The 72,089-nt window shown below is 42.3% G+C and overlaps 1 long non-coding RNA gene across 1 annotated transcript; it reads right to left on the minus strand.

Moving 5' to 3' along the window:
* Nucleotides 1-15,565: 15,565 nt before the first annotated feature.
* On the minus strand, nucleotides 15,566-45,975 carry LOC130358014 (uncharacterized). The gene is made up of 3 exons (XR_008889372.1): nucleotides 45,836-45,975; nucleotides 15,791-15,898; nucleotides 15,566-15,710 (listed from the first exon to the last, which is right to left on the minus strand). It is a non-coding gene; the product is annotated as an uncharacterized LOC130358014 (long non-coding RNA).
* Between the last annotated feature and the right edge of the window lie 26,114 nt (nucleotides 45,976-72,089).

The raw sequence follows: 72,089 nt of genomic DNA on the forward strand, positions 1-72,089 counted from the left end.
TATACAATATGTCTACTTTATGTTTGCATCATAAAATTGATGTGTTTTTACTTTTGGAAGGCACCAGAGGGCTTCAACGGTCAGCAGCAATTTTCCGATTTTTCACAAAATTTTCAAACTCAGTATTTTTCAGGGACCAGTTCAGGTTTGAAGTGGATTTGAAGGGTCTTCATATTAGAAATACCCCATAAATGACCCCATTATAAAAACTACACCCCCAAAAGTATTCAAAATGACATTCAGTCAGCGTTTTAACCCTTTAGGTGTTTCACAGGAATAGAAGCAAAGTGAAGGAGAAAATTCACAATCTTCATTTTTTACACTCACATGTTCTTGCAGACCCAATTTTTGAATTTTTACAAGGGGTAAAAGGACAAAATTTTTACTTGTATTTGTAGCCCAATTTCTCTCGAGTAAGGACATACCTCATATGTCTATGTAAAGTGTTCGGCGGGCGCAGTAGAGGGCTCAGAAGGGAAGGAGCGACAAGGGGATTTTGGAGAGTACGTTTTTCTGAAATGGTTTTTGGGGGGCATGTTACCTTTAGGAAGCCCTTATGGTGCCAGAACAGCAAAAAAAAACCACATGGCATACCATTTTGGAAACTAGACCCCTCGGGGAATGTAACATGGGATAAAGTGAACCTTAATACCCCACAGGTGTTTCACGACTTTTGCAAATGTAAAAAAAAAAAAAATAATTTTACCTAAAATGCTTGTTTTCCCAAAAAATTTTTATTTTTAAAAAGGGTAATAGCAGAAAATACCCCTAAAAATTTGAAGCCCAATTTCTCCCGATTCAGAAAACACCCCATATGGGGGTGAAAAGTGCTCTGCTGGCGCACTACAGGTCTCGGAAGAGAAGGAGTCACATTTGGCTTTTTGAACGCAAATTTTTCTCTGGGGGCATGCCGCATTTAGGAAGCCCCTATGGTGCCAGGACAGCAAAAAACCCCCCACATGGCATACCATTTTGGAAACTAGACCCCTCGGGGAACGTAACAAGGGGTTAAGTGAACCTTTATACCCCACAGGTCTTTCACGACTTTTGCATATGTAAAAAAAAAAAAATTTTTTTTACCTAAAATGCTTGTTTTCCCAAAAATTTTACATTTTTAAAAAGGGTAAAAGCAGAAAATACCCCCCAAAATTTGTAACACAATTTCTCCCGAGTACGGCGTTACCCCATATGTGGCCCTAAACTGTTGCCTTGAAATACGACAGGGCTCCAAAGTGAGAGCGCCATGCGCATTTGAGGTCTAAATTAGGGATTGCATAGGGGTGGACATAGGGGTATTCTACGCCAGTGATTCCCAAACAGGGTGCCTCCAGCTGTTGCAAAACTCCCAGCATGCCTGGACAGTCAACGGCTGTCCGACAATACTGGGAGTTGTTTTGCAACAGCTGGAGGCTCCGTTCTGGAAACAGTGGCGTACCAGACGTTTTTCATTTTTATTGGGGAGGGGAGGGGGGCTGTGTAGGGGTATGTGTATATGTAGTTTTTTTTACTTTTTATTTTATTTTTTGTGGTAGTGTAGTGTAGTGTTTTTAGGGTACAGTCGCACGGGCGGGGGTTCACAGTAGTTTCTCGCTGGCAATTTGAGCTGCAGCAGAAAGTTTGCGGCAGCTCAAATTTGCAGCCAGATACTTACTGTAATCCTCCACCCATGTGAGTGTACCCTGTACGTTCACATTGGGGGGGACATCCAGCTGTTGCATAACTACAACTCCCAGCATGCCCGTTGGCTGTCGGTGACTGCTGAGAGTTGCAGTTTTGCAACAGCTGTAGGCACACTGGTTATGTATCACTGAGTTTGTGACCTAACTCAGTGTTTCACAACCAGTGTGCCTCCAGCTGTTGCAAAACTACAACTCCCAGCATGTACGGTGCATGGTGTACGGTGACTGCTGAGAGTTGTAGTTTGCAACAGCTGGAGGCACACCGGTCGTGAAACACTGAGTTAGGTAAAAAAAAACTCTGAGTTTCACAACCAGTGTGCCTTCAGCTGTTGCAAAACTACAACTCTCAGCAGTCACCGACAGCCAACGGGCATGCTGGGAGTTGTAGTTATGCAACCAGCAGATGCACCACTACAACTCCCAGCATGCACTTTAGCTGTTTGTGCAAGCTGGGAGTTGTAGTTATACAACAGCTGAAGGTACACTTTTCCATAGAAAGAATGTGCCTCCAGCTGTTGCAAAACCATAAGTCCCAGCATGCCCATAAGGGAATGCTGGGAGTTGTGGTGGTCTGCCTCCTGCTGTTGCATAACTACAGCTCCCAGCATGCCCTTTTTGCATGCTGGGAGCTGTTGCTAAGCAACAGCAGGAGGCTGTCACTCACCTCCAACGATCCTCGCCGCACAGGTCAGTCCCTCGTCGTCTCCGCCGCCGCAGCTGCTCCTGGGGCCCCGATCCCAACAGGGGCGCCGGGGATCGGGGTCCCCAGCACCTGGGGTGCACGTCCCGCACCCGCTCACGTCCTCCGGAAGAGGGGCGGAGCGGGTGCGGGAGTGACACCCGCAGCAGGCGCCCTGATTGGTCGGCCGGTAATCCGGCCGACGAATCAGGGCGATCGTGAGGTGGCACCAGTGCCACCTCACCCCTGCAGGCTCTGGCTGTTCGGGGCCGTCAGAGACGGCCCCGAACAGCCAGTAATTCCGGGTCACCGGGTCACTGGAGACCCGATTGACCCGGAATCGCCGCAGATCGCTGGACTGAATTGTCCAGCGATCTGCGGCGATCGCCGACATGGGGGGACATAATGACCCCCCTGGGCGATATGCCGGGATGCCTGCTGAACGATTTCAGCAGGCATCCGGCTCCGGTCCCCAACCGGCTAGCGGTGGGGGCCGGAATTCCCACGGGCGTATGGATACGCCCTCGGTCCTTAAGGACTCGGCATGCAGGGCGTATCCATACGCCCTATGTCCTGAAGAGGTTAAAGGGGTTATCCAGGAAAAAAAAAAAATTTTTATATCAACTGGCTCTAGAAAGTTAAACAGATTTGTAAATTACTTGTATTTAAAAAAATCTTCATACTTTCGGTACTTTTGAGCTGCTGGAGCTGAGTTGTTCTTTACTGTGTAAGTGCTCTCTGATGACACCTGTCTCGGGAACTGTCCAGAGTAGAAACAAATCCCCATTGCAAACCTCTTCTACTCTGTTCAGTTCTAGAGACAAGCTGAGATTTCAGCAGAGAGCACTGTTGCCAGACAATAAAGAACAACTCAACTTCAGCTGATAATTATTGGAAGGATTAAGATTTTTTAATAGAAGTAATTTACAAATCTGTTTAACTTTCTGAAGCCAGTTGATATAAAAAAAAGTTGTTTTTTTTCCTGGAATACCCCTTTTATCCTGGAACTAAGTAGTCTGTAACATAGGCACAAAAATTCTTCCATATTACGCTTCTATGAAACTGGTCTAAGGCCATTTTCACACAGTAGAATCTCAGTATCAGTAGTGATTGACACACACTGATGCAAAAGAGTGTAGCCTAAGATTTCTTCTAGGTATTTTGACACTTTAGACCACATTTTTTGCGGTGATGGATGCCAATTTACCTCATTCAATGGAGAAAATTGTCAGAAGATATACATAAAAAAAAACTGTGTGAAGTGCAATACAGATATGATTGTGCACTGCATATGGTTGGTGGAACACAAAATATGTGTCTAAAAACTGAAGTGAGTTCTGTGTGCAGTGATGCATATAGTACTGTCTAACTTATTACTTTTGCCAGAACTAGTGTTCTTGCAGCCGGCCCAGGGAATGTACTGTGAGCCAAGGCGCATACGGTACTATATGCATCATTGCACAGTAGTGGACAGTACTGTAGTGAGCAGCACAGTGGCTCACCATCTTGCAGCGCTGGGGTCCAGGTTGAATCTCACCAAAGACAACATCTGCAAATAATTTTTATGTTCTCTCTGTGTTCGTGTGGGTTTCCTCCGGGTACTCTGGTTTCCTCCCACACTTCAAAACATACTGATAGATAAGGATTGTGAGTCCCAATGGGGAAAGGGACCAATTTGAGTGTCAATAAGGGGGAATCTGTGTGTATTATATAAATATAGAGTTATTATTATCTGGCCCAGTGAATATGGTAGTGTATGTAAAGACTGAAGCAGGATGTCTGAAGATAAACAGAGTCCATGCCCCTGTTCATACATCCGCATGAAACATTTGCAAGAGAATGGTCATTAAATTGCAGCAGCTGTTGAAGTAGTTAATTTCTTTCTTCTTAGCAAAGGAAGTATTAAAATGCAAGACTTAAGCAGTCTTTGTGTAACTGTCTTTTCCAGTATGCTTTCATAGTTGGAAAAGTGTATTGCAAACATTTTTTGACACATTTTTTAATAGCTGTATTTCCATTCTTTATTTTTTTTTCCTTTTTTACACATTGTGCCCTTTCTCATTGGTCATGTCTCTGCAGACTAGCTCTGAGCTGTGCCTGCATGGTTTCCCTCAATAATCCTGCTGTTTTTCTTACTGGGGCTTCTGGTAACAGGTTGTCTCTCCCTCTGTAATGCAGCTTCTATAACAAGTTGTTTCCCTCCATGTAGGGTAGTTCTTATACAAGGATAACCCCCTCATTGCAAAGCAGCTAACTGTTTTGAACAAATGATTGTCACTTGCAATGTTGCCTATTTCCCATTTACACTGGGAGAAGGGCCAACAACATGTATGTGTAAATTATGCACACTCACTGTGTAGACTAAATGCACACTTTCTTAAAGGGGTAGTCCACCCCTAGACATCTTATCCCCTATCCAAAGGATAGGGGATAAGATGTCTGATGGCGGGGGTCCTGCCGCTGGGGACCCCCGCAATATAGCATGCGGCACCCACCTGTTTCTGCTGGAGGGTCTGGGTCCCGACCACGGGAAAGGAAGTTCGTGATGTCACGACTCCGCCGCCATGTGACGTCACGCCCCGTCCCCTCAATGCAAGTCTATGGGAGCAGGCGTGGCAGCCATCACGCTCCCTCCCATAGACTTGCATTGAGGGGACGGGGCGTGACGTCACATGGGGGCGGAGTCGTGACATCACAAACCCAGACCCTCCAGTGCTTCCGGAGCAGAAACAGGTGGGTGCCGCATGCTATATTGCAGGGGTCCCCAGTGGCGGGACCCCCGCAATCAGACATCTTATCCCCTATACTTTGGATAGGGGATAAGATGTCTAGGGGTGGAGTACCCCTTTAAGTCCCCCTCCACTAAACTTTCTAAGTTACGGAATATAATATAAGATTGGAAAAGAGAAGAGGGAGAAGAAAAGTGCAGAATGGTAGGTATATTTGTATACCTATAAATTCCTTCCACTTCCTTGCAGTAGTTTCTTGCTTTGCCTTTTAACAGATGTCATTTAGCAGAAGGATAATGAGTTTCCCTATTTCGCTTTTTTATGACCAGACTTGAGTCAGACATCTTTAGAAGAATGTAGTGAAATGTGTATTATTGTACTCACAAAAAAAAAAAAAAAAATCATAAAATGTTTTTCTAGTTAGTTTACTTTGTGGTAAAATTATAGACAGAGGCTATATGTGCAGAAGGAGATTTTTTCATAGCCCTATTTTTATATCTGCTCCTTGTTTTGTCTAAAAAAGCATATCAGGAAATTCACTATGTGAGCTCAGATTTTAATACACAAAACCAGGAGTGCATCCTAAATGGTGCAAGAGAAAAATTATATAAAGGGTATATAAAGGGGAATTCCAGTACAGAACATCTTATCCCCTGTCCACAGGATCCCGTGGATAGGGAATAGGTATATGATCTTGGGGGGGGGGGGGGGGTCTAACTACTGGGATTACTGTTCAAGTGTTCGGACCCCCTTCTGTCAGACACTTATCCCCTATCCTGTAGGATAAGATGTTCTGAAACAGTTTTCATTAAGTTCCTATTAAGGTTTTCATTGAATGATTTTTTTTTCTATCTAATCCCCAAAAATATAAGTATTTGGAAAGTGACACAGTTTTCAGAATCCAACCTCTGTACCTAACCACAATGGACTTGCGACAAAGCCATCAGTGTGTGATTAAAGTGTAACCTTTCAGCTTTAATTTAGGAAGATTTACATATTGCATTAACTGTTTAGAACTTACAGACATTTTTTACATAGTTCCTAACTTTTCAAAGCTGAAAAATAATTGGACAAGCTCATTATAAACATGAGGATTATTATTAATTCCCAGATGTGCATGTCTGCAGTCATGAACATTATCAAATGCTGAGTTTTCTCCCTTGTGATTGTTCAGGCCTTTATTGTTGTCACCTTCTTCTTTTAGATTTATCTTTAGTAAGGTCCCTTTTATACAGCAAGACCCTTAACTGATATAAAGGACACTTGTTTAACCCCTTAAAGGGATCCTCAGGTAGAAAATAATCTTATTTTTATTTTCTTAAATCAACTGGTCCAAAAGGTTAAACAGATTTGTAAATTACTTCTATTTAAAAATCTTAAATGGGCGCTGTCAGAGACAAATTCTTTCAATATGTTGTACATCTTGGCAAAATGTTAACATTTCTAATATACTTCATAAGAAATTTTTATTTCCTTTTTATAGAAATCATGGCTTATAAAATCAATGCTTTGGCCAAGCTGAAGCACAGGCATGGACAAAGTCCAGTAAATGATGGTGGGCTAGTACTCCTCTGTGCTCTCTTCTGTCTGATAGGACTCCTCTGTAGTCTCTCCTATCTTACAGTACTCCTCTGTGCTCTCTCCTGTCTGATAGGACTCCTCTGTGCTCTCTCCTGTCTGATAGGACTCCTCTGTGCTCTCTCCTGTCTGATAGGACTCCCTGTGCTCTCTCCTGTCCGATAGGATTACTCTGTGCTCTCTCCTGTCTGATAGGACTCCTCTGTGCTCTCCCCTGTCTGATAGGACTCCTCTGTGCTCTCTCCTGTCTGATAGTACTCCTCTGTGCTCTCTCCTGTCTGATAGGACTCCTCTGTGCTCTCTCCTATCTGATAGCAATCCTATGTGCTCTCTTCTGTCCGATAAGACTCCTCTGTGCTTTCTCTTGTCTGATAGGACTCCCTGTGCTCTCTCCTGTCCGATAGGATTCCTCTGTGCTCTCTCCTGTCTGATAGGACTCCTCTGTGCTCTCTCCTATCTGATAGCACTCCACTGTGCTCTCACCTGCCTGATGTGACTCCTCTGTGCTCTCTCCTGTCTGGTAGTACTCCTCTGTGCTCTCTCCTGTCTGATAGGACTCCTCTGTGTTCTATCCTGTCTGATACGACTCCTCTGTGCTCTCTCCTGGCTGATAGGAAGCCAGGATTTCTATAAAAAGGAAAGGAATTACAATTTTCTCATGAAGTACATTAGAAAAGTTAATGTTTTGCCAAGATGTAAAACATATAAAAAGTTTTTGAATCTGACTGTGCCCATTTAATTCTTCTAGCACTTATCAGCTGCTGTATGCTCTAGAGGAAGTTGTATAGTTACTTTCTGTCTGACCACAGTCCTCTCTGCTGACACCTCTGTCCATGTCAGGAACTGTACAGAGCAGGAGCAAATCCCCATAGCAAACCTCTTCTGCTCTGGGCAGTTCCTGACATGGACAGAGGTGTCAGCAGAGAGCACTGTGGTCAGACAGAAAATAACTATACAACTTCCTCTGTAGCATATAGCAGCTTTTTGCCCCCAGTTTATTAGAGAACATTTGTTTTCCTCCGGAGTAACCCTTAAAAAGGACACTGGACGTAAATGTAAGTCCTGATCCACTGGGACTTAGTGCACCAGGACGTACATTTACATCCTGTACATGACGAGAGTACTGGAACGATGCTCGCATCATGCACAGCAGGTTCCAGCTGCTATCAGCAGCCAGTGACCCGCCAGTAATGGTGGACATCAGCGATCACGCTGATGTCCGCCATTAAACCCTCAGATCTCTCTGATCAAATTGAAATCAGCATCTGCAGCAATGTGGAACTTTGAATGGATGATCGGATTGGCGTGTCCGCACAGGGCTGGATTAAGAACATCATGGATCTGGTCCTTAAGATTTTGATGGGCCTTTTTATCAAAATATTTAAAATGATAAAACATACCGTGTGCCTCATTGTCTACTATTAAACTATAAAATTATGACATTCCTGATCCTGCACAATGAAGGGCATAAATGCACAAAAAATTCCAAAACGCCACAATTGATGATTTTAATCACATCATGTCCCAGAAAAAATGGTGATCTAAGATACACATACGAGCGGGCACGTGGGGGCACATTAGGATAACCAAGCCTGAGCTGTTCATGTGACTTCACCCTGGGCCGTAAGTTAGGGAACAGGGCTGGCCTGGAAAATCGCAGGGCTGGCCCTCTCTTCTCTCTTCACACTGTAGTTGCGGGTGGGTGGCTAAAGGGGGATGAGCGGGCACCAGACGGCCTATGCGGGTCACTGGGCCTATTTTCATGTAGGGGCCTAGAGTTTCAGCTCCATCTGCTGCTATGTTAATACCGCCCTGTGGCTGCAGGGATCCGATCATCCAAGGTGGCGGGCAGAGGTCCCATCACCTACCTCTCCCGGGGTCTTCTCTGGTCTGACATCAAGCAGACCATAGAAGAAGATTGCTGATAATATTGATCAGTCCTATGCTTATGCATAGCACTGAACAGTGTGAGCAACCCAATGATTGCTATGAAAAGTCCCCTTTGGTGACATAAAAAGTGTAAAAAAAAATAGTTAAAAAAAAAGTGTAAAAAATTTTGAAAAATCCCCTCCCCCAATAAAAATAGTAAATTGCCCCCTTTTCCCATTTTACCAATCCCCCCCCCACGAAAAAAAAAGAGAAAAAAATTAAAATTTAAAATATACATATTTGGTATCACCATGTGCGTAGATGTCCGAACTATCAATATATAATGTAAATGATCCCATACGGTAAATAGAATAGTATCTAGAGGACTCCAGACTCCAATAACTCCAGCTCCCAGACTACGAGCTCCCACCTAAAGAAAAAATGGGAAAAAGAGGCTACTGAAAGCTCCCTACGCCTGATGAAAATACTGTTGGATAAGGAAAAGATCCAGCTTGATAGCATAACAACAAAGCTTAATACAGCTATTGAACAAATAAACATCTACAAAAGTGATCCCTCCTTCGATAAAAAAGAAAAAAAAACTTTAGAGGACAACATTGCTCGGTTTGTAGCTTATTTAAAGGAACGCAAACATTAACAGTTTAAAAGAGATAACAGATTTCAAAGAAAAAGGAGAATATGGAACCATCAAACGTAGAGCAACTACACAATACAAAAGGGACATTTCTTCCTCTGAATGTGAGGAACCGGCAGTAGAGAGGGGACCCACAGCACCGGCGGCTGGGCAATACAGAGGAAGGGGGAGGCGACCGTACTGTAGATGACAGCAGGAAGGTTTTTTAGGGACTATGCAATCAAACAATCAGTACCCACTGTGCAATCGCAAACAAGACTGGCATCCTAGACAGAAAAAGTTACAAATTGTTAACCTTACTAGTCGTACACTACAGTGAAATACTTTGCCATTAATAACATAAGAACAGCTGAGGCACAAGGCTTAGAAGTTGAGGACATTCCATTATTCCAAGACATGATGACTCTTTTCAGACAATCACATCAGTCAGAAGGTTTAGGACCATTTACCAATTATAAGAACAAAAGTGTTAAGCCACCTCCTTTAGGAGATTATACCAAAATAGACATCTTTGTGGAATTGGTTACCCACAGTCTTCGGAATTTGGAAAAAAACTGTAAAAAAATCAGAATCTCACATTCAGCAAAAGACAAGTGCTGCAGGCCCTAGAAAGAGAGTCCTCCTTGGTCTTAAAACCATCGGACAAAGGTGCTAAAATTGTGGCGATGACCAGGGAGGACTACAAAAAGATGTGTGTGGATATTTTGAAACATTGTGAGTGTTATGAGAAACTCCTAAGGGACCCTACTGAAGCCTATAGTGAGGAATTGAACAGGAACCTTGTGGGTGCAAAACAACACCATCTAATAAATGAGGCTGAATTCAATTACATGAAACTTGACTGCCCTAGGATATCATCCTTCTATAGCATCTAGAAAATACATAAAGGGACAAGCCCACTTTGGGATCGCCCGAAAGTGTCGGGCATCGATAGCCTCACTTAGAAGCCCAGCCAGTATGTTGACATACTATTGTGTCCCTTAGTATACGGCCTGCCATCGTATGTAAGGGGTTCAATGATTGTCCTCAAGAGATTGGAGAGTCTCCATGTCGAGGAGGGTGTCATGTTAGCAACCCTTGATGTGGAAGCTCTATATTAATCTATCTCACACGATAGGGAATGGATGGCAGTGGATTCATTTCTAAAAATGAGAGGAATCCAGGACATGGTGCACAATGAGTTTGTGCTGGAGTTACTTAATTTTGTACTAGCAAGAAATTATTTTGTCTTCGAAAACATATTTCTTTCTCCAAAAGTGCGGCGTGGCAATGGGGAGCCCCTGAGCCCCAGATGACATCTTCCTGATATGGACATCAACAGAAGAAGCCTTCTCTCACTTTGTGACAGCTTTAAACTCCAATGACATGGGTCTTAAATTTACCCACAGCATCAGTAGACATGAGCTGGTCTTTTTAGATTTAAAAATAAAAATTAATGAGAATCAACGAATATTTACTACTCTCTATAGAAAAGACACTGCTACTAACACCTTGCTACAGTTGCCACCCACCCCCGCTAAAACATGCCATCCCCACCAGCCAATATTTAAGAGTAAGGCGCAATTGTTCTACTATGAATGTGTACAAAATAAGAGCAGCAAAACTGCGTACGAGATTAAAAAACAGAGGATATCCTAATTTATTTCAGCCAAATGGGTAGGGGAATAGATCTAGGATGATGTGTCCTGTGTCATTGGCTAATACATGTTATATTGATTCTAGATCAGGGGTCTCAAACTCCCAGCCAGCGGGCCATTTGCTGCCCACGGAACGAAAGTTTGCGCCCCCCGCAAGGTATGTAGTGAAGAAAACTGTGCCTTGAAGCAGTTCTGTGTCCTGAGCAGAGCGAGACTGCACACGCCCCCCCCCCCCCCATCAACCAATCACAGTGTCTCAGCCCTCAGCTCAGTGACTCAGCAATTTCCTCAGCTGTTCGGGACAGAGACCGCTTCAAGACACAGTTTTCTTCACTACAGGAGAAGCGCAGTGCAGGACAGGTAAGGTTGTCTATGTGTGTGTGTCTATGTGTGTATCTGTCTGTCTGTCTATGTGTGTGTGCATGTGTGGGTATCTGTCTGTATGTGTCTATGTGTGTGTGCATGTGTGAGTGTCTGTCTGTCTATGTGTGTGTGCATGTGTGTGTGTCTGTCTGTCTATGTGTGTGTGCATGTGTGAGTGTCTGTGTGTCTATGTGTGTGTGCATGTCTGTCTATGTGTGTGTGCATGTGTGTGTGTCTGTCTGTCTATGTGTGTGTCTCTGTGTGTGTGCATGTGTGTGTCTTTCTGTCTATGTGTATGTGTGAGTGTCTTGTCTGTGTGTGTCTATGTGTGTGCATGTCTGTCTATGTGTGTGTGCATGTGTGAGTGTCTGTGTGTGTCTGTGTGTGTGCATGTATTTCTATGTGTGTGTGCATGTGTGCGTCTGTCTGTTTATGTGTGTGTGCATGTGTGAGTGTCTGTCTGTCTATGAGTGTGTGTGCATGTGTGTGTGTCTGTCTGTCTATGTGTGTGTGCATGTGTTAGTGTCTGTCTGTGTGTGTCTATGTGTGTGTGCATGTCTGTCTATGTGTGTGTGCATGTGTGTGTGTGTCTGTGTGTGTGTGTGTCTGTGTGTGTGCATGTGTGTGCGTCTGTCTGTCTATGTGTATGTGTGAGTGTCTTGTCTGTGTGTGTCTATGTGTGTGTGCATGTCTGTCTATGTGTGTGTGCATGTGTGTCTGTCTATGTGTGTGTGTGTGTGTGTGTCTGTGTGTGTGCATGTCTGTCTATGCGTGTGTGCATGTATGTGTGTCTGCCTATGTGTGTGTGCATGTGTGTGTGTCTGTCTGTGAGTGAGTGGGGGGGGGGGGGATCGACAATGCTACCTAATGTGGGGAACCTGCTTCTACCTAATGTGGGGAACCTGCTACTACCTAATGTGGGGAACCTGCTACTACCTAATGTGGGGAACCTGCTTCTACCTAATGTGGGGAACCTGCTTCTACCAAATGTGGGGAACCTGCTTCTTCCTAATGTGGGGAACCTGCTTCTACCTAATGTGGGGAACCTGTTTCTATCTAATGTGGGGAACCTGCTTCTACCTAATGTGGGGAACCTGCTACTACCTAATGTGGGGAGCCTGCTTCTACCTAATGTGGGGAACCTGCTTCTACCTAATGTGGGGAACCTGCTACTACCTAATGTGGGGAAACTGCTACTACCTAATGTGGGGAACCTGCTACTACCTAATGTGGGGAACCTGCTACTACCTTATGGGGGGAACCTGCTGCTACCAAGTGTGGGGAACCTGCTGCTACCTAATGTGGGGAACCTGCTGCCTACCTAATGTGGGGAACCTGCTGCCTACCTAATGTGGGGAACCTGCTGCCTTCCTAATGTGGGGAACCTGCTGCCTTCCTAATGTGGGGAACCTGCTGCCTTCCTAATGTGTGGAACCTGCTTCTACCTAATGTGGGGAACCTGCTGCCTACCTAATGTGGGGAACCTGTTGCCTACCTAATGTGGGGAACCTGCTGCCTACCTAATGTGGGGAACCCCCAGATGTAGCACCCCCATCATCCGTCAGCTCATGCTATTACTACACGGGGTAGGGGGAATGGGGGGGTTGCTGGTGGATGATGGGGGTGCTACTGCTGGTGGGGGGTGTTGCTGGTGGATGATGAGGGGCATATGATGAGGGCATTATATGTAAGGGGCGCATGCGGCCCAGCCTCACCCAGCTGCTACCTCCAGTGACCCCCGGAAAATTTGAGTTTGAGACCCCTGTTCTAGATGAAGTATAAGATGAGATGAGTTGCAATTCAATATGCTGTTGTAACTGTGTACTGATACAGATGTGTAGCTACTATATATATGGCCGTTGTTTTCTCCTTACCTCTATGCTATGAGTCACTAATGGCCGTTCAGTGTTTCTGAACCGTCATTTGGGATATACTGACAGCCGTCCATATGATCCGTTACTACCTCTAAGGCAATGTTAAGTGATAACAGACATCAGCCGGTATCTGACACGCAAGTTAGTTCAGTTGTGTAATGAATGGCCTTGAGAGTGAGGCTTGGAGTAAATGATTAGCCCACACGTCCCATTGTGAGTAAGGATCCCAGAATGATTACGATAGGTGTTATACTATGATACCTGGGCCAATAGTATTGGGGACGGAAACGGTATGGGCGGGCTTAAGCACTATAAAATGGAAGCACTCACTCTAGCACGGCCACCATCAGAGTTGTGCCCAAGATACATGCCATCGAAGTGTAAGCTACAGTTCTGAAATAATGCTGTCTAACATGGATTCCTGTCGAATGATAACAGCAGGAAACACGTCGAATCCACAACATCCATCATATTTAGGAGGAGGAACTGTCCATCCATAAAAAACGTGGAAGCAAGCCCTGGGAAACAGGTTTATACAAAAGTAGGCTGTATAAGGAGATGAATGACAATGTGAGAATATAACAACTACTTTTATTCACAATATTATTTGCACCTTTTACTATCACTTGATACACATCATGCATGGAGTGAAATATGTTGCTATAAAACTATCTGTGACATGATCGCTGCAATAAGTACATGCACTTTAAATATTGGAGTAAATATAAATAAACTAAATACACTGAAGATTAAGACTTAGCAGATGGTACTCAATATGAGTGAATAATAGTATGTGCAACAAAGGTATGGTGCAATTCATGGATACATGTGCACACTAACCAGAACCTTAAAAAATAAAAAATAAAAAGTGTGCAATACTAAGGATAAGGTGCAATTGTGGATATTAACAGAATGAAAAAATTGCTTAGCATTTCTGTACATTATATGGATATACATGTCAAACAACACAATATTTAGCAATAAAAGGATGAAGTGCAATGGTGCTGTGGGACTGTGTAACATATATAGTATGAACTGAGACTACATGTGCTGTAAATAATATCACCCTTAACAAATATCTGAAGGTGAAGCCCGTTCAGAGACTGTCTACTATATAGGACATTTTGGATTTATCATAGATACACAGCATATGAGGCCGTATACAGCAGTGGCAATTATTTATCTGAATGAATAATAATCATAACTGCTGCATGACAATATATGTTTATGGACTTGTATTTCCTAAGTAGGATATTATCTATGATGAACTAGATATCTGGGCGAAAGTAAGATGGCGGCCAGTTAATGTTTTGTAGGCAATTCTTATTATATATCCTTAAGGGGTTAATCATATTGACCCAAAGAATAAAGTATACATGTAGTTTTTACTTTAAAGTCCACAGCATTAAAACCAAACGTTCCAAAATTTGCTAAATTTCAGTTTCTTTTCAATTCCCTAACACAAATAATAATTTTTTGGGGTTTGCATACATTTTATGGTAAAAGGAGTGATATCATTACAAAGTAAACTTGGTAAGAGTTATGCTTTTTAGAAGGTAAGAATGAAAAAACAAAACCGCAAAAATAAAAATGGCTGTGTCCTTAAGGTTATGTAAAAGGCTAATTAACCCCTTATGATTGCATTGCCAGAGCAGCAGAATCGTTCATGTGACCCTTCACTTGCATCATTTGGTCACATTTTCACTGGCAGTTGGGCTGACAGACAACCAACAATGCTTTTTTTAAGGCTACATTGTCCCAGCAATCAGGTAATGAACATGCGACTGTATTTGTAATCTGATCATTGGATCTTATTATATAGGGCAATAATCAACATCTGTAAATGATAATCTCCCTGTGTAAAATACCCTTCAGTGAAAAGTGTGCTCACTCAGGTTATGGTCAAATGGCTGATCCAACTGCAAAGTATTCGATCTTACTTTTGACGGTATATTTTTGGGTCAATAATCATCTGAAATGCCTTTCTGGGCAGAACGTAAAGCTTTATACACTCAAAGGGGTACTCCGCTGAAAACCTTTTATCCCCTATGGAAAGGATAGGGGATAAGATGTTAGATAGCGGGGCTTCCGCCGCTGGGGACCCCCGCGATCTCCAAGCCAGCATCGGTGGCGACTAAAACATTGAAGTTTGCTGCTTCCGCATTTGTGACGTCACACCACGCCTCCTCCATTCATGTCTATGGTAGGGGGCATGATGGCAAGTACATAGCCATCATGCCACCTCCCATAGATGTGAATGGAGGGGGCATGATGGCTGGCATTGGGCATGGAGCAGAGTTCACTCAATGCACTGAATGAAAGGGGTGCTGCAGCGGAGATCTCCGCAATTAGACATCTTATCTTTAAGAATTCCTCCTGATAAATGTATCTGCTGTTACATCAACAATAAACACTGGTTTCCCAGTTTCACTGGCAGCCCAAAAGCCAATGCCATTAAATGACCTCCATTATATTTTTCAAATGATGTGAAATGTCCTAGATCAAGAGTCTTCTTTCCTTCTTTGCACTATTCTCATCCCATCATTCTGATACAAGTTAATCTTGGGTCAATCTGTTTTAAGAATTTCTTTCCAGAACTGGCCTTTTTTTTACGTTTTCTCCAAGATTTGCTCTAGTCTTTCTGTTCCTAAGTGTTACAAGTGATTTTCTTCTTGTAATTATATTCCTTAAGGCATCTCTTGACTATGGACTTAATCATACACCTACCTCCTTTAGAGTGTTCTTGACTTCTTGGCTAGATGTTATGAAAAATATCCTGCAATCATCCACTTGAGTCATCGTCTGTGCTCTTCTAGGCTCTATGGTGAGGCTGAGCTTTATAAAAAAAAAAAAAAATACAAATTGTTGACTTGGCCACTCCTAATGTTTCCACTGTTTCTATAATATACTTAGACTATTTTTATGTAATAATGGCCTCCTTCACTTGCTCTGACACATCTCTCGACCATGTATTAAGAGTTCCACATGAAAAGTTATTAAACAAAAATCAACACTGAATTTACTCCAGACTTTTGTCCTAAATGTTCATTTTTAATTTATTTATTTTGAGCCTGTGAGCCCCTTGAATTAATGTAGAATGTTTACACTTCAGTCACATTGATGGCTTCGTCTCAAACCCATTATGGTTTTACAGTATATAGAAACAAAATAATGAAAACTGCACAACTGCATAAGTACTTCTTGACCAAGCTTAATACGCTAGCATGTTCACAACACAGCAGTATACCAGAAAACTATGTTAACCATAGTGATCATGTTTGCAATTTCTACAGCCAAAAACAATTCTCTTAAATACACATTTGATGTAGAAAGAAATATTGAAGGATGATCCACCCTAAGACGTTCTTACACAATCAGTTATATTATTCCACATCTACATCTATATTCTTGTCTAAGGCGAGAGTAAATATTGAAGAATTCTTCAAGGTACTGCCAGAAGCCAAAGCAACCTCTTTTGGGTATTTTTAAGGTCTAACAGATACAATTCAGTTAAACAGAGGCCTACATTATTATATTTACTCAATGTGTAATATAAACTTTTCTTTTAATAAAAATGTATCGAAGACTGTCTAGGAACTGAAAGGCCACATTGACATTTAGCAATCAGACCGAATGACAAGTAACTCAGTGCTGTAGTGTGTATATACTGAAACTTTACAGAATAGACATTTCAATTGACTTGGATGGAAGGCATATTCCATTGCTCACCTCTTTTCTATTATACGTTCAACTGGGCTTATCCTTTTATGAGTCAATTGAATGGAGAATGAAAAATTGGACAATATCCTCTACCTCTAAAGAAGAAATATATGATATGACATCTAACTAAACCCTTAAAACTCAGATATGTCTTTTCCATAATATCTATAAAAACAAATTACAAATACTCCAAATAAATTAACAGATATTAATAGCTGCACCATTAACCTGCTTAGACTTTCTTTTCATTAGCCCGGGAAAGATGGCAGCGTTAGGCTGGCTAGAAGGAGCCTGACGTGATTTTTTTCTCTTTAATGCTTTTGCCTTAGCAAATGTCAAATGTAGAGGGAAAAAAAACTATAAATAATTATCTGCATTCAATGTGCTAAAGGCTGCTCTTTAAAAGAAGAAGCTCTGTAAAATATATGCAGCACAGCATAAACTTTACCTATTCCTCAAAATAATACATGAGAAAAATGTAGACACAAAAGAAGAGGCATTAGAAACTAAATAAAATAATAAACCGCTCAAAGTAGTAAAGTATTTCCGAGCTTCTGGGATAAATAAAAACACAGGTATTCTCTGAAAACACAAGAGGCAGTTTGGCCGAGAAGTTATTTCATGTTAATCACTTTGTATTTACTGCATCTTGAGAAAAGCACATTTGTTATGCAGACTGTGTTCATGGTTGTAGCTTGATCATTAATGCAGTGCTGCCAGAAGCAGAATGAATTAGCTAGCTGAATACTAAACTGGGAAGCCTATATGAACCAGCAGAGCAGGATGATACTGGATAGATTAAACATTCTTGGAAGCTATACCATTATGTATTATGACCTGTGATGACAAGCGCCTATTTATAGTAGTTTCATTAAGACATAAGAGTAGATGGCAGATGATGAAGTTTGAAAAGCTGTAATTACTTAATAGCACATTCTATCTGGAAATCAATACCGTAATGTTTTAGCTCATGCCATACCTGACATGTGCAAAACATCGGCCATATATCTGCGCATATGATGCATCAGTGTTATTGTTTGTGTGTTCTCCTGAAAGCTATATATCTATCTATATATATATATATATATATATATATATATATATATATATATGTCCCAAATTCTTATAAGATATATATATATATATATATCTACACATACAAAGAAGTGAAATCACCGGCACCGCTAGATGTATACACAGCTATCTATTCATCTGGCCGTACGGACACCTGAACGTCCACTAATCCGGCACATATATTTAGCACATAGAGTCTATGGCATGAGGATAGACTGCACTATTTCTGGGGGTGGTGCTTCTCTATCAGAAAATATGATGCCACAGTCCGTATCATGCCCTCTGGCGCTTCGTCAGGCCTGACGAAGCGCCGGAGGTCGTGATACAGACCGTGGCCAGCATCTGAGAACTCCCCCACTCTATCTCCTGCGATATTCCTGATGAACCAAGGATAACCGGTGCTGGAATTTCTGGTACGGCGACCGACTCCGGATGAGTGCGCTCGGAATTCTTTGGATGTATCATATATATATATATATATATATTTTTTTTTTTGAATGCTGCAGTGGAAATTAAATCTAAAATGACCACTTAAATTCCCCGTAAAAAAGTGGTCTTCTGAGGTAGTAATCTTCTCAAAAACAATGGAATAATAAATACTGAAACATGCATAATGGAGTAGTTTTCTCTAAGAGGTGGACTTTCTTTTAGAGAGTCCACTGAGATTCCACTGTACATAACACAGAAGCACAATCTGTTCATAGATTATGGGTAACGAAGAAAGGGTCCCGGCATGCAAAGTTTTATCGAATATTATTGATTTATTGTAGTTAGCATAGCATACTATACAGACAGTATGTGTTACGGCTCAGAAGCCTTTATCAACTGTACCACAGTAGAGAAAGGCTGCTGAGCCTTAACTGTCTGTATAGTATGCTATGCTAACTACTATAAATCGATAAGATTCGATAAAATTTGAGTGCCGGGACCCTTTCTTTGTTACCTGTATCTATACTTCCACGAGCACCGACATTTGGCAGTGCCGACCTTATTTGGACTTTGCTGTTCATAGATTATAACTGGTCACCACTACTTAGGTCTTTTAACCCAAAAAATATCTCTCATCAACAGGTCTGCTTTTTACAAGGTTCATGTGCAAGTTTTAAATCCAGATCCAGTAAATACAAATAAAAAAAGTGTGGCACTCACCCAATGCTTTTTACTTGAAGCGATCACTGCATACCAAGAAACAGTGATCACCTTTTAATAGATACACACTGTTGTCCATGCCTAAGGTGTGATGAAATGTTTGTAGCTGCACATTATTTAAAGGGGTACTCCGGTGGAAAACTTTTTTTTTTAAATCAACTGGTGCCAGAAAGTTAAACAGATTTGTAAATGACTTCTATTAAAAAATCTTAATCCTTCCAGTACTTATTAGCTGCTGAATACTACAGAGGAAATTCTTTTCTTTTTGGAACACAGAGCTCTCTGCTGACATCAGTGTATTTACATGTTGAGCTGCTGAAGAAGGGTCCTATGGAGGACCTGAAATGCATCCAGCCTTAAACTATTATTTATCCCAAGTGTCATCCACCAAAATTCCACAAGGATACAGCGATACACAAAGACCCACGGCACCTGCTAATCATCACAGGACACTACATGCCATCCACACCAGGAGAATATCTCTGGCTTTCCATTTTCCTTGCTTGCAGGAGGACTGCTGCAGTACCCTCAGATCGAGCCCACCGCTGCCGCTATACGAACTGAGAAGGCCAAGTCTCTAACAGAGCACCCTCTGCCCAGGGATTGTGACCAGATGATGATCAGGACAACACAATAGAGGTACCAACTAAAAAAGATTTATCATGAGAGAAGCACTTCCACTATACACCATCACCGCTGCATACCTGTGAGACAGCCGTGTCTCTAGCAGCGCTGTTACTGCTTGGGAAACCGGGACCCGTCCGGCGACCAATCCAGCATACAACAAAGCTACCAACTTTTACCATATTGCATTTCAAATACTGTAACCAGTAGCAACCAAAAATAATTACCGCCGCTGCACATTTTTTGAGACCGCCAAGTCTCTAGTAGCGCGGTGCAGAGAACTAGAATTACAACCTCATATAAGGTTACAAATTGTTTCATCTGTTGCCCAGTTACTATTGTATCAATCGCTGTATCCGTTAGAGACAATATCTACAGACACCATCATTGAAGTTAAATCATCTGGATTTATTGCTGCAACTGAGATATTTATTCACATTACCTACCTGCATTATTTCTGCAGACTGTGTGGACACTTAGCAAATCTTTTTAACGTTTATTTTTTTTTTTTTCATTTTATGTGTTTTATTAGTTTTAAATAATTATTTGCCATAATGCATTGAATATGTTATGTATAGACTATTTTCTGCTGACCCACAGCGGCCCTGTGGGTCAAAAGACACAAATATTATGAATATCTTATTATCAATAAATTAATTTGTATCTAATATTCATGACTCTTAGCCCCAATTTTTCTATATATTTTATATAATTTTTGGCGCCTTGGGTACAGGTGTTATTTGGGCAGCCCGAGTCACAGGTTGTCTGGGAGATATGAGCCTCTCTAATATTTCTTAATCTACAAATCTGTTTAACTTTCTGGTACCAGTTGATTTAACAAAAAAAAAAAAAAAGTTTTCCACCGGAGTACCCCTTTAAATAAAGGAAGCAAGAAGTATTGGGTGAGTTTCACTAGTTTTTTATTATATTTTCATTGTAAACAGCACTGTAGCTAGCTTCATCTTATTCCCTTGATTTATTAAGATATTGTACTGTACTCCTGATATTGAAATAGCTTTTCTTAGTTACACAAAGCTAACTTTAACATTACTTCTCAATTGCTGGCTTTTTCTTGATTCCTGTGGATTAGGATATCCCAACCCAACACATTACTGTGTTGGGTTAATCCACTCAAGATAACCATGGCAACATTTGCAGTTCTTCGCTGTATAACATATAAGGGAATGTGTCAGCTCGACTGTATATGAGGCTTAGAGCTGCAGACATGGCCAGGTCAAAGATGGGAGATAAAGCAAATGATATCTGGCTACAAAGAAGATGGCTGTTTTTAAAGGTATAAAATCATGTTTTTCTTATGAGCTCAAAGGTCCTATAGGTAATCTCAACAGCAGAATTCATGCCTACTCCCTCTCCCACCCCTTCATTCCCTTTATGATTTTTACACTGGGTTTGGAGTAGAGGAGGAAGGCATGCATGCTGCAGCTCAGCACAGCTTCCATGACTATTAAGCTTATAACAAATACAGAATTTTACAACTTTGCAAACAGCCATCAGCTACTGTAAGAGATAGGTATCATTTGATTTATTTCCCTGCTCATGTTAACAGCTCTAAATGTGATGTAGAGCTGAGAGATTCACTCTAAGTTGTGATTCACAATCTGCAATTTTTTTTGGCTAAATTATTCCTCAGAGATTCTGTGAAACAAAAAAGATAGAATAGTTTACTGTGCTTTTATTTCTCATACTCGCATTTTCTTAAGTGGATATTTCTTCCCAAAAATATGCAGAAAAGATCAACAACTTTTAAAACCTGGAAGGTCTTTTTTATTTGAACAACTACTAGGTATACTTAATTTAAAGTGGCCTGTGACCTCAAAATATACACTTGCCTGCAGTAACATTAACCCCTTAATGACCATGGATATATATTTACCTCCGTGGCCGGCTCCCGTTATGTGAAGCGGGCTCAGAAGCTAAGCGCGCTTCATACCTGGCAGGTCCTGGTTGCTAATACATTGCCAATCGGGCTGATGTCTGGTATTAACACTATAGACTTTGATTGTGGCATCTAAAACGGGAGAAAACAGTTGCCGGTTAGCTCAGTGGGCTGTTCGGGACAGCCATGGTGAAATCGCAGTGTCCCAAACAGCTGAAAGGACAGCGGGAGGCTTCTTATCTTGTTCCTCTCTGTCCGATCAATGTTCTATTGCTCCATGAATGAGATCCAGGCTGGAGCAGCAGAGCACCGATAACACTGATCAATGCTATGCTATGGTATAGCATTGTTCATTGTATGCAATCAAAGAATTGCATGTAATAGTCCCCTCTTTGAATCACCCCTCTTTTCCAATTTAAAAATAAATAAATATGTAAACAAAAATAAACATATATGGTATCGTCACGTGCATATTGTGCAAACTATAAAAATATTATGTTAATTAAACCACATGGTCAATGGCGTACACGTAAAAAAAATTCAAAGTACAAGATTGCGTATTTTTGGTAACTTTGTATACCCTAAAAATTTTTTTATAAAAAGTAATTAAAAAGTCCCATCAAAACAAAAATGGCACCGATGAAAACTTTGGATTACAGCGCAATAAATGAGCCCTCACAAATCCCTATATATGGAAAATAAAGTTATAGGGGTCAGAGGATGACAATTTTACACATAAGTAGTAAAATAAAATGTATATATATATATATATATATATATATATATATATATATATATATATATATATATATATATATATAAAACTCAACATGTGTGTGTGTATGTATGTATGTTCCACAGAAACTTCCAAACGGCTAAAGATATTAACATGAAACTTGGCACACCTGTTACTTATATGTCAACAACAAACATAGGATAGGTGATTTAACCCTTACTCACCCCCATTTGCCAGGGGTGGGGTTTATGTTTAAAGTCCCATACAAGTCTATGGGAAATATATGTTACTGCATAACTTCCAAACGGCTGGAGATATTTCGATAATACTTAGTCACATGTTACTTATATGTCCACTTAAAATATAGGATAGCTAATTTAACCCTTAACTACCCCCATTTGTGAGGGTCAGGGTTTTTGTTTAAAGTCCCATGCAAATCAAGGGGAAATGTATGTTCCCACATAACTTCCATAGTGCTGGAGATATTTCAATACCTGGTCACATATTACGGGTCGGGATAGGAGGTTGGGATAGGAGGTTGGGATAGGAGGACAGGATAGGAGGACTGCTATAGGAGGACGGGATAGGAGGTCGGGATAGGAGGTCGAGATAGGAGGATGGGATGGTCAGGATAGGAGGTCGAGTTAGGAGGTCAGGATATGAGGACGGGATAGGAGGTGGAGATAGGAGGACGGGATGGTCGGGATAGGAGGTCAAGATAGGAGGTCGGGATAGGAGGTGGAGATAGGAGGACGGGATAGGGGGTTGAGATAGGAGGACGGGATAGGAGGTTGGGATAGGAGGACGGGATAGGAGGTCGAGATAGGAGGATGGGATAGGAGGTTGAGATAGGAGGACGGGATAGAAGGACAGGATAGGAGATTGAGATAGGAGGTCGGGATAGGAGGTCGAGATAGGAGGATGGAATAGGAGGTTGAGATAGGAGGACGGGATAGGAGGTCCGAATAGGAGGTCGGGATAGGAGTTTGGGATAGGAGGTTGGAAAAGGAGGTTGAGATAGGAGGTCGAGATATGAGGAAGGGATAGGAGGACGGAATAGGAGGACGGGATATGGGGTTGGGATATGACAGCAATATATGGGGATGGGATTTAAAGTCAAAAGCTTCCTCCTTTGCTGATTTTCCTCCCCAACAAGGATGAGGAAGGAAAAATCGGGCAACGCCGGGTATTCAGCTAATATATATATATATATATATATATATATATATATATATATATATAAATAAGGTATCCTTGTAACCATATGGACTTAAAAAATAAAGATATAGTGTCATTTTACCGAAAAGTAGACTGCGTAGAATCAGAATCCCCAAAAAGTTATAAAATGGCATTTTTTTTTCCAATTTTGCCCCACAAATATTTTTTTGTTCTGGTTTTGCCATAAATTTTGTGGTAAAATGATTGATGTCATTATAAAGTACACTTGGTGGGACAAAAAATGCAGTAAACAGCTGTTTGCTGTTTTTGTTGTCGTAAAATAATAAGTTGACAGCTGCGTCTGTTCTTTATGCATGTTTGTTTTTTTATTATGGTAAAATTCAATAAAAAACTATTAAAAGAAAATAAGCCCTAATATGGGTCTGCAGGTGCAAAATTGAAAGTGTTCTGATTTTTAGAAGATGAGGTGGAAAACACGAAAGTGCAAAAATGAAAAAAAACTGTGGCCCTTAAGGGGTTAAAACCACTAAACTAACATTGATTAACTTGTAACACTAGTGCCTGGCAAGGGGTACGATATATTAAGCAGAACGTGCACAGACAATTCCTGAAGTTGTTTGTTGAATAAGGAAAAATGTGCAAAGGTAATGACAGAAGAAAGAATGTCATGTCCTAATCTGTCCCCGAACCTCTGTTCCTGCCTCTTAAAAGGGTACTCCAATGCTAGACATCTTATTCCCTATCCAAAGGATAGGGGACAGGATGTCTGATAGTGGGGGCCCCGCCACTGGATTCTTCCCGAACCCCCTTTAATTTGCACTTTAATAAGGACATCTCCAACCACATTATTGGTTATTTCCTATGCTAGAGTGAGAGGAAATTCTCGGGCAAGGAGTGAAAATGTAGTTGACTAGCTAGGTCTGTACTTGGAGGTCATGTATAGTCCAAAAGACAGGAGATCACTTATTAACAGAATCAGCTAACCCCAGATAATCATGTTATGGTCCAAGGGTTTACGAGCCAGGAGATAATGTATCAGCAGATTTAGAAGGCAAAATGGTTGTCAGAAATCCAAGTGAGGTAAGAAAGGGTCACAGGAGACCAAAAAAATAAATAAATCACAAAATGCAAGTTAGGTTCTAATAGAAGCAATCACAGTCATAGGCTTAAACCAGATGACTGTTTTAAATAGCCTAACATGTAAGAGCATGGGTGCCAGAGCAGAGCATGACTGACCTGGTATCTCTGCACTCTGACTGGATAACCAGCTCTACTGACAGCAAGACTGGTAGCCTTAGCATGGAACAAAACTCACAGCCTCAGAGGTGGCAGGGAGCAGCTCAATGCTGGAATTCAAAGGTTAGTACATTATAGGTGATAATCTTACTGTCTTTGACAAGAGCTATAGAAAACCTATCCTGTTCTGGACAGTTCCTAAAATGGACAGAGGTGTCAGCAGAGAGCACTGTGGTCAGGCAGAAAGGAAAAAAAAAAACTTCTTGTGGTTCATAACAGCAGCTCATAAGCACTGGAAGGATTAAGATTTTTTAATAGAAGTAATTTACAAATCTGTTTAACTTTCTGGCACTAGTTGATTTAAATTTTTTATTTTTTTTCCAGTGGAGTACCCCTTTAATGGGAGATCTCCCCTTTCTGGAATAAGTCATTATTCCATCACATCACTTAGTGAGATAACATCAGTCTCTAAATTGATGGGCATTATCCTCCCCCCCCGCCAAAAAAAAAATATATATATATAAAAAAAAAAGTTAAATAAAATAAAGTCTCCCTGTCAAGAGAATTTTTTTTCACAGACCCTCACTGATGGTCCAACTAGCCTTTCTAGCCTGCACATGGTCTCTGTATATATCTCCAATTCCATCCTCATGATAAACATAAAAAAATAGTAGGATAGATAAGCCTAAGTCCTTGATTTAAATTCCACATACATAATAGAAGGCTTTTACTTTAAAGGAATGTGCCATTAATATTTTTTTTAAAGATTGATGATTATTCTTATTTTCCATTTTACTATCTATATTTAAAAAAGCATGCCAATAATGTTTCCCATTCCAATCAATTGGACAGCTCCTATATATTGTTGCCTATGTCCATGGGACCTGCTGTAAAGCATATGTCTAAAAACAGCTCAGACAAGATGACTGTCCCCATAATTAGGTCCACAAAAAAAAAAAATATTACAATCAGAAATTACAGTAGAAACAGGCTAGAAAAAAAAATATAATAGTATCTGTCTGTTATCAGTAAAAAAATATAGGTGACATATTCTATTTAAGATTGGTAGTAGTGCTAAGGCTAGGTTCACATTGCTGTTCGCATCCAACCCGTTAAGGGTCTGATCGGCTTACAAAAAGAAAAAAAAAAAAATAGCCGATCAGACCCTTTAACAGGTTGGATGCAAACGGCTACTATTGGGTGCCGACAGACCCCATTCATTTGCATGGGGACTGTCGATGATCCGATAAACTTGCACAATTTTTTTCTCCGCTCAACTCCAGTCCTTCTGGTCGGATTGCCGACGGAACTCCCAATAGCGGAGTCAAACGGCAATGTGAACGAGACCTAAGCTAAGTAGCCCAAAAAATAAGAATCTTTACCCTCCAGCATTAACTCTTTATTTTTTCGGTAGTCAAATGACTAGTCAAACACTGACTTTTTTTGCATCTCATTTCATTTTGTTTTCCTGCTTCTATCCTTATGTTTTTTATAACCTCTTTTGATGAATATCTGTAGACTAAGAAGTTAAAGTGAATTTTCCATTTGTTTTTACTTTCTTCTGCACTACTAGCTAACTTGTGTAAGCAGTAGGTGTTTCTGCAAATGTCAGAGCCATCTGATGTTATTATGTGCATGTTCTTCCTGCCACAAATCTGAAGTTAATGTGTAAAATGAATGTATACAAATGTCAGCCCAAAAACCTGTATATTACATGTATTTTTTTCTCTCCTTTATCCTGCACAGAAGAAATAGTTCAAGTTCATAATTTCTGCATCAGAAAAAACCAAATGAACACTGCCTATTATGGTCTTCAAGGTGCTACAACAAATGGACTAATGGAAAATTAATGCACTAATGCTTAGTGCCTGTAATAAATGATCTTTTATAAAGCTAGTCTTTCACAAAATTGGAAAGAATTCACTGTTTAAACAGGAAATTCTTTGAGCCAGATGCCATCTGGTGACAGAGTTTTTCCAGAAACAATAAAGAGAGAGAGACAGAATGTTTCAGTTTAGGGCGAGAGATGTTTCTAAATTAAGGGCATGGTGTCTTGTTGGTGAATGGCTTAAAATAGGTAGAATGTAGAGATGAGAAAACTGAAAAAATGAAAAATTCAATTCAGCCGAATTTTCCCAAAATAATTGTTTCGGGTCGAATTTATTTGCAGCGCATCTGTATTAAAAACATCTATTTCTGGTCTACAGAGAGCCTCAATAGGGGTGAAGAACACTTTGCTTTGTTCTAACATGCATATGGAGTGTGCTGGGATAGTGAAATAATACTGTTATTCAGTATGACATGCAGATTACAGGCATCGCTATTAGAATCACTGCCACAGAGCGTCACAATGAGCCTGGAGGTGGCATCAGTATGAAGAGACCATATAGTGGCTGAATGACATAGTGTGAAGGTGTTGTCAGCATGAGGAGATCATATAGTGTGTGAATGACACCGCTTGAATGTGGCTGAAGCATGAGGAGACCATATAGTGGCTGAATGATATAGCTTGGTTGTGGCTGAAGCATGAGGAGACCATATAGTGGCTGAATGACACAGCCTGGAGTTGGCATAAGGAGGAGACAATAGGGCCTTACAATCCCTAAGATTAAAAGATGAATTTTGAAATATAAATTGAAGATGTATGGTAGCTAATGCTACCATAAACCTTTTAAGGTAATGTCCCAGGCCCAGCAGCATCACTAAACCATTTAGTTGCTGAATGACACAGCCTAGAGCAGGCATCAGCATGAGTAGACACTAGGGCTTCACAATCCCTAAGATTAAAAGATTAATTTTGAAATTTAAATTAAAGATTTATGGTAGCTAGTGCTACCATAAAAAGAATTTAGGCCCAGGCCCAGCAGCATCAGTAAACCATAAATTGGCTGAATGACACAGCCTGGCGGGAGCTGCATCATGAGGAGAACCTATAGTGGCTGAATGGCACAGCCTGGAGGTGGCTGAAGCATGAGGAGACCATCTAGTGTCTGAATTGCACAGCCTGGGGGTGGCTGAAGCATGAGCAGACCATCCAGTGGCTGAATTGCACAGCCTGGAGGTGTTGGCAGCACGAGGAGACCATAATCTGGCAGAATTACACAGCCAGGAATTGGAATTTAAGGTAATGTCCCAGGCCCAGCAGCATCAGTAAACCATAAAGTGGCTGAATGGCACAGCCTGGAGGTGGCTAAAGCATCAGTAAACTATATATTGGATGAATGGCACAGCCTGGAGATGGCTGAAGCATCTGTAAACCATATATTGGCTGAATGGCACAGCCTGGAGATGGCTGAAGCATCTGTAAACCATATATTGGCTGAATGACACAGCCTGGAGGTGGCTGAATCATGAGGAGACAATATAGTGGCTGAATGGCACAGCCTGGAGTTGGCGACAGATGAGGAGACAATAGGGCCTCACAATCTCTAAGATTAAGAATCAAGAATTTTGAAATTTCTATGGAAAATATATGGTACCTAGTGCTACCATAAACATATATGGGTAATGTCATATGCCCAGCAGCATCACTAAACCATGTAGTTGCTGAATGACACAGACTGGAGCTGGCTGAAGCATCAGTAAACCATATATTGGATGAATGGCACAGCCTGGAGGTGGCTGAAGCATTAGTAAAACATATATTGGATGAATGGCAAAGCCTGGAGGTGGCTGAAGCATCTGTAAACCATATAGTGGCTGAATGACACAGCCTGGAGGTGGCTGAATCATGAGGAGACCATATAGTGGCTGAATTTGCTTGAAGTTTGTGGCAGCATGGGGAAACCATATAGTGTCTGAATGGCACAGCCTTGAGTTGGCTGAAGCATGAGAAGACCATATAGTGTCTGAATGGCACAGCCTGGAGTTGGCTGAAGCAGCATCAGGAGTCCTGACAGTGACCCGGTGACAGAGTGGTGCGGTGGTTGGCAATACAGTGAAATGCAGAGGAATGTTTGTAACTTAAATCTGTTTGGCATTCTCCATATTTGCGAAGTGTTGGTGTGGCACCATGGTCACTGTCACGATGCCGGCTGGCAGGTAGTGGATCCTCTGTGCCAGAGAGGGATGGCGAGGACCGCGCTAGTGGACCGGTTCTAAGCCACTACAGGTTTTCACCAGAGCCCGCCGCAAAGCGGGATGGTCTTGCTGCGGCGGTAGTGACCAGGTCGTATCCACCAGCAACGGCTCACCTCTCTGGCTGCTGAAGATACTGAAGATAGGCGAGGTACAAGGGAGTAGGCAGAAGCAAGGTCGGACGTAGCAGAAGGTCGGGGGCAGGCGGCAAGGATCGTAGTCAGGGGCAACGGCAGGAGGTCAGGAACACGGACTAGGAACAGACAAGGGAACGCTTTCACTAGGCACAAGTGCATCAAGATCCGGCAAGGGAGTGCAGGGGAAGTGAGGTGATATAGGGAAGTGCACAGGTGGGAGCCAATTAAGCTAATTGGGAAGATTGGGCCAGGCACCATCATTGGTGCACTGGCCCTTTAAATCGCAGAGACCCGGCGCGCGCGCGCCCTAGGGAGCGGGGCCGCGCGCGCCGGGACAGGACCGAGGGAGAGCGAGTCAGGTACGGGGACCGGGGTGCGCATCGCGAGCGGGCGTTATCCGCATCGCGAATCGCACCCCGGCTGAAGGCGGGACCGCAGCGCACCCGGTCAGTGGATCTGACCGGGGCGCTGCAACAACGAAGATGAGGCGAGCGCTCCGGGGAGGAACGGGGACCCGGAGCGCTCGGCGTAACAGTACCCCCCCCCCTTGGGTCTCCCCCTCTTCTTGGGGCCAAAGAACCTGAGGAAAAAAAACTCAATTTTTCCGAGATGAGGTCCAATGCAAATTAGGAGGGGTTCTGTGTGGAAATGTACGAGACAGTCCAATCTTTTATTGTAAAAACAATAGATGTAGAGGGGTCTGGCGAGACTGGTCACAGGAACGTAGAACCTGTTGATGAGAGAGGCCAAAAAAAATTTTCCTGCAGATCCGGAATCCAAGAAGAGCATAGTAGAGAAGGAGAAGGTAGAGGCTGATATCCGCACAGGCACAGTAAGGCGTGGAGAAGCAGAGTTGACATCAAGAACTGTGTCACCTTTGTGCGGAGTCAGCGTACGTCTTTCCAGGCGGGGAGGACGGATAGGACAATCCTTCAGGAAGTGTTCGGTACCGGCATAGTACAGGCAAAGATTCTCCATGCGGCGTCGTGTCCTCTCTTGAGGTGTCAAGCGAGACCGGTCAACTTGCATAGCCTCCGCGGCGGGAAGCACAGGAACAGATTGCAGAGGACCAGAGGAGAGAGGAGCCGGGGAGAAAAAACGCTTCGTGCGAACAAAGTCCATATCCAGGCGAAGCTCCAGACGCCATCCGGAAGAACGCATGTCAATGCGAGTGGCAAGATGAATGAGTTCATGTAGGTCAGCAGGAGTCTCTCGTGCGGCCAGAACATCTTTAATGTTGCTGGATAGGCCTTTTTTAAAGGTCGCGCAGAGAACCTCACTATTCCAGGACAACTCGTAAGCAAGAGCACGGAACTGAATGGCGTACTCGCCAACGGAAGAAACACCCTGGGCCAGGTTCAGCAGGGCAATCTCGGCTGAAGAAGCTCGGGCAGGTTCCTCAAAGACACTTCGAATTTCCGAGAAGAAGGAGTGTACAGAGGCAGTGACGGGGTCATTGCGGTCCCAGAGCGGTGCGGCCCATGACAGGGCTTTTCCAGACAGAAGGCAGAACACGAAAGCCACCTTAGACCTTTCAGTAGGAAACTGGTCCGACATCATCTCCAAGTGCTGGGAACATTGCGAAAGAAAGCCACGGCAATACTTAGAGTCCCCATCAAATTTGTCCGGCAAGGACAGGCAGAGGCTAGGAGTGGCCACTCGCTGCGGAGGAGGTGCAGGAGCTGGCGGAGGAGAAGATTGCTGGAGAAGTTGCGACTGAAGTTGGTGCGAAATGGTGGACATTTCCGACAGCTGACGGGTTAGAAGGGCGATCTGTCGGGCTTGCTGGGCGGCCACCGTGGTTAGGTCAGCGACAACTGACAGAGGAACTTCAGCGGGATCCATGGCCGGATCTACTGTCACGATGCCGGCTGGCAGGTAGTGGATCCTCTGTGCCAGAGAGGGATGGCGAGGACCGCGCTAGTGGACCGGTTCTAAGCCACTACAGGTTTTCACCAGAGCCCGCCGCAAAGCGGGATGGTCTTGCTGCGGCGGTAGTGACCAGGTCGTATCCACCAGCAACGGCTCACCTCTCTGGCTGCTGAAGATACTGAAGATAGGCGAGGTACAAGGGAGTAGGCAGAAGCAAGGTCGGACGTAGCAGAAGGTCGGGGGCAGGCGGCAAGGATCGTAGTCAGGGGCAACGGCAGGAGGTCAGGAACACGGACTAGGAACAGACAAGGGAACGCTTTCACTAGGCACAAGTGCATCAAGATCCGGCAAGGGAGTGCAGGGGAAGTGAGGTGATATAGGGAAGTGCACAGGTGGGAGCCAATTAAGCTAATTGGGAAGATTGGGCCAGGCACCATCATTGGTGCACTGGCCCTTTAAATCGCAGAGACCCGGCGCGCGCGCGCCCTAGGGAGCGGGGCCGCGCGCGCCGGGACAGGACCGAGGGAGAGCGAGTCAGGTACGGGGACCGGGGTGCGCATCGCGAGCGGGCGCTATCCGCATCGCGAATCGCACCCCGGCTGAAGGCGGGACCGCAGCGCACCCGGTCAGTGGATCTGACCGGGGCGCTGCAACAACGAAGATGAGGCGAGCGCTCCGGGGAGGAACGGGGACCCGGAGCGCTCGGCGTAACAGTCAATCTACTCTGATGCATCAGGCATTGGTGGGTGGAAATCCTGGCTGATCCATGCCTGGAGGTATGCCGCCACCTGCTGGTTCAGGTCCTGCTCAAGGTCTACCTGCTGCTGATGAGTTGCTTCACTATGCGGGTGAAGAAAGCTACTCATCAGCAACTGTAGACTCAGGCTGCTGCTGATGGAGCTGGTACTGCTCCTACCACCCCACCCCTCCCCAGCAGGCATGGCAGTGAAATGTGAGCACAGGGGGCCCCCCGAGTCAGACCTGCGAGAGGATGAATGATGGCACCGATAGGCATTGGCCAACTGACTACATAGGATGTCTCTTTAGTAGGTCAGTTTGTCCTCCCTCTCAGTGGGTGTGAAAAAGGCCCCCATTTTGTGACGGTAGCGAGGGTTCAATAAGGTATAGATCCAGAAGTCATCCTGCTGCCAAATGGTGACAATTCGGCTGTCACAACGCTGTTGTGACATTTGTGCAAGTGATTCGGAAGGAATCCCTGCCTCCATCTCCACTGCATACAGTTACGGTGTGTCTGGGTCCTCTGTCTTGCATTCTACATAACCCTCTAGCTCCTCTGGCACCTCCTCCTCTCCTGTCAGATGACTAGAAAAAATGCCCATTTGACGAACCCTAAACTGTGCTCCACTGTGCCCCTCCCCCTCCTCCTCCAGTTCAGCCCCCACAGGGCTAATGTGGCTGTGAGATGTAGACGCCACATCTCCATTGCCCTGAGCAGCCATCGTTTCCAACACATGTTGTAGTAGCTGAAGCAGTGAAATGACGTTGTTCATCCCGTAATCCGGGCGACTTACTAATAATGTGGCTTCCTCAATGGGCCTGAGAAAACGGCAGGTGTCATGTATGAGCTGCCACTGGTTTACATTGAAGTTACACAGGGGAGTCCCCCTATGTTTGGGGATACCGTTCTGACGCTGCAGCTCAAGGAGGGTGTGTTTTGCGGTGTACAAGTGGCTGAAGTGCATGCAAAGTTTCCTTCCCATTGTTAGGTTGTCTTGCAAATAGGGGGAACACCTCAGGAACTGCTTTACAACCAGATTGAACACATGTGCCATGCAGGGCGCATGGCTCAGCCTTCCCAGTCGCAGCACATGCAAGATGTTCTTCCCGTCGTCGGTCACCATGCTTCCCATTTCCAGTTTTGTGGAGTAAGCCATGCTCTGATTTCTTTACGAATGAATTTTAGCAGTTCCTCCCCTGTGTGACTCCATTCAACAAGGCAAACCATGTGAAGAACAGGGTCACACCGCCGTGCCCTGCACACATGGTATGCTGAAAGGGCACTGAGACTTGTCTGGGCAGTGAAGGCTGAGGACACAGTGGAGAATGAGGAGGAGGAGTCGAACAATGTCGCAGGACAAACGGCCTTAGAGCGTGAAGGAGGAAGCAGCATGTCCTGTCCAAGTTGGTGTTGCGGCTGTGCAGAAACCACATTCACCCAGTGAGCCGTAAAGGACATGTATTGTCCTTGACAATAGTTACAGCTCCAGACGTTGGTGCTGCCGTGCACTTTGGTACACACTGACAGGCTCAAGGACTGGACCACCTTCTCTTCCACAAAATTGTACAGGGCTGGTACTGCCATCTTCGCAAAGAAATGACAGCTTGGCACTCTCCACCTCGGCACAAGTCATCAGTTCTCTGAAAGGTGCAGATTCCACCACTTAAAAAGGGAGGGATTGCAGCACCAACAACTTAGACAGTAGTAAGATATTTTACTAGAATATACAGTATTTCACATAAGTGAATACAACCTTCACATTTTTTCTTTTCATGTAACAACACTGGAGAAATGACACTCTGCTACAATATAAAGTAGTCAATGCACAACCTGTATAACAGCTTTTAATGTTGTGTCCCCTCAACATAACTCAACACACCATACTCCGTACACCCCAATTAGCCATACTCCTTCCGTTGTTAGTGCTACAAGATGTGATTAGGGAGCAGGTGTCTAAAATTTGGTGTTAATGCAGTATGGCACCTCATGGCAAACACCTCTCTAAGGGTCTGAAAAAAATTAATGTTTCTTTACATAAAGATGGCCTTGTTACGCCGAGTGCTCCGGGTCCCAGCTCCTCCCCGGAGCGCTCGCAGCGTTTTCCTGTTCGCAGCGCCCCGGTCAGATCCGCTGACCGGGAGCGCTGCGATAATGTTCCTAGCCGGGATGCGATCCGCGATGCGGGACGCGCCCGCTCGCGATTCGCATCCCGGCCCGCTTACCAGACTAGTTCCTCATCTGTTCTGTCCCGGCGCGCGCGGACCCGCTCCCTAGGGCGCGCGCGCCGGCTCTCTGCGATTTAAAGGGCTGGTGCGCCACTGATTGGCGCCTGGTTCTAATTAGTATGTTCACCTGTGCACTTCCCTATATACCTCACTTCCCTTCCCTTCCTTGCCGGATCTTGTTGCTATTGTGCCAGTGAAAGCGTTCCTTGTGTGTCCCAAGCCAGTGTTCCAGACCTCTTGCCGTTGCCCCTGACTACGATCCTTGCTGCCTGCCCTGACCTTCTGCTACGTCCGACCTTGCTCTTGCCTAATCCCTTGTACCGCGCCTATCTCAGCAGTCAGAGAGGTTGAGCCGTTGCCGGTGGATACGACCTGTGAACTTTAGGTGTGAACTCTGCTTTTCCACGTCTTACTGTGCCTGTGCGGATTTCATCTTCTAACTCCTCCTTCTCAGCTGTGGCCTTCTTGGATTCTGGATCTGCAGGAAATTTTATTTTGGCCTCTTTCGTTAACAGGTTCAACATCCCAGTGACCAGTCTCGCCAGACCTCTCTACATCGCTTCTGTTAATGGTGAAAGATTGGACTGTACTGTGCGTTACCGCACAGAACCCCTGTTAATGTGCATTGGACCTCATCACGAAAAAATTTAATTTCTGGTCCTCTCTAACTGCACTTCTGAAATTCTTCTCGGACTGCCTTGGCTCCAGCGCCATTCCCCTACCCTTGACTGGACCACCGGGGAAATCAAGAACTGGGTTGCTTCTTGCCACAAAAAATGCCTCACGTCTGCTCCCAGTCCTGCCAGTCAAACCCCTATGGCTCCTCCTATACCAGGTCTCCCCAAGGCCTATTTGGACTATGCCGATGTTTTTTGCAAAAAACAAGCAGAGACTTTGCCTCCTCACCGGCCTTATGACTGCCCTATCTCCTTCCTGGTACTACTCCACCCCGGGGCAGGATCTATCCTCTGTCAGCTCCTGAAACACAAGCCATGTCGGATTACATCCAAGAAAATTTAAAAAGGGGATTCATCCGCAAGTCTTCCTCCCCTGCCGGAGCGGGGTTCTTTTTTGTCTTCAAAAAAGAGGGTTCCTTATGGCCATGCATCGATTACCGCGGTCTTAATAAGATCACTATAAAAAACCGCTATCCCCTGCCTCTTATCTCGGAACTCTTTGACCGCCTACGTGGCATTAACATCTTCACCAAATTGGATTTAAGAGGTGCATATAATCTCATCCGCATCAGGGAAGTGGATGAGTGGAAGACCGCATTTAATACCAGAGACGGACACTTTGAATATCTGGTTATGCCCTTTGGGCTCTGCAATGCCCCTGCTGTCTTCCAGGACTTTGTAAATTAAATTCATCGTGAATTGTTATATACCTGTGTTGTGGTTTACTTGGACGACATTTTGATTTTCTCTTCTAACCTCGAAGAACACCGCCGTCATGTCCGCCTGGTGCTCCAGAGACTCAGTGACAATCAATTATATGCCAAGATGGAGAAATGTCTCTTTGAATGCCAATCTCTTCTCTTCCTAGGATATTTAGTCTCCGGCCAGGGACTTCAAATGGACCCAGACAAACTGTCAGTGGTGTTAGATTGGCCACGCCCCTCCGGACTCCGAGCTATCCAATGCTTCTTGGGGTTTGCCAATTACTACCGACAATTTATTCCACATTTTTCCACCATTGTGGCCCCAATTGTGGCCCTAACCAAGAAAAACGCCAACCCTAAGTCCTGGCCTCCCCAAGCGGACGAGGCATTCAACCGTTTCAAAACTGCCTTTTCTTCTGCTCCCGTACTCTCCAAACTTGATCCATCTAAACCCTTCTCACTGGAGGTAGATGCCTCCTCGGTGGGAGCCGGAGCTATACTCCTTCAAAAAAACTCTTCTGGACATAACGTTACTTGTGGTTTCTTTTCTAGGACCTTCTCTCCGGCGAAGAAAAATTACTCCATTGGTGATCGAAAACTGCTGGCCATAAAACTAGCCCTCGAGGAATGGAGGCACCTGCTGGAGGGCTCCAAATACCCAATTATTATATACACAGATCACAAGAATCTCTCTTATCTTCAGTCTGCCCAACGGCTGAACCAACGCCAGGCTAGGTGGTCGTTGTTTTTTGCCCGTTTTAACTTTGAGATTCATTTTCGCCCTGCTGACAAGAACATCAGTGCTGACGCCCTCTCTCGTTCCTCTGATGCCTCCGAAATGGAAGCCCCTCTGCAACACATTGTTCCTCCTGAGTGTCTGATCTCCTCTTCCCCAGCTTCCATCAGACAAACACCTCCTGGAAAGACTTTCGTCCCTCCACGCCAGCGCCTCAAGATCCTCAGGTGGGGACACTCCTCGCAGATCGCCGGCCATGCTGGCGTCAAAAAGTCCATCCAGCTCATCTCTCGATTTTATTGGTGGCCTACCCTGGAAGCAGATGTTGCTGATTTTGTTCGGGCTTGTACAGTCTGTGCCCGGGACAAGACTCCTCGCCAGAAGCCTGCCGGCCTCCTTCATCCTCTGCCTGTTCCTGAGCTACCATGGTCTCAGATTGCCATGGACTTTATAACAGACCTGCCTTTATCCCATGGCAACACAGTCATTTGGGTGGTTGTTGATCGTTTCTCCAAGATGGCACATTTTATTCCACTTCCAGGTCTTCCTTCTGCGCCACAGTTGGCGAAACAATTTTTTGTGCACATTTTTCGCCTTCACGGGCTTCCCACGCATATCGTCTCGGATAGAGGTGTTCAATTTGTGTCAAAATTCTGGAGGGCTCTCTGTAATCAACTTAAAATCAAATTAAATTTCTCGTCTTCCTATCATCCCCAATCCAATGAGCAAGTAGAGAGAGTTAACCAGGTTCTTGGTGACTATTTGCGACATTTTGTTTCCTCCCGCCAGGATGATTGGGCCAATCTTCTACCCTGGACTGAATTCTCGTACAATTTCAAAATCTCTGAATCCTCCGCTAAATCCCCGTTCTTTGTGGTGTACGGCCGTCACCCTCTTCCCCCCCTCCCCACTCCAACGCCTTCTGGTTTGCCCGCTGTTGATGAGGTTACCCGGGACTTCTCCACCATCTGGAAAGAGACTCAAAAATCCCTCACACAGGCCTCACCCCGGATGAAGAAGCATGCCGACAAAAAAAGAAGAACTCCTCCTGTCTTTGTTCCTGGAGACAAAGTGTGGCTCTCCGCCAAGTATATCCGCTTCCGTGTCCCCAGTTATAAACTGGGACCACGTTATCTTGGACCCTTTAAAATCAAGTGCCAAATCAATCCTGTCTCCTACAAACTCCTTCTTCCCCCTTCTCTCCGTATTCCTAACACTTTTCATGTTTCTCTCCTTAAACCGCTTATGCTTAACCGCTTCTCTCCCAAGGTTGTCGCTCCTACTCCTGTCTCCGGGTCCTCAGATGTCTTCTCGGTTAAAGAAATTCTCGCGTCTAAGACGGTTAGAGGTAAAAAAAAAATTCTTGTAGATTGCCCCAACCTTCTGCTACGTCCGACCTTGCTCTTGCCTAATCCCTTGTACCGCACCTATCTCAGCAGTCAGAGAGGTTGAGCCATTGCCGGTGGATACGACCTGGTTGCTACCGCCGCTGCAAGACCATCCCGCTTTGCGGCGGGCTCTGGTGAATACCAGTAGCAACTTAGAACCGGTCCGCCGGCACGGTCCACGCCAATCCCTCTCTGATACAGAGGATCCACCTCCAGCCTGCTGAATCCTGACAGGCCTGGCCTATAAGAAGATTTTCAACATCCTGAAACTGAGCTGCAGCACTGTGCCGCAGTTTGACAGGACAGGTTGCACTCAGAACAGGCCTCGCCATGCTCAATCAAACAAGTAAAGTGCGCATGCTCAGTGTCATATCCAGAGTTTGTCTTTGAGAAATAGACATAAGAATGCTGCCAGCATTGCATCAGAGGTTAAAGAAGTCAGCCTGTCAGTGCTTAAACCACACTGCATCAAATTGATCTGCATGTCTGTTGTCCCAGAAGCCTCTTCTAAAGATAAAAGCACAAGAAAATCTGCAAGCAATTTGCTAAAGACAAGCAGACAAAGGGACAGGTATTACTGGAACCATGTTCTGTGGTCTAATGAGACCAAGATAAACCTATTTGGTTCATATGGTGTCAAGTGTTTGTGGCGGCAACCAGGTGAGAAGTACAAAGATACATTGTCTTGCCTACAGTCAAGTGTGGTGGTAGGAGTAACCATGGCCTGGGGCTGCATGAGTGCGGCTTTAATTTACTGGTCTCAATATGTACCCTCCACATACTGGTCTCAGTATTGTATAGCATGAGTGCAGCTGGCACTGGAGAGCCACAGTTCATTGAAGGAACCATAAATGCCAACATGTACTGTGACAAACTGAAGCAAAGCATGATCCTACCCCTTTTAGGAAACTGGGCAGCAAGACAGTATTCCAACATGCTAAAGGGGTTCTCCGCCCTAGACATCTTATCCCCTATCCAAAGGATAGGGGATAAGATGTCAGATCGCCGCCGTCCCGCTCCTTGGGAGCCCTGGGATCCCCGCTGCTGCACTGCGCTATCATTACAGCACAGAGCGAGTTCGCTCTGCACGTAATGACGGGCAATACAGGGGCCGGAGCATCGCTCTGTGCTGTAATGATAGCGTGATGCCGCAGCGGGGATCCCCGGGCTCCCCAGCAGCGGGACCACGCCGATCTGACATCTTATCCCCTATCCTTTGGATAGTGGATAAGATGTCTAGGGGTGGAGTACCCCTTTAAGACCTTAAATATACCTCCTAGACGAACACTGCCTTGCTAAAGATGCTGATGGTAAAGGTAATGGACTGGTCAAGCATGTCTCCAGACATACAACCTGTTCAACATCTGTGGAGCATTTTTAAATGGAAAGTGGGGGAGCGCAAGGTCTCTAACATCCACCAGCTCTGTGATGAGGTCATGAAGGAGTATAAGAGGACCCCAATGACAACCTGTGAAGCTCTGGTGAACTCAATGCAAAAGAGACTTAAGACAGTGTCAGAAAATAATGGTGGCCACACAAAATATTGACACTTTGGGCCCAATTTGGACATTTCCACTTAGGGGTTTACTCACTTTTGTTGCCATGGTTTAGACATTAATTTGTCATTTGTTCAGTGTTGTCACATGAAAAGAGATATTAAAATATTTATAAAAATATGTGGATACTTATGTAAAGAGAAGCTGGGCTATTGAGTTAGAATGCAATTTCTAATGATGCTATAGAGCAGCGGTACTTGACTGATGGATCGAAGTCAAGACCTAGACCTCCACCACTTCCAGCTAGCTTAGAAAACTAAAGATAGGAGGCACCCACTCTCCCTTTATTTAGTTATATTGGTCTCTTTAAGACACCAATATAAATGAATATCCGAGTACTGGCTTGAGCCAGAAAACACTCTGCTCCCTGCCCAGCTGCTACCCCAGGATGCAAATGGCACAATTAGTACTGTCTGCCTCATTCTACTCTGGGCTGACTTGAAGAGGCAAGAGCAGTGATGCAATTCAGGAGCCTGGACAGGTGAGTTTGCTCAGGAAGACAGCTTATTTAGGGTCATGTTTTCCAACCTTCAGCTATCCAGTTGTTAGAAAACTATAGCCCCCATTATGTGAGTGCTTGATTGGAGTTGAAGTTTGAAACAGCTGGAGGTTCACAGGTTAGGAAATAATAATCTAAGTACACAGTGTCACCATTCATGAGGGGCAGTGGAACCGTTTAGTAGTGGGACAATGGAACAATTTATTGGAGCACAGTGGCAAAGTTCATTAATCCCTTAACGACCACGAGCGTATATTTGCGCTCGTGGCGTCTCCCGTTACGTGAAGCGTGCTCAGGAGCTGAAACGAGAGAAAAGCGTTACCGGTTAGCTCAGAGAGGACAGTGGGAGGCTTCTTACTTTGTCTCCCACCGTCCGATTGTTGCTCTGCTGTTCCATGCCTTAGATCAAGGCTGGAGCAGCAGAGCATTGATAACACTGATCAATGATATGCTATGTCATAGCATTGATCAGTGTCTGCAATTAAGGTATTGCATGTTATATGGGGCCTATAACATTGAAAAAAAGTGTAAACAAATTGTTAATACATGCAATTAAACCCCTTTCCTAATAAAAGTTTGAATCACCTCCCTTTTCCCATAAAAAAATATGTAAATAAAAATAAAAACATATGTGGTATCGCCGCGTGCGTAAATGTCCAAACTACAAAAATATAATGTTAATTAAACTGCACAGTCAATGGCATACACTTAAAAAAGATGAAAAGAAATCCTATATACACACTAGAACACCAATTCTATACATAAGTAATAAACTTTATTGAGAACATCATTAAATAAAAGCAATTAAAAAGGACAGTATAGCCAGACAAAAAGGAGTTGGTAAGGCAGGTAATATATCATTAGTTAGTATAAATGCAAAAATGCAAAACATGACATAGTTATTCCTAACTAAAGAGTAGGGCCACCAGTATAACAAAAATTATAAGTTCCCCCTGACAGTCATGTAAAAATTGCACAAACAACAACACAAACCTAGGTAAGGAGGTCACTGAATAAATGGCCTCCAGCGAGTGGTCAGGAGAAAAGGGAAAAGCAAATAATAGTGTGCAAATGGAGCACAGAATAGCAGCATTACCATGAAGCTTCCCCACTCACAGAGCACAAGCTAGGAGACATAAACAGTGTACCTACCTACACAACACCAGCACCCCAACGTTGTTTCGTCGTTTGGCTTCCTCAGGGAGTATGACCAAATCTAATTTGCGGGGGTATGTATACAACATACCAGCCAATAGGGATTTTCATAAGTGGATAATTCATATACAATTCACCTGGTTAGGTGACATGGTCCCGGTATCTGGCGCCATCTTGGTGCGCATCGCGCATGCGCGATGACGTGGTGCGTCCACCACCGACATCCCGCGAGACACAGGAAGTAATCCGCGCATGCGCGGTGCACACCAAGGATCGAGATATTAACATCAGAGAGTACACGAGCGAATATAATAACATATCATCCCAAAGACAATAAAGTAATAATAAATAAGGAAAAAAGGCGCCATTAAGAAAAAAAGAGACAGGAAACAAAAGAAAAATGAAGAGAACAACATGCAGAAGAGAGGGCGCACCACACATATATATGCATGTGTCAGGCTAGAAAATAGCCAGGCCATTCATAGAGTAGAGCCAGTGTGACGGCCAGGCATAGATACACACACCCCGTTAGGGGTTCAAACCCCATTCCAGGAGCAAAACATTTTTTTCTCTTTTTACATTTAAATTAAATAGTGAAAAGTGCCACTAAAAGTGAAGGTGAGTATAAGTGAAACATGCATAAAAAGTGTGAAAAAACGGTGCAAAAAATAACATAAGCATATTATTGCTATATTGCTGGGTGGAACCCTAGCTGAATAAAAAATGAAAGACAAAGAGGGGTATGTAGCATGTGTACTATCAGTTCATAAATAGAGTGAAAGTTAATGATAGTTGATTGATTCTAGTGTATGCTAGATGAGTAGCATGTGTGAAAGATATATGTACATATATATAATAGATACAAATAATTATGTGCAAAAATAAACATTGGTAATACTAAGTAAAAAAATCTGTGATATAACCCACATTATATATGATCAAGTGTACAAACTCCTAAATGATGTGTATACGAGCATACAGTATACTGAAAATGTATAAGAATATGAAAAAAGGTGAAAAATATGTAAAGTTAGATAATTAGTGACTGTATGTATAAATTACAAAGTGTATCAAACATAGCAACTATTAATCCACACCTCAAAAGACAAAAAGATATATCAATCATTTTATTCAACAGCACTATGTATAACAGCAATTCATATAGTACCCAGTTGCTGGTGGCCCTACTCAATAAAGTGACAAGTGCTTTGCTGCTGATAATCATCAATGCTCTCTTCAAACTTCCAAACTCTTTTGGACACAGGACCAATTTTCAAAACCCTATAGAGTATGAAAAAAATATGTATACATATATATATATATATATATATATATATATATATATATATATATATATAATAAAGGAAAAGAAGATAGAATTTAAAATCATTAAAACCACAAAACTAAAAACAGGATCAGATAGCAATAACTAGTATTAATAGAAGAGATAGTAGAAAATCATACTATCACAGAAAATCACAGGTACGAGGCAAAACTATTGTATTCATTAAGGCCGTAGGGAGTAGTGGTTCTCAACTTATAGATCCACATAGTTTCCTTCTGTGCCAAAATCTTTCTCCAGTTCCCCCCCCCCCCCTTGGTCCAGGTACCACTCTGTCAATGCCTCTCACCTTGAAGAGGGTGCTGTTACAATCATGATACTGACGAAAATGGCGAGGTATAGTCTTTAACTTCTGTAGATCTATTTCCTCCTTGGCTGCTTCAATTCCTAAAACATGTTCCCGTATTCTCCGACGGAATTCCCTGCAGGTAAGTCCAACATAAATCATGTTACAAGGGCAGGTGGCGTAGTAGATTACTCCTGTGGTAATACAAGTAATAGGGTGTGTAATCACATATCTCTTGTCTGTACTTGAATTCCAAAATTCATTTGTGGTTTCTACATTTGGACAGGCTACACACCCCCCACAGGGTTTACAACCCCATTTTGGTCCCTTGGACCCAAATAGTCGCTGCACTGATTGTCCTCTGTGATGACTATGGACCAGCATGTCTTTAAGGTTTTTTATCTCCGGTAAGTAATTGAAGGTTTATGCGATATACAATGTGACAATATCGGGTCCATTTGTTAAATTGGCCAGTGCTTGCACAGGGCTCTTTGTAGTTGACGCCACCTGGTATTGTAAGCAGATATAAATCTTACCTGCTCATTTCCCTTTTTCCCCTTGCACTGAGTAAGCAAATTGCCTCTTGATGTATCCTTGCCTCGTGCATAGCCTCTGGTGATATCACTTTCTTGATATCCCCGTTCCCTGAAGCGTAGAGACAGATCATTAGCTTGTTTTTCAAAGTGTTCATCCGTCGAGCAAATCCGTCGGATCCGCAGAAACTGACCTGTCGGGATAATGGAGATAAGTGAACGAGGATGAGAAGAAGAAGCGTGAAGAAGGGTATTGGTAGAAGTTTTTTTACGGTACACATCTGTTGAAATATAGCCATCTTGATCAACATCAAACAGTACATCCAGAAACTCCATTTTCGACCTCCCCCATTTATAAGTCAGTTTTATGTTTAGTTCATTGGTGTTCAGATAGGTCATAAATGTGGACAGCTCTTCTACCGTGCCCTGCCAGACAAACAGAATGTCATCTATATAGCGGCCCCACTGTAGAACTTTTTCAATCTGAGGAGCAGGTTCAGTCATGAATACAGTCCTCTCCCACAGCCCCAGGAATAGATTGGCGTATGAGGGTGCACAAGACGCCCCCATCGCCGTTCCCTGGAGCTGTAGGAAGACCACATCCCTGAACAGAAAAAAAGTTATGCATTAATGCAAACTGAAGAAGTTGTAAAATGAACTCACTCAGTTCTGGGTCTAGATCCGACATCATTAGGTAAAATTGGGTGGCCGCCAGTCCATCTGTGTGTCTGATTGATGTATAAAGAGCTTCCAGAGAGATTCCAAAGTCTATTTTTGGTCACTTTGTAAAACCTAAAAAAAATAATAAAAAGCGAACAAAAAGTCCCATCAAAACAAAAATGGTACCAATAAAAACTTCAGATCATGGCGCAAAAAATTTGTCCCATATATCCCCGTATACGGAAAGATAAAAAAGTTATAGGGGTCAGAAGATGACAATTTTACACATACTTATTTTGGTGCCTGTAGTTATAATTTTAGTAGTAGTAAAATAAAACAAAACCTATAAAAATTAGGTATCTTTGTAACCGTATGGACCTACAGAATAAAGATATGGTGTAATGTTTACCAAAAAGTGCACTGCATAGAATCGGAAGACCCCAAAAGTTACAAAATGGCATTTTTTTCAATTTTGCCCACAATTTTTTATCTGGTTTCACCGTAAATTTTTTGGTGAAATGATTGATGTTATTATAAAGTACAACTGGTGGCGCAAAAAATAAGCCCTCATATGGGTCTGTAGGTGCAAAATTGAAAGGGTTATGATTTTTTAGAAGGTGATGAGGAAAAGATGAAAATGCAAAAACAGAAAAACCTGCGTCCTTCAGGGGTTAAAGGGCAGCGGCACAGTTCATTTGTATCAGTGGCACAGTTCATTAGGAGGTCACAGCGGCACAGGTTATTCAGAGGCATAGGGACACACTTCATAAAGGGACTTTGGCACAGTTCATTAGAGGGCAGTAGTAAAGTTCATTAGAGGTACAATGGCCCAGTTCACTAATAAGGCAGGTTATTAGAGGTGCAGTGCCATAGTTCACTGGGGAAGCAGCAACTGTTTTTTTTTGTTCTGCTTTTTGGGCTGGGGGCAGTGGCATCATTCATTGTGTTAATGGGCCCCATTGGTCTTGACAAGGCTAAGTATGCCTGTTTTTTTTTTTTTTTTTTTTTTTTTTTTTTTAGTTTTTTCGTATTTTGACAATGGGAATAATATGTAATTGTATAAGCATACAGTTTCATGTATTTGGTAAACATTAGACTGGTAGCCATTCATCCTTTGTTTTGTGTACATGGATTTTTGGCTAGGTGACTTGTGTCTATACTCACTTTTACTTAGATAGATTTTTATGCATTTAATTGAGTGCATAGCAAAGTTCTGCATGATATCAGCACCAAATAACTCATGTACTTTCTCAGGATTTTAGTAAGAAATTCTAAAACGCAATGCAACCTATTTCATCACCAATGTTTTTTTTGTTTGTTTTTTTTTTTTTTAAATAACCTACGCTCTTCCATCAAGATAGTCATGTTATGATGTGCAACAATGAACAATAACTGATGGTAGCAGGAACTACTGAGGTGGACCTAGGGCATAATTATCTAGCTGCAAGTCTCAGGGAATCATAATACATGTCTGTCATAATAAACCCCGTGAGAGAAAAAAAGGTGAAATGTCATGCGCCTATAAAAAAAATATTGTAGCAAAATGACACACTAAATAGTTTGCTACACAGAACATCTAAGAAAACACAAATAGACTGACACATTGTCTGTGGCCCTTGACACCATTTTTCCACTTATCAGATTTACTTTGCCCTGAATAAGGTTTAGACAGGGTCGATTAATTGGATATACCAATTGGACAGGAACCTTATGCAGAAGATGAACACATTGGGAAGAAACAGAAATAGTGGTGATGGAACCAGTATGATATGGTGTCACATTACATAACAATATTGCTAAAGATTAATTGAGGTAATATCTGTCTTTGCTGTCTTTTATTAAAAAAAAAGGAGAGGCTCAGATGCACCAAAAATGCCCCAAATTTTGCCACCAAATTTTGACATAAAACAAAGCCAGCAAATAGGTGGTGCAAACTTAGACTAGACAGTCTTAAAGGGGTGTTCCGGCTTTATACATCTAATGGAGGGGCGTGGTGTGACCTCACTAGGGTGTGTGGCCTTGACGTCACATCCCTGTCTCTGAGGCAGCGCTCAGCACAGAATGTCAGGGGCTGCACCGAGATTGCGGTAGTCCCCAGCAGCGGGAGCCCTGCGATCATACATCTCATCCCCTATCCTTTGGGTAGGGGATAAGATGTTTAAAGCTGGAATACCCTTTAAGATGCACCAGAGTCACTGTTATAAATCAGGTAATTTTCCGGACTATCTGGTTTAAGTTTTCACTTGCTAAGAAATATACAGTTTTATTTATCTCCTTATGTGTTTCTTTATGAGTGGATACCCAGTGACTATGTAAATTAAGTCTCTTTAGTGTTATAATAGCATGCCCTGATAGTGTATTGAAAGGATTTTATAAGAAATTATATTTCTTAACTAAACTTAAGGAATGGTGGATATATCTGATGTTTCAAACTAAATAACAGAAGTGTGGAATCGCTGCTGTCTAAAAAGCTGATAACAAGTCTCTTGGTCAGGGCTTTATCCAACTCTGAATGAACTTCAAGTAATACCTATGGGACCAATACAATAAAGACATGAATAATGTACTCACAAATTTCTGTAGACCTTATTTGTTTTCTTGTATTTTCATACAAAAGGTAAAGTGCGCAAGTCCTCCGAAATGTCATGTCCATTGTCCAAACATAACAGTGCAAGAATCTCAGCCGTATGATATTATTATGTCTGTACTAAGGACTGAAAATAGAAAGAAACAAATCAAAAGGCCTACTGAAAAACATCTATCTAACTTTCAAAAATTGCTCATTGTATTTGCCCTATGGCTATTATTATGCAGAACATTTTTTTGCTAACACAATTGAGGCGTAAGTGAAAGGTTGTCATTAAAAGATCACACTTGATGATTGGATCCAGCTATAATATATTCTGAATTATCTATAACACATATAGGGGGAGATTTATCAAAACCTGTGCAGAGGAAGAGTGGTGCAGTTGCCCATAGCAACCAATCAGATTGCTTCTTTCATTTTCCACAGGCCTCTAAAGAGGCCTGTGGAAAATGAAAGAAGCAATCTGATTGGTTGCTATGGGCAACTGCACCACTCTTCCTCTGCACAGGTTTTGATAAATCTCCCTCATAGAGTGCATCTACACCAGGATGGACCACAGTGCCTTCAGAAGCTTGCCAGCCACAGTATCTCTAGAACACAGCCAAACACAATGAAATTAAACCATTTTCAGCCACAACACATCCATGTTGGTCATGAATATTTCCTTTCAATGATGTTGTGAGCTGCAAGTTGTTCCTCTATTGATCAGTATAGTAAAAGTGGCTAAGTTGGCATTACACTGACAAACACATAGGGGGATATTTATTAAAACCTGTTCAGAGGAAGGGGGTGCAGTTGCCCATAGCAACCAATCATATTGCTTCTTTCATTTTCACAAGGCCTCTGCAAAATGAAAGAAGCAAACTGATGGGTTGCTATGGGCAACTGCACCACTTTTCCTCCGCAGAGGTTTTGATAAATCTCCCCCACAGTGCACAGAAATGTTTCCCACTGTCAATAAAAATAGAACTTTGCATCTGACATTTGGCTTCCAATATTTTCTTTGTGGGTCAGATTGTGATTACTCAGCCCATAGAGATATCAGGCTGAGATCACACCACGTTTTTCCCATACGGGGATGGGGGATGGGAAAACCAGGCGCTCCTGTATCCCAGCCGGGCCCTATCTCATTCATTTGAATGAGCCGACCGGAGTCAGATAGGGAATTAGGTCGGCTGATTTTTGCCCCATATACTGTTTTGTGACAAAACCGTCTATCTGACTCCGGTCGGCTCAATAAAGTGAATGAGAAGCTGTGCATTTATTAAGACAGTTTGAGGCTGCATTCACATTACGTTTGCAGCCTACAGCTGCTGCATCCAGCTGGGAATTTTAAAAAACGGGCGCTCCCGCATCCCAGCCGGACCCGGCAGCCGTAGGCTGCAAACTTAAAGTGAATACAGCCTCAAACTGTGTTAATAAATGCAAGTTATTTCCCTATTATAGATATTTCTTTTTCACTTTCTAAGTATAACAATGTTCTGTACATGTTCAGCTATATGGGTATTGTGTTTTATTCAAAATGTCCACAACAGTAGGTGAAGGTCACCTGACCCCACCAATTATAGTGACTGACCATTTTTATGTGTAGGAAGATTTCTAACATTTTCCTGACAGTAGGAAGAAGTGAAGGCAAAATAGTTGAGCATTATATCTTTTAGCATTCATCTTAAGATGTATGTACTATTGTTACATATTATTTTATGACTAGTTTGTTCAAATAAATTCCATTAATGTAACTCTATCTAAAATGGTATATGTCTTCGTAAATGTTTCTGGGTTCGAGCCTCTGTTCTTTAGTTCTTAGATTTCAGCATCTACAGATTTAAGCCAGCTGGTATCTACCCTTACAATTTGATTTATTTTGAGTCACAGTTTGGCACCACAATGTCCCTTATTGTTGACTAAAAGCCACTTGTGAACAGATGTACTTGGCACATTCTAACTAAATACATACTACATTTATAAGGCATCTGTTGCATGTTGAGAAAAAAGAATAAAAAGAGAGTATCCTATTGTGTGATGCCTAAATTTGTCTTGGCAGAGTACAACTAAAAAAACTCAGCTCAGAGAACAACTCAAAAACTCAGTGCATCTAAAAAGAGAAATATTCACATCAAATGCAGTATATTGGCTGCAATTTACACAATCTTCTTCCATAAAGACATGCACTTGACTTTTTATGATAATTATTATTATCATTATTTAGTGTATTTAGTGTAAAATAAAGCTATGAGATGAATGTAAAATAAAGCTATGAGATGAATGAGCATTCTCGTAAAAAAATCAAAAGCATATAAGTAATCTTGATGATGATGGGAATAGTCCTCATCATATTCTTTAATTATTTTTTTACCATCTTTCCTGCAATAATGCTGAGATTTTGACAACATCTAGACAAAAAGGTTACTATTTGTCCATGATTGCATTTTTGACCGTAAAATCACAAGAAAAGTGCATCCAAAACATGAAAAAACCACACTCTGTAACCACAGCTTCATGGCGACTCTGATGTATAACAATTAAAATCAAATAAAATAATATCTTTGCTTTAATTAGGAGGGTACCAATACGTTGTGACACTGTATTATTTTACTTCTTCCCATTTCGGCAATTTTGGGCATAGTGGGGCAGATTTTTACCTCACTTGTGCAATGAAAATAAAAATGCATTAAGCAAATAGGAAAAAACAAATCAAATTGTCTGCCACCCAGCACAATTTCACTGGATATAGATGGAAAACAAGATATACAGTTAAACGGATATATCACAAAGATCTTTATGCTATTAAGATATATGTATGATAGAAACAGAAAAATGTGGTGTGAAAAGAGCCTTAACCCCTTAGGGACTCAGCCTATTTTCACCTTAAGGACTCAGCGTTTTTCCGTTTTTGCATTTTCATTTTTTCCTCATCACCTTCTAAAAATCATAACGCTTTCAATTTTGCACATAAAATTTTTGCGCCACCAATTCTACTTTGTAGTGACATTAGTCATTTTACCCAAAAATCCACGGCAAAACGAAAAAAAAATTAATTGTGCGACAAAATTGAAGAAAAAATGTCATTTTGTAACTTTTGGGGGCTTCCGTTTCTACGCAGTGCATATTTCGATAACAATAACACCTTATCTTTATTCTGTAAGTCCATATGGTTAAAATGATACCCTACTTATATAGGTTGTATTTTGTCATACTTCGGAAAAAAATCATAACTACATGCAGGAAAATTTCTTTGTTAAAACTTCTCATCTTCTAACCCCTATACCTTTTTTATTTTTCTGCATACGGGCCGATATGAGGGCTAATTTTTTGTGCTGTGTTCTGAAGTTTTTATCGGTACCATTTTTGTATTGATCGGACTTTTTGATCGCTTTTTATTCATTTTTTCATTATATAAAAAGCGACCAAAATACACTATTATGGACTTTTACATTTTTTTGCGCGTACGCCATTGAGCGTGCGATTTAATTAACAATATATTTTTATAGTTTGGACATTTCCACAAGCGGCGATACCACATATGTTTATTTATTTATTTATTTTTTAATGGGAAATGGGGGGTGAGTCAAACTTTTATTAGGGTAGGGGTTAAATGACCTTTGTTAACTTTTTTTTTCACTTTTTTTTGCAGTGTTATAGCTCCCATAGGGACCTATAACACTGCACACACTGATCTCTTATGCTGATCCCTGCAAAGCCATAGCTTTGCACGGATCAGTGAGATATGGGCTCGATTGCTCAAGCCTGTAGCTCTGGCTTGGAGCAATCAAACCCCGATTGGATGCCGTGGAGAGAGGTAAGGAGACCTCCGCCTGCGTCCCAGCTGATCGTAACATCGCGATTTTATCGCGATGTCCCGATCAGCCCCACTGAGCTGCCGGGAAGCGTTTAGTTTCACTTTCAGATGCGGCGGTCAACTTTGACCGCCGCGTCTGAAGGGTTAATAGCGCGCGGCGCAACGATCGGTGCTGCGCGCTGTTAGCTCAGGCTCCCGGCGATGACTAGCAGCCGGGACCGACCCCATGTGATGCGGAGTCACGGCGTGACCCCGTTTTAAACACCGGGACTGGGCTCAGGGTGTACAGGTATGCCCTGAGTCCTTAAGGATCGGGGATGCAGGGCGTATGCATACGCCCTGCGTCCCCAAGAGGTTAAATGACTTTTGCCCTATTTATTAGGAGTTTTGGACATTTCTACTTAAGGCGAGAGATAAGAGAGCTGAGCCTGGCCAATTCGGTTTCGACCCGATCTTCAGGACATTGCCAGGTTTGTATTGCGTAAATCTGGTAATACGGTAAAGCAGCCATCTGTATATAGCAGTGCTAGTTAACTTCTTGGAGGGGGTATACACTATACAGCTATAAAAATTGATCATTTACCCTCCTGGTTCCTGTGACAGCCTCTGCCTATGTTAAAGACATCACAAGAGGCAAAGCTACACCAGAAGATCACAGAGAGGAACATAAGTTGTTAATATGGGTCTGTTCACTTTATGGTTTTTAAGTATGCCTTTTTTGTTAAAAATGTATATTGTGTACAGACCCTTACAGGCATTGTCTTCCTAAATGGAGTTTAAGGCAGTCTGAGAATGCCGAAGGTTGTAGTTTAGTAACAAATCTTGGCTTCCTATTTGAGTACACACTGCTTTATGCATTTTATGGGTGCTCTTCCCAGGGAGGAGAGTGTGGCTTAAATTAAAGGGGCAAGCCTTACAATGGACAGCCAATGCCTGCCCATGCATGCTGAGAGTTGTTGTTTTATAAGGAATACTGGTTGGGAAACACTGGTGTAGAGGTGTAGAGGGTGTCATTTGTAAATACAACTTATTCAACTAAACAAAAGTTCTCATGCAGCTCTTTTGATTGAAACATTTAAATCTATAGATCTTAGAAGGTGGAAATGCTAAATACAAAACAAAGCCCAAATAATAAATATTGATTATTTTTAGAATTATCATGTCAACTATTCCAATACTGTATTCCATATAATTGTTACTTATACTCATGGGATAACTGCCTGTGCTTTAAGACAGGGCAGACATTATAACCATGACAGTGTAATGCTTTTTTCTCAGTTCTTACTTACCGTTTAAATCTCTCAGTTCTCTAGCTATTTCAGTACATTATGTTACTTAAATAAGACGCTCACACTATTCTTAGTCATCAAAGGTTATTCATTCTACAATATCTATTCCTGCCAGAATAGCTGTGCATGACAAAATGCTTTATATTTTGTGCATGTGATGTATATATTTAGATTTTTGACAACCCTCAGTCAGCTAAGGAAATTTTCCAACCCGATCAAGCACAATTCCATGTCCAGGGGGTATGGTCATACATGGGTATTTAGTTTATTAAAATTTTTGGCTTGTAAAGGCCAAAAGATTAATAGGTTGATACAGTGGGGAGAATAAATAGAATCTTTCCTGGTATCTTTTGCTGGGTTTTAAATATACTTTGCTGTGCACGGTACTTTGTTTAGCACCAAAATTTGGGCCAAAAACAAACCCTACATTTCCCTGGGAAAGCTAAAGATTCAATTTTCTGGGCCCAAAAATACTAATCCATTGGTATTCTTAACATAATGTGAACAGTCCGTGCCCTCTGGCCATAGGGTGCTCTTTGCTCCATGTTTTTCCATCCATGCTCCTCTTTGCTTAGATTACTGTCTGATTTTCTTGGCTTTGTCCATTTAATGAACGTGTGTTCTCTCTCTGCATCTTAAAGGGCCAGTGGCCATCTACTTTAAAGAAGGTGATTTTTGTGTATGGGATTTTTGTGCAGTGTAATCTGTAAATCTGTTCTTATTCTGTGCCTAGTAGTCATGTAGGAGGTTCTACTTAGTGCACTTTTTAATAGGGGCAATTTTTATAGGCAGGTTTTTCAGACTCCATAATATAACTATTTTTCATTTAGCTCCCCTTCCCCAAAATAAATCCAATCCTTAGTACCAGTGTATTTAATAGTGGGGGCCACGCTCATGGACTTGTGCACTTCATGCCTCTACCCTGTGCATTAGATGTATAACTTGTAGCTTCTGGGCCCTAATGCAAAGTCTGCAACAGTGCCCCGTGTCCCAATAAAAAATACTGACTTCTTACAGTTCAGATGTGCTTTGGGAGCCCCTGAGGCACCAGGGCGACTGCTTCCTCTGCACCACCTATAAATATGCCCCTGTTGTGTATCCAAAGATACTGTCTGAGCAACTGGCTCATGCAGCTATATGTCTACCCTTGTTTTTGTATTTTGTGTTAGTTTTATTGAATAAATAGTGGTACAAAACATGTACATTTAGCCCTTATTTCATCCATTACAGTGACCTTACTCCTAATGTTTGAACTATTTCTACATTACTCTGTAGTCTAATTTGTTTGTACATAAACCCACTGAATTGTAAAGTGCTGCAAAACTGTTACATTTCTTTCAAGTAGCATTATTACAGCCCTATAAATGTTTTAAGTTGCACAGAGCCACAATAAAGTACCAACAAAATGATCTTCAATATACTCAATTTTAAATTTTATTGAATTATTCATGCTTTTAGTATGTAATAATTATGTATATTTTGAGGTTGTTAATACTTTAATGAGATACAATGCTAATGGAATTTTTCATCCATTTTTAATCAAAATTGCAATACTATTACCAGCTTAAAGGGGTTATTCAGAATTAGAAAAACAGAGCAGATTTCTTAATAAAAAAAAATAAAAAAAACACAGCATGGTTGTGTGTGGTATTGCAGCTTAGTTCCATTGACGTGAATAGAGGCAAGTGGTAATACCACACAAAACCTGAGGACAGGTGTGGTGCTGTTTTTGTAAGAAATTAGCAATTTTCTGGGTGGCCCTTTAAGGAAGAACTCCAGATGGGAACTTAAAGACACCTGTAAGTTTTGCATCTCTCCAAGTAGCAGTGCTGCAATGGGTCCTGTAGAGTTCATTGGACCAAGGCAGAACTTTCAAAAGGGTGCCACTTTTTAACGTACTCACTATGTGTACAATGTAGCATCACCATTTAGTATTGTAAAGGAGCAGGGAGTATTGTAAAAGGAGCAGGGAGTCCAGCTGTAAACAGGACTTTCTGTTTCTGTCCTGTAGCACAACATCACAGGGCTTATGCTGCGGGCTGCCCATGATAAAGTCACATCATCACACTAAGCCTGCCGTCACCACCCCTCCCATAGACTTGCATTGAAGGTGTGGGGCGTGACTTCATGAGGGGGCTGGTCTATGACATCACGAGCTCCCGGCGCTGGCTCCAGCATTCTGAACACTTTGTTCCAAACGCTGAGCAGTGGAGTACCCCTTTAAAATGTACTTTTAATTCAACAACTTTTATGTGTCATGGGCTAAGAAAATGTCTGGTAAATGTGTATTGTTTTGATTGTGCGGCTGTGGAAAGTCATCCTGACTTTCACTTTCTGTACTTTTTTTTTTTATCAACATAGAAACCCTCAACAGAACATTTAGTCTGCAGAATCAGGTGCACAGCATTAAATGTAGTATAAGTCAATGGCCCATGAGGCTTATAATCTTATTGTGTGAGGGGATCCAAATCCTGCTTGTAGTCGCTATATGGAAACAGATATTGCAGCTACTTATTTTGTAGTTTTAGGATCTTGGAATAGCAAAAAATAGTGAAAAAATTGTGCATACATTTAGTGTGCTGTAATAAACAATCGGAAGCAATCTTTTTAGCTTTAAAGGGGTACTCCCATGTAAAACTTTTTTTTTTTTAAATCAACCGGTGCCAGAAAGTTAAACAGATTTGTAAATCACTTCTATTAAAAAATCTTAGTCCTTCCAGTACTTTTTAGGGGCTGTATACAAAAGAGAAATCCAAAAAATAAATGCATTTCCTCTGATGTCATGAAAACACTGCTCTCTGCTGACCTCTGCTGTCCATTTCATGAACTGTCCAGAGCAGCATATGTTTGCTATGGGGATTTTCTCCTGCTCTGGACAGTTCCTAAAATGGACAGAGATGTCAGCAGAGAGCACTGTGGTCGTGACATCAGAGGAAATGCATTTATTTTTTTAATTTCTCTTCAGTATACAGTCCCTAAAAAGTACTGGAAGGATTAAGATTTTTTAATAGAAGTGATTTACAAATCTGTTTAACTTTCTGGCACCAGTTGATTTAAAAAATGATTTACTAGGGAGTACCCCTTTAAGATATACCCAGCAGAGAGTCAGTCCATCCTTTTGTAGAATTTTGGAATAATAATATTCCGCATTCATGATAATAAGGATGACACCATTGAGGAGGAGACCTTTGATTAATAATATGTTCCATTTGTTAGTGACATCCAGTAGCAGCATTTTAAAGTGTCTGTTCTCTTTGGCTAATAGAGAAACATCTAGAGATGAGTATTATCTACACATAAATATGACATTTTCGTACCCTTAAATGGGCACTGTCAGACTCAAAAAACATTTTCTATGTTGTACATCTTGGCAAAACATTAAAGGGCTACTCCGGTGGAAAACATTATTTTTTTAATCAACTGGTGCCAGAAAGTGAAACAGATTTATAAATTACATCTATTAAAAAAATCCTTCCAGTACTCAACAGATGCTGTATACTACAGAGGAAGTTCTTTTCTTTTCTTTAGAATTTTCATTCTGTCTGACCACAGTGCTCTCTGCTGACACCTCTGTCCATGTCAGGAACTGTCCAGAACAGGGTAGGTTTACTATGAGGATTTGCTCCTGCTCTGGACAGTTCCTGACATGGACAGAGGTGTCATCAGAGAGCACTGTGGTCAGTCAGAAAATAAATTAAAAAAGAAAATAATTTCCTCTGTAGTATACAGCAGCTGATAAGTACTGTAAGGATAAAGATTTTTAAACAGAAGTAATGTACAAATCTGTTTAACTGTCTGGCACCAGTTTATTTAAAAAAAAAAATGTTTTCCACCAGAGTACCCCTTTAACCACTTAAGAACCCAGGGTGTACCTGTACGCCCGTGGGAATTTCGGTCCCCGCCGCGCACCAGGTGGGGACCGGATCGGGATGACTGCTGGTCCTGAGACCCCCCATGTCGCAGGTCAATTCAGACTGGCAAATTGCGACAATTCTGGGTCTCTGGTGACCCGGTAACGCAGTACAAAAAAAAGGGTGAATGAGGCTGTCCAAGACAGCCCCATTCACCCTTACCCAGCAGGCGTGAGGTGGCACGCGTGCGACCTCATGATCACGTGATTGATCGGAACGGAACGACCGACCAATCACTGACCTGCTGGGCGGTGATCAGGGCGACGATCGGGGCAGCAATCAGGGCCAACGGGAGTCTCTTACCTCTCCCTGGTCCAGTGGGGGTCCCCTCAGAAGCAGCGGTGGCTGTCCCAGCGGGAGGATACAGCAAGAGGTGAGGCCTGTTCACTTCCTGCTGAGGCCAAAGGGCATGCTGGGAGTTGTAGTTTTGCAACAGCTGGAGTTCCAACTACAAATCCCAGTATGCCCATTGGTAGTCTGTGCATGCTGGGGGTTGTAGAGATGGAGGGACATTTGTTCTATGAAAAAGTGTGCATCCAGCTGTTGCATCATAACTACAACTCCCAGCATGCACAGACTACCAAAGGGCATGCTGGGAGTTGTAGCAGTGTTCCTCCAGCTGTTGCAAAACTACAACTCTCAGCATGCCCTTCGACTGTCAATGCATGCTGAGTGTTGCAGTTTTGCAACAGCTGGAGGCACACTGGTTGTGAAACAGAGTTTGTGTCCTAACTCAGTGTTTCGCAACCAGTGTGCCTCCAGCTGTTGCAAAACTACAACTCCCAGCATGCACTGAGATGCTGTACATGCTAGGAGTTGTAGTTTTGCAACAGCTGGAGGCACATTGGTTGCAAAACACTGAGTTAAGTAACAAACTCTGTGTTGCACAACCAGCATGCACAGACTACCAAAGGGCATGCTGGGAGTTGTAGCAGTGTTCCTCCAGCTGTTGCATAACTACAACTCCCAGCATGTATGGTCTGTTAGTGCATGCTGGGAATTGTAGTTTTCAACAGCTGGAGGTCCCCCTCCCCCCCATGTGAATGTACAGGGTAAATTCACAAGGGAGGGGGTTTACAGCGAGTTTTCTGCAGCAAGTTTGACATACAGCAAATTTTCCGCCGCTGCTCAAATTCCCTGCGAGAAACTCAGTGTAACCCCCCGCCCGTGTAATTGTACCCTAAAAACACTACACTACACAAAATAAAAAGTAAAACACTACATATACACACCCTTACAAAGTCCCCCCCCCCCACCATAAAAAAAAAACATCTTGGACGGTGCTGTTTCCAAAACAGAGCCTCCAGCTGTTGAAAAACAAAACTCTCACTATTGCCACACAGCCACTGACTGTCAAGGCATGCTGGGCGTTTTGCAACAGCTGGAGACACCCTGTTTGGAAACACTGCTGTAGTGTATTTTGGTGGTGGATGCAAATCCCCAAAATAGGCCTCAAATGTGCATGGCGCTCTCTCGCTTTGGAGCCCTGTCGTATTTCAAGGCAACAGTTTACGCACTCGGGAGAATTTGTGTTACAAATTTTCTCCTCTTACCCCTTATGAAAAGGTTAAGTTGGGGTCCACACCAGCATGTTAGCGTAAAAAAAAAAAAAATGTTACACTATGCTGGTGTTGCCGCATACTTTGAATTTTCACAAGCGGTAATAGGAAAAAAAGGCCCCCGAAATTTGTAACGCAATTTCTCCTGAGTACGGAAATACTCCATATGTGGGTGTAAAATGCTCTGCGGGCGCATAACATGGTTCAGAAATGAGAGCGCACTATGTACATTTGAGGTGTAAATTGGTGATTCACACAGGGGTGGCTGATTTTACAGCGGTTCTGACAAACGCAAAACAATAAATACCCACATGTGAGCCCATTTTGGAAACTATACCCCTCACGGAATGTAACACTGATTATAGTGAGCCTTAACACCCCACAGGTGTTTGACTAATTTTCGTTAAAGTTGGATGTGAAAATGAAAAAATATATAATTTTTTCACTAAAATGCGACTATTAACCTACATTTTTCATTTTCACAAGGGAGAATATGAAAAAAGCCCCCCACAATTTGTAGCCCCATTTCCTTTGAGTAAGAACATACTCCATATGTGGATGTAAAGTGCTCTGCGGGCGAACTACAATGTTCAGAAGAGAAGGAGTGCCATTGGGCTTTTGGAGAGAGAATGTGTCCGAAATTGAAGGCCATGTGTGTTTACAAAGCCACCATAGTGCCAGAACAGTGGACCCCCACCACATGTGACCCCATTTTGGAAACTACACCCCTCACATGATGTAATAAGGGGTACAGTGAGCATTTACACCCCACAGGTGTCTGACAGACTTTTTGGAACAGTGGTCCGTGAAAATGAAATTTTTTATTTTTTATTTGCACAGCCCACTGTTCCAAAGATCTGTCAAATGCCAGTGGGGTGTATATGCTCACTGCACCCCTTATTAAATTCTGTGAGGGGTGTAGTTTCCAAAATGGGGTGGTCCACTGTTCTGGCACCACGGGGTGCTTTGTAAACGCACATGGCCCCTGACTTCCATTCCAACCAAATTCTCTCTCCAAAAGCTCAATGGCGCTCCTTCTCTTCTGAGCATTGTAGTTCGCCCACAGAGCACTTTACATCCACATATGGGGTATTTTCATACTCAGAAGAAATGGTGTTACAAATTTTTGGGGACTTTTTCTCCTATTACCCCTTGTGAAAATGAAAAATTTGGGGTAACACCAGCATTTTAGGGAAAAAAAATCTAAGTTTTCATTTTCACATCCAACTTTAGCGGAAATTTGTCAAACACCTGTGAAGTGTCAAGGCTCACTGTACCCCTTGTTACGTTCCTTGAGGGGTGTAGTCTCCAAAATAGTATGCCATGTGTTTTTTTTTGTTTTTTTTTTGCTCTTCTGCACCATAGTAACTTCCTAAATGTGACATGTCCCCAAAAAAACATTTCAGCAACATTTGCTTTCCAAAAGCCAAATGTGACTCCTCTTCTGAGCATTGTAGTGCTCCCGTAGTGCATTTGACATCCCCACATGGGTTATTTCCATACTCAGAAGAGATGGGGTTACAAATTTTGTGGGGCATTTTCTCCTATTGCCCCTTGTAAAAATTTCAAATTTTGGGGAAAAACAGCATTTTAGTGAAAAAAAATTAATTCATTTACACATCCAACTTTAACAAAAACACATATGGGGTGTTAAGGCTCACTTTACCCCTTGTTATGTTTCTTGAGGGGTATAGTATGCCATTTTTTAAGCTGTTTTGGCACCATAGGGGCTTCCTAAATGTGACATGCTCCCCAAAAAACATTTCAGAAAAACTCACTCTCCAAAATCCCATTGTCGCTCCTTCCCTTCTGAGCCCTCTACTGCGCCCGCCAAACACTTTAGACACACATATGAGGTATTGGGTTACAAATTGGGTTACAAATTTTGTGGGGGCTTTTTCTCCTTTTACCCCTTGTAAAAATGTAAAAAAATGGCTCTACAAGTACATGCAAGTGGAAAAAATGAAGATTTAGAATTTTCTCCTTCACTTTGCTGCTATTCCTGTGAAACACCTAAAGGGTTAACACACTTTCTGAATGTCATTTTGAATACTTTGAGGAGTGAAGTTTTTATAATGGGGTCATTTATGGGGTATTTCTAATATGAAGGCTCTTTAAATCCACTTCAAAACTGAACTGGTCCCTGAAAAATTCAGATTTAGAAAATTTTCTGAAAAATTGGATGTCTTCCAAAAGTAAAAACATGTCAACTTTATGATGAAAATATAAAGTAGACATATTGTATATTTGAATCAATATATCATTTGTTTGTTGTTTATTTTCCTTATAAGAAGAGAGTTTCAAAGTAAAAAAAAAATGAAACATTTTTAAATTTTTCATCAACTTTTGGAATTTTTCACCAAGAAATGATGCAAGTAATGACAACAATTTACCACTAACATAAAGTACTGTAGAATATATCATGAAAAAACATTCTTGGAATCAGAATGAAAAGTAAAAGCATCCTAGAGTTATTAATGCTTAAATTGACAATGGTCAGATGTGCAGAAGATGCCTGGGTCCTTAAAGTGAAAATGGGCCTGGTCCTTAGGGGGTTAACTAATATACTTCATAAGAACATTTTATTTCCATGTTATAGAAATCACGTGTCATCCAGAACACTATCTTGTCTGGCTGCAGCATTATCTTTGTCCACAGGCATGGGCAAATTCCAGTAAGTGCGGGCAGGACTAGCACTACTCTGTGCTCACTTCTGTCCTATCAGACTGCAGCAGGGAGGAGGGGGTTACAGAACAGCCTGCAGTGATTGGATGAAGTGATCCAGCACACTGCCACTACAGAGAGGCAAATGAGTCATGCAGAGTGAGGACACCCCCATCCAAAGCACAGAATGACAAACCAAGTGAGCAACAGAAAGAGGGTATTTGTGAGACAAATATATGTGTAAGACACAAAAATGTAATGTACATGATCAGGATTAGGAACTGAGGAACATATATCTATTTTGTTGGATATGACAGGCGCACTTTAACCTCCTGAGCGGTATTCCCGAGCATGACTCGGGGTTAATTTTCCCTGCCAGGATCGGTAACCCCGAGTCACGCTCGGGGTAGAATTGCAGAGTTCCCGGCCGGGCTGCACGATATATCGCAAAAGCAATGCGATATAGGGATGCAGCCCCCGGGAAAACATGCGATTACCTGCTCTGGTCGGCTCCCGTTGCGGGGGGCGGCCAGAGCAGGTAAAGAAAAATACTAAAATTCAGTGTTTCCCTACCAGGGGGCCTCCAGCTGTTGCAAAACTACAACTCTCAGCATGCCCGAACAGCCAAAGGCTGTCCGGACATGCTGGGAGTAGTAGTTTCACAACAGCTGGAGGCCCCCTGTTAGAAAAACACTGAGCTAAGTGTAAAAGGAAGAAGTAGTAAAATAAAAAAACCTTTTGCTCACCTAGTTCCGGTCCCTGCAGATGCCGTTCCCCTCCGTGCGGTTCGGGGTGTCCTCTCTTCACTATTCATCTTCTAGGACCTTTCACTTTTCAGCCAATCACAGGCCGCAGTGGTGTAAAGCCTGTGATTGGCTGAAGGGGAAAGGGCTTGTTATGCAGGAAATACACTAGGTTTGAAATCCGCCCGGCAAACCTAGTGTATTTGCTGCAGGACAAGGTGACAAGGGGGGGGGGGGGGGATGTGACAAAGGGGGTAATGTGACAGGGGGGGTGGGGATGTGACAAGGGGGGGAATGTGTCAGGGGGGGGGAATGTGACAGGGGGGGGATGTGACAAGGGGGGGAATGTGTCAGGGGGGGGGAATGTGACAAGGGGGGGATGTGACAAAGGGGGGAATGTAACAGGGGGGGGATGTGACAAGGGGGGGAATGTGTCAGGGGGGGGGAATGTGACAGGGGGGGGGGAATGTGACAAGGGGGGGAATGTGTCAGGGGGGGGAATGTGACAAGGGGGGGAATGTGACAAGGGGGGGAATGTGACAGGGGGGAGGAATGTGACAAGGGGGGGAATGTGACAAGGGGGGGAATGTGACAGGGGGGGGAATGTGACAAGGGGGGGGGATGTGACAAAGGGGGGAATGTGTCAGGGGGGGGAATGTGACAGGGGGGGGAATGTGACAAGGGGGGGAATGTGACAGGGGGAAGAATGTGACAAGGAGGGGGGAGAATGTGACAAGGAGGGGGGAGAATGTGACAAGGAGGGGGGAGAATGTGACAAGGAGGGGGGAGAATGTGACAAGGGAGAGGGGGAATGTGACAGGGGAGATGTGAAATGGGCGGAGGGAGATGTGAAATCCAGTTAAAAAAATTGTACCGCTTTTGGTACAAATTTCCAGACAGAATCATACCTCCAGGGAGGTTAAGGAAAATTTGAGTAGAAGTTACCTGTGCAAAAAAAATAATATGTTAGTACTGTATTTAATTATGTGAGGACTTAATAATTAAAGGTATTATTTTCTCTTTTAACAGAAACCATTGTTTACATTTTTAGGCATATATATATATATATATATATATATATATATATATATATATAAAACTAAACTCACTCTGTATTTAATGTTTTTTGCAGTTTCAGTGTAACCCAATTAACAGTATCTGGGGTAAGAGGTGATAAGGGAAATCAATGGTAAATGTGACTTCCAGGGGTCATCAAGCTGACCTGAATTTGACATGAAGTCAAAGCTTCATGAATAGCCAACAAAACAAAAAATATTGATCTTTTGAAAGAAAACAGTGCACAATACAATTTGAGATGTGCTGGTACTATTCTGGAAATGCTGGAAACAGTAGGCATTGTAAACAACAAAAGTCTGAAATCCCTTTTTTATCTTTTTTTTAAGCACGTATAAATTATTCTACAGTTACAACACAATATACACATTATTTCAAACATTATACATCTTTTGCACAAAAGCCAAATATTATGCAGACTATGGCCTACTTTTGTCCAATATATATGTTAGAAGACTAAACATCAAGGTTATATTATCTTCATTTTTTTTTTTTTATAGTTCTATTATTAGGTTTATTGTGCACATGAAAGAAAGTACAAATGTGCTTAAGATTCTGATTATAATGATACCTGAAAAAAACTCATTTAGTTGTGAATAATGACTTATTTTCCATATGTATGAGACCAATTTTTTTTTTATTTAATAGGCATATCTTCAAAATATACAGAAAACCTAAACAAACATTCTGAAAAACTTCAATCATTCATGTCCTGCTAGTCTTTAACAAATAATAAATACATTAATTAAAATATACAGTATATGTTCACATATTAAACATTATCATTGAAATGACTGCCCAGTCAGGTCCTGACTAATGTCAGTACCTATGAGGGATGATCACCTAATATTGTCTTACAGTTTTTAGCCCAGTTTCATAGGGGCAGAGCTGTGATCTGTGACTGCTCCTCAGCTACATTGCCTAAAGGGAGTCTGAGGTATTATGATTCTCACCTTCTGTATCATTTCTGATCCATTTTTTTTCTACCTCGCCCTACAGCGTTGCCTTCTCAGATTGTCTGCTGCGTATCAGTTTATCACAAGTCAGTGCATGAAAACTCCTCTTACCGTTAACCCATTTACACCACAGAATTTTCTGGTGAGGAATTTCCGTCACAAAATTCCAATCAACAAATTCTGCCAACACATTGAACCTGCTCGATGTTCCGGCAGAATCCACGCCGCAGACATTGTGGCCTATCGGTTATGTCCGTGTGGTCCTAGTGCAGATTGATTCAGAGGGCGCTGGCAACACTTAGAATCTCTGGATGGAAATTGTCCGCCTAAAAGATTGCTTTAGGTGGCGTTTACATGTACAGGATCTTCTGCATATTTTCTACTGATGATTTTGCTACACATTGGCTTCAATGGGTTGCAAAATCAGATGCAGAAAATCTGCAGCAAAATATGTAGTAGATGTATGGCTGAGCAATACCAATGTTTATTTTTTTTTTTTTTAAGTTCAAACGGCCACAAGCTTATCTGTGTCAATAGGAGTTACTGCGCTAAATATCTATTGATGGCAATAACTGTTTGATATGTCAGTATGAACTGATCTACTAGGCTTTCAAGGCTTGACGTGGAAAAGGACTTGGGAGTCTTAGTTAACAGTAAATTTAGCTGTAGTGACCAGTGCGGGCCGCTGCTGTCAAGGCAAATAAAATCATGGGGTGCATCAATAGGGGCATAGATGCCCATGATAAGGAAATAATTATATCACTGTACTAATCACTAGTTAGACCACACATGGAATACTGTGTACAGTACTGGGCACCAGCGTACAAGAAAGACATAGTGGAGCTGGAGAGGGTTCAAAGACGGGCAACCAGGGTAATACAGGGAATAGGAGGACTACAGTACCCAGAAATATTATCAGAATTAGGGTTATTTAGTTTAGAAAAAAGAAGGCATAGGGGAGACCTAATAACTATGTATAAATATATCAGGGGGCAGTACAGATATATCTCCCATGATCTATTTGTACCCAGGACTGTATCTATAACAAGGGGGCATCCTCTACGTTTAGAGGAAAGAAGGTTTCTACACCACCACAGATGGGCGTTCTTTGCTGTAAGAGCAGTGAGACTGTGGAATTCCATAATTTAAAAGGGGTCTGGATGCATTTTTGGAGAATAATAACATTGATGGTTATGTATACTAGATTTATAGGGACAGAACATTGATCCAGGGATTTATTCTGACTGCCATATTGGAGTCGGGAAGGAATTTTTACCTCTAGTATGAGTTTTTTTTTTGCCTTCCTCTGGATCAACTCGGTGGGGACTCATTAGGGATATAGATGAACTTGATGGACTCTGGTCTTTTTTCAACCTTATGAACTATGTTACTATTCATTTTCTTGCATTTGAATGTCACTATCTTGTATATTACTACTTTAGTGTATAGCACCTGGTGACACATTGTATGTCTGCATTATACCAACACTTGTGATACTGTTATGTCAGTTCACGTTGTCGTCCAATCAGATCTTTATTATGGAAGATAATATGGGGGTTTATTTATAAACAGACATTGCTACAGTAGCTTGCAAGTGATTTTGGTGCCAACAACTAACTCTTCTGTAGTCTGACAGGCCTGTCATTTTATTATTAATTCATGAATTCATGTACTTGGTACTTTGCACTTATTTATATATTCATCACATAAATTGTGTATTGAGATTTTATATTGGGCCTGTGCCCAATATTCTTTCTTCATACTTACTGGCATTATGTTGTACATTGGCATTTGTTATGTAATTGAATATGAATGTACACTACACATGCTTTTAATATCATGGATTATTTATTTCTTAAAGGGGTACTCCAGGGAACTGACCTTATCAGACATTTTTTCCTATCCACAATATAGAGGTTAACTGTTGGATTTTGGAGGGGGGGAGGGGGGCAACCACTGGCACCCTCCATTCTAACCCCCTATCCCCTATCTCCTGTTGGGGGCCCCATCCTCAGCACACTGTGGCACCCATCTTTCTGGACAAGAGCAGGTGATGGACTGTTCAACCAATCACCGGCTGGGGACATCACTGTGCCCGGTGATTGGTTAAGTGAACTACCACTTGCTCTCGTTCTAAGCTATGACTCCTGCAGCCCTCTATACTAGGCCCCGGCTACTTTACTGTCCTTGGCATGCTCCGCCACCACCTTGGTGGCGGAGCATGCCAAGGACAGATAAGTAGCCGGGGCCTAGTATAGAGGGCTGCAGGGGTCCCAGCAGTTTTCCTAACTTCAGACATTGCGCTCTTCAGTTTAATATATAAGCAATCAATATCTCCAGCAACGTTTCAGCTCAACAATAGAGCAATCTGTCAGCTCTTGTTGAGCTGAAACGTTGCTGGAGATATGTGGTGAAGAAACGCACAATTTTTGCATGAATTTCTGAAATGCTGTCCCATTGCTTATGGAATGATTTGAATAGGACTGTGATCATGTTTTGGATGCAGGGCACGGTATGTATATATTAGCGGAGTACCCAGCAATGCCCGGATTTTCCTTCCTAATCCTTGTTGGGGAGGTAAATAAACAAAGGAGGAAGCTTTTGACTTCATATCCGTTCGGAAAGTTTTCCACATTTTGTTATGCTGCAAAGTTGTGCTAAAATAAAACAAAAGTTAAGCTTCCCTCCATCATTCTGTACTAAATGCCCCATAATGACCCTAAAATGAAAATAGAATGTTAGAAATCTGCTAATTCATTCAAAAGTTAAAACTACAATATTGCAGTGACGTGAAGCACCTTTGGCACCACATACAGCCTCCAGTCTTCTTGTGTATGATGCCACAAGGTTTGCATATTGGGATTTGGGGTTTTTCTGCCATTCTTCTCTGTAGATCCTCTCAAGCTCTGTCAGGTTGGATGAGGACCATTAATGGACAACCATATACAGGTCTCTGCATAAATGTTTAATTGTGTTGAAGTCAGGGCTCTAGCTGAGACACTCGGGATATTCACATAGTTGTCCCTAAGCCACTCCTGTATTGTCTTGGCTGTGTGCTTAGGGTCATTGGGGGGTATTTATCAAAGGATTTTTTTTTCACGTAACTTTGGCACATTACTTTGCCGCAGTGTCTTTTTGCGCCAAAGTTTGGCGCATCTTCTCCGCTGTCATTTTTACAACCTTCGCAAAATCACACGGTCCTGTGTGTGATTTTAACTTTAGTCAGTAATTCATCATTTGCGCCAATCGATCTTTGGTGCAATTTTGGTGCAAATCCCGTTTTTTGGCGCAAATCCCCACCAAGAAATTTTGCACATGGAAAACACATTTAGCAATGTCAGAAAATGTAAAGGCGTCAAAATACATTAATTTTTTTTATTGGAGAAAGCAGCGACGCCTCCAGGGCTGCTCAATACTATCCTGCGACATAGTTGTCTCTGAGGAACCTTCACCCTCCGTTGAGCCAGCATTGGACATGGCCACACAGGTTCAGGAAAGGTAAGCACTAAAGCAGTGGTCTCCAACCTGCGGACCTCCAGATGTTGCAAAACTACAACTCCCAGCATGCCCGGAATTGTAGTTTTTCAACATCTGGAGGTCTGCAGGTTGTAGACCACTGCACTAAAGTAACAAAAAAAAAAAAAAAAAAAAAAAACTACCCAAGTTGAAAATAAAATTCATTTCACATGGTGGCTATAAACCCCACAAAAGAAAATAACTCACGTCGCTTGCTGATATACTGCAGGAGGGACTCCGAAATGGCTGCTCTATAGGGTAAAATATGCGTCCTCTGTGGCGGTAAGTTCTGTGTAAAAGGTGCTGTGAACAGCTGATTTCAACATTTGAGCCAAAATTACTAACAACTTGCGCCAAATGATAAATTTGGCGCATGTCCACGAAAACCAAAGTGAAAAAAAACAGCAACAGCAGAATGCTGCCACCACCATGGCTTACTGTAGGAATGTTTTTTCCTCCAGGCATGATCCTTGGAATTGAGTCTAAAAACTTTGATCTTGATATCTTCGGACAAAAGAATCTTGTATCTCACAGTCTTATAGTTTTATTTTTTATTTTTTTTTAGGTTTTGAGTTTTTTTTTTTTTTCAGGAAGTTCTTTTCTTTTTAAATTTCTTTTCTTTCTGACCCCAGTGCTCTCGCACTCTGCTGACACCTTTGTCCATGTCAGAAACTGTCTAGAGTTGGAGCCAATCCCCATAGCAAACCTCTCCTGCTCTGGACAGTTCCTGAGATAGACAGAAGTGTCAGCAGAGAGCACAGTGTTCAGACAGAAAATAAATTTAAAAATAAATTTACTTCCTCTGGAGTATACAGCAGCTTATAAGTACTGGAAGGATTAAGATTTTTTTTATGGAAGTAATTTACAAATCTGTTTAACATTCTGGCACCAGTTGATTTAAAAAAAAAAATTTCACTGGAGTACCCCTTTAAGGTAAGCTCTTATCTTGTGTCTTTTACTGAAAAAAGACCCAGAAGAAAAGAGAAAGCTAGCAGCCATATATACATTGCACACCACAAATAGTCAATATGTTCCAAAAAATATATAAATCTTTATTTCTCTCAAAACAGACAGATGAGTACATACAATTAAAAACAGTTAAAAACACATAATCCAAAAGCGGAGGAATATAATCCTACTACGCCCACCCTGCAGTGGGTACACATTACCCTAACATGTGAACCAGTCCCGGACTAATAGAACACAAACCAATATATGCAGCAAATTCTAGAGATTGTACCAATAAGTAGCACCTGGCAAATATAAATATAATATATAAAACGCCTAGCAGCCTGACCAGTGTCAATATAATGAAAAATATATATGTAAATCACAGTGCATATAAATCTGACCAGTATAAGGTGCAAAGAACTAAATCTCAGTGCATGTAATAAGTCTGCCCAATATAAAGTGCAATACTACGACCTGAAAAAAGTGCTATGTGTCCATCAAGTCTGGCTGTCAGGCTCAGTGCTAAAGTGCTGCTACCGGGACTCCTCACATCCAAGGCAGGGAGAAGCTGACCCCACGCGTTCCGCCTCCAGCTACGGAGGCTTCCTGAGGACTCCTGAGGAAGCCTCCGTAGCTGGAGGCGGAACGCGTGGGGTCAGCTTCTCCCTGCCTTGGATGTGAGGAGTCCCGGTAGCAGCACTTTAGCACTGAGCCTGACAGCCAGACTTGATGGACACATAGCACTTTTTTCAGGTCGTACTATTGCACTTTATATTGGGCAGACTTATTACATGCACTGAGATTTAGTTCTTTGCACCTTATACTGGTCAGATTTATATGCACTGTGATTTACATATATATTTTTCATTATATTGACACTGGTCAGGCTGCTAGGCGTTTTATATATTATATTTATATTTGCCAGGTGCTACTTATTGGTACAATCTCTAGAATTTGCTGCATATATTGGTTTGTGTTCTATTAGTCCGGGACTGGTTCACATCTTAGGGTAATGTGTACCCACTGCAGGGTGGGCGTAGTAGGATTATATTCCTCCGCTTTTGGATTATGTGTTTTTAACTGTTTTTAATTGTATGTACTCATCTGTCTGTTTTGAGAGAAATAAAGATTTATATATTTTTTGGAACATATTGACTATTTGTGGTGTGCAATGTATATATGGCTGCTAGCTTTCTCTTTTCTTCTGGGTCTATAGTTCATTGCAGCCTATTGCACCCTATCTTTATTGAGGTGGTGCCCATCGGTTCTTTTCTCTATTTTACTGAAAAAAGGCTTCTTTCTAGTCACACTGCTATGAGGCCAAGATTAGTGGAGTGCTGCAGTGATGCTTGACCTTCTGAAAGGTTTTGCTTACAGGATATTTGGAGCTCATCCAAAGAGACTTTTCCATACTTTTCCAATGCAATTTATAGATAGATACCTGTAGATAGATAGATCGATAGATAGATAAATAGATAGATAGTGTCTATTTTAGAAATAAATCTGGGTCATTATAACGGTTAATCTTACTATATGGGTGTGTTCACACGCTATTACAAGCAGCGGGTTTCACGCTGTGGGAAACCTGCTGCGAGTTGCGCTACCAGTGTTTTGAATGGGTCCACAGACAGTCCACAATAGCTTCAGATTTGTAGACTGTCCACAGACCCATTTAAATCAATGGAAGCTTAACTCGCAGCAGTTTTCCCACAGCGTGAAACCCGCTGCTATTAATAGTGGGTGAAAGCACCCAATATGTGTTTTAGATTCTTTTAAAAACTATATCTAAGAAATTATAACATAGTAAAGTAAATGCTGCTGGTCATTTCCATGAAGGTTATAACCATTGATCAGTCCTTTTAACCCCTTAAGGACACAGCCCATTTTGACCTTAAGGATGCAGCCAATTGTATTTTTTTCATTTTCATTTTTTCCTACTTGCCTTCTAAAAATCCTAACTCTTTTATCTTTTCATCGACAGACTAATATGAGGGCTTGTTTTTTGCGAGACCAGTTGTCCTTTGTAATGACATCACTCACTTTAACATAAAAATTTATGGCGAAATAAAAAAAAATACTATTTGTGTGGGGAAATTGAAAAGAAAACCGCAATTTTGCTAATTTTGGAAGGTTTCGTTTTCATGCTGTACAAATTACGTTAAATTATTTCTTCTGTGGGTCAATACGAATAAAATGATACCCATGATTACATACTTTTCTATTATTGTACCGCATAAAAAAAAAAATCTCCAACCTTTTATCCAAATTAGTGCGTTTAAAATCCCTCAATTTTGACAACCTATAACTTTTCAATTTTTTCATATATGTGGCGGTATGAGGGCTCATTTTTTGCACCGTGATCTGTATTTTTTTTCTGATACCCCATTTGCATATATGAAACAATTTTATTTTTCTTTTGAAATACTTTGATGAAAAAACTGCAATTTTGGACCTTATTTATTTATTTTTTTTTCATTTATGCCATTCACCATACGGGATCATTAACAAGTATGTTTATTATTTTTTTTTTTTTACACTTTCTGAGGGTAAAATGGGAAAAAGTTATGATTTACATTTTTATTGGGGAAGGGAATTTTTCAAATTTTTTTACTTTTTAAAAAACATTTTTTTAAATTTTTTTTTACACTTTAACCCCTTAAGGACCCAGACAATTTTCACTGTAGGACATGGTCATTTTTTGCACATCTGACCACTTTCACTTTAAGCATTAATAACTCTGAGATGCTTTTACCTTTCATTCTGATTGCGAGATTTTTTTTTCGTGACATATTCTACTTTATGTTAGTGCCAAAATTTTATCGATACTTGCATCATTTCTTGGTGAAAAATTCCAAAACTTGATGAAAAAATTTAAAATTTTGCATTTTTTTAAAATTTGAAGCTCTATGCGGGGTCCAGTGAGCCTTAACACCCCACAGGTGTTTGACGACTTTTCGTTAAAGTAGGATGTGTAAATTATAAATTTTTTCACTAAAATGCTAGTTTTCCCCCAAATTAAATTTTTTTTGCAAGGGATAGTAGGACAAAATGCCCCCCCCTCCCCCAAATTTTTAACCCCATCTCTTATGAGTATGGAAATACCCCATGTTAGGATGTAAAATGCTTTGCGGGCGAACTACAATGCTCAGAAGAGAAGGAGTCACATTTGGCTTTTGAAAAGCAAATTTTGCTGAAATGTTTTTTTGGGGGCATGTCCCATTTATGAAGCCACTATGGTGCCAGGAAAGCAAATGAAAATCACATGGCATACTATTTTGGAAACTACACCCCTCAAGGCACGTATCAAGGGGTCCAGTGAGCCTTAACACCCCACAGGTGTTTGACGACTTCTCGTTAAAGTTGGATGTGTAAATGATTTTTTAATTTTTTTCACTAAAATGCTAGTTTTCCCTCAAATAATTTTTTTTTACAAGGGGTAATAGGACAAAATGCCCCCCAAAATTTGTAAAACCATCTCTTCTGAGTATGGAAATACCCCATGTGTGGACGTCAAGTGCTCTGCTGGCGCACTACAATGCTCAGAAGAGAAGGAGCCCCATTGAGCTTTTGGGAAAAAAATTGTTTGGAATGGAAGTCAGGGGCCATGTGCGTTTACAAAGCCCCCCGTGGTGCCAGAACAGTGGACCCCCCCCCACATGTGACCCCATTCTGGAAACTACACCCCTCACAGAATTTAATAAGGGGTGCAGTGAGTATTTACACCCCATTGGCATTTTGACAGATCTTTGGAACAGTGGGCTGTGCAAATGAAAAATCTGTCAGACACCTGTGGGGCGTAAATGCTCACTGTACCCCTTATTACATTACATGAGGGGTGTAGTTTCCAAAATGGGGTCACATGTGGGTATTTCTTTTTTTGCGTTTATGTCAGAACCGCTGTAAAATCAGCCACCCCTGTGCACATCCCCAATTTAGGCCTCAAACGTACATGGAGCGCTCTCCTTCCTGAGCCTTGTTGTGCGCCCACCGAGCACTTTACGTCCACATATGGGGTATTTCCGTATTCAGGAGAAATTGTGTTACAAATTTTGGGGGTCTTTTTTTCCTTTTACCGCTTGTGAAAATAAAAAGTATGGGGCAACACCAGCATGTTAGTGTCAATTTTTTTTTTTACACTACAAAGCTGGTGTAGCCCCCAACTTTTCCTCCTGAGTACGGAAATACCCCATATGTGGCCCTAAACTGTTTCCTTGAAATACGACAGGGCTCCGAAGTGAGAGAGCGCCATGCGTATTTGAGGACTAAATTAGGGATTGCATAGGGGTGGACATAGGGGTATTCTACGCCAGTGATTCCCAAACAGAGTGCCTCCAGCTGTTGCTCAATTCCCAGCATGCCTGGACACTCAGTGGCTGTCCAGAAATGCTGGGAGTTGTTGTTTTGCAACAGCTGGAGGCTCCGTTTTGGAAACTGCCATGCAACAAGTTTTTAATTTTTATTGGGGAGGACAGTGTGCAGGGGTGTATATGTTGTGTTTTACCCTTTATTATGTGTTAGTGTAGTTTAGTGTTTTTAGGGTACATTCGCACTGGCGTGTTACGGTGAGTTTCCCGCTAGGAGTTTGCACTGCGGCGAAAAATTTGCCGCAGCCCAAACTTGAGGCAGAAAACTTACTGTAAACCTGCCCGTGTGAATGTACCCTGTACGTTCACCTGGGGGGGGCAAACCTCCAGCTGTTTCAAAACTACAACTCCCAGCATGTACTGACAGACCATGCATGCTGGGAGTTGTACTTTTGCAACAACTGGAGGCACACTGGTTGGAAAACCTTCAGTTAGGTTCTGTTACCTAACTCAGTATTTTCCAACCAGTGTGTCTCCAGCTGTTGCAAAACTACAACTCCCAGCATGTACTGATCGCCGAAGGGCATACTGGGAGATGTAGTTATGCAATAGCTGGAGGTGCGCAACTACAACTCCCAGCATGCCGAGACAGCTGTTTGGGCATGCTGGGATTTGCAACATCTGGAGGGCTACAGTTTTAGAGAACACTGCAAAGTGATCTCAAAACTGTGGTCCTCCAGCTGTTGCAAAACTACAAATTCCAGTATGCCCAGACAGCAAACAGCTGTTTGGGCATGCTAGGAGTTGTAGTTTTGCAAGATCTGGAGGAATACAGTTTAGAGATCACTGTATAGTGGTCTCTAACTGTAGCCCTCCAGCTGTTGCAAAACTACATATTCCAGCATGCCCAAACAGCTGTCTGGGCATGCTGGGAGTTGTAGTTTTGCAACATCTGGAGGGCTACAGTTAGAGACCACTGTATGATCGTCTCAAACTGTACCCTCCAGATGTTGCTAGGCAACTTACCGACTTCCGTCGGATCCAGCCGCGCATCATCGCCGCCCGTCGATCTCCGTCGCCCGCTGCCTCCGATGCCTGCCCGGATCAGTAAGTGGATCTTCGGCGCCAATCCTCTATCGTTTCCCCGTTCTCCACCTCCTATTGTGGGTGGGCAGGGCGGGGAAAACGTAAGTAAACCCCCCCCCCCCCCCCGCCCCGGATCTGCTATTGGTGGTCGCGTCTAGACCACCAATAGCAGGGATAGGAAGGGTGGCACCGCTGACACCTCACTCCTATCCCTTCAGGGGGATCGTGGGTGTCTTAGACAACCGCGATCCCCCTTATATTCCGGGTCACCGGGTCACCATAGACCCGTAATGACCCGGAATCGCGCAAATCGCAAGTGTGAATTCACTTGCGATTTGCCACGATCGCCGACATGGGGAGTGAATGATTTCAGCAGGCATTCCGGT

Source organism: Hyla sarda, chromosome 2 (genome assembly GCF_029499605.1).
Source record: "Hyla sarda isolate aHylSar1 chromosome 2, aHylSar1.hap1, whole genome shotgun sequence".
Classification (NCBI taxonomy): Eukaryota; Metazoa; Chordata; class Amphibia; order Anura; family Hylidae; genus Hyla; species Hyla sarda.